The sequence below is a fragment of the Agelaius tricolor genome, unplaced genomic scaffold (genome assembly GCF_023055355.1).
Source record: "Agelaius tricolor isolate 1412-34295 unplaced genomic scaffold, bAgeTri1.0.p SCAF_12, whole genome shotgun sequence".
Taxonomy (NCBI): Eukaryota; Metazoa; Chordata; class Aves; order Passeriformes; family Icteridae; genus Agelaius; species Agelaius tricolor.
In genome coordinates this window covers 3,154,824-3,224,648 of record NW_027269272.1, presented here as the reverse complement: position 1 = coordinate 3,224,648, position 69,825 = coordinate 3,154,824, and the positions used below count along the sequence as shown (strand labels likewise).

At 48.8% G+C, this 69,825-nt stretch overlaps 4 protein-coding genes across 4 annotated transcripts; 1 reads left to right on the top strand and 3 right to left on the bottom strand.

Annotated features, from left to right (window-relative positions):
• Positions 1–2,855: 2,855 nt before the first annotated feature.
• LOC139594667 (G-protein coupled receptor 35-like) lies at positions 2,856–6,165 on the bottom strand. Its single transcript, XM_071437029.1, has 2 exons — positions 5,906–6,165; positions 2,856–4,559 (listed from the first exon to the last, which is right to left on the bottom strand). Exon 2 carries the CDS (start codon positions 4,531–4,533, stop codon positions 3,598–3,600), a length of 936 nt encoding a protein of 311 aa, XP_071293130.1. The 5' UTR covers positions 4,534–4,559; positions 5,906–6,165; the 3' UTR covers positions 2,856–3,597.
• A 3,648-nt stretch (positions 6,166–9,813) lies between these two features.
• On the bottom strand, positions 9,814–13,987 carry LOC139594666 (G-protein coupled receptor 35-like). Its single transcript, XM_071437028.1, has 2 exons — positions 13,921–13,987; positions 9,814–12,260 (listed from the first exon to the last, which is right to left on the bottom strand). The coding sequence occupies exon 2, from the start codon at positions 12,246–12,248 to the stop codon at positions 11,307–11,309; it is 942 nt and encodes a 313-aa protein (XP_071293129.1). The 5' UTR covers positions 12,249–12,260; positions 13,921–13,987; the 3' UTR covers positions 9,814–11,306.
• A 3,721-nt stretch (positions 13,988–17,708) lies between these two features.
• On the bottom strand, positions 17,709–22,218 carry LOC139594665 (G-protein coupled receptor 35-like). The gene is made up of 2 exons (XM_071437027.1): positions 22,081–22,218; positions 17,709–18,722 (listed from the first exon to the last, which is right to left on the bottom strand). Exon 2 carries the CDS (start codon positions 18,683–18,685, stop codon positions 17,753–17,755), a length of 933 nt encoding a protein of 310 aa, XP_071293128.1. The 5' UTR covers positions 18,686–18,722; positions 22,081–22,218; the 3' UTR covers positions 17,709–17,752.
• LOC139594718 (uncharacterized) lies at positions 21,482–69,302 on the top strand. Its single transcript, XM_071437073.1, has 4 exons — positions 21,482–21,532; positions 40,443–40,947; positions 62,384–62,622; positions 66,684–69,302. The coding sequence occupies exons 1-4, from the start codon at positions 21,482–21,484 to the stop codon at positions 66,864–66,866; spliced, it is 978 nt and encodes a 325-aa protein (XP_071293174.1). The 3' UTR covers positions 66,867–69,302.
• Positions 69,303–69,825: the final 523 nt, after the last annotated feature.

Here is a 69,825-nt window from a genome sequence, read left to right as displayed (position 1 = left end):
AGGCCTGCACTGCCTGGATAGTCATGGTCTGCCTTCCAGGCAGTGGTGGAAGAATCAATACCTTGTTGGCAAGTGCTTAGATCCCCCTTGTCTCCCAGAGGTTGCTGAGCCCACCAGAAATACCTGTATACACTGAAATACCTGTATATCAATCACTGAAACACCTGTATACACTGAAATACCTATATACACTGAAATACCTGTATATCAATCACTGAAATACCTGTATATCACTCACTGAAACACCTGTATATCAATCACTGAAACACCTGTATATTAATTACTGAAATACCTGTATACACTGAAATACCTGTACACACTGAAATACCTGCATATCACTCACTGAAACACCTGTATATTAATTAAACACCTGTATACACTGAAATACCTGTATATCACTCACTGAAACACCTGTATATCAATAACTGAAATACCTGTACACACTGAAATACCTGTACTCACTGAAATACCTATCAATAACTGAAATACCTGTACACACTGAAATACCTGTACTCACTGAAATACCTGTCTATCAATAACTGAAATACCTGTACATCACTGAAATACCTGTCTATCAATAACTGAAATACCTGAACACATTGAAATACCTGAACACACTGAAATACCTGTATATCACTGCTGCCTCCTCACTGCTAAAATCTTCTCTTACTTCTTCTCTGTGTGGGTGGGAGAGCTTGGCCAGGTGGCTCATGAATTTGGAGGACACTCTTTCTACTAAGTCAGCCTGAAAGCTGCAGATGGGAAAAGCAAAAGAGTGAATAAATAGAACAGTAAAAAACCAGTTTTCTAGCTGGGGAACTTGAGGGGCTTTCTTGGTCCTTGTGCTGCATTTCAGCCCCAGCACTCCTGAATGCCTGGCTGCCCTGCCTGAATGGTGAAGCACAAAAGTTTTGGAGGCTCTGCAGGGAGGAAGCTTGGCTGCCCCAGGCCAGGCACTCACCGTGTGTCTCTGGGCTGCCAGAGGCAGGCCAGGCACTGGAAGCTGGGTGGCTGAGCAGAGCATGCTCGGAAGTGCTTTGTTTACAGGCTGCTTTGCATCTCCCCCACCCTTTTTGTCAGCGGTTGGTGGAGTAGAAGTGGTTTTTTTCTTGCCCATTTTAAACAGCAGTTTGGTTTGAGCAGCTCTCACCCATGTTGGTGAGAGCAGAGGTATAGAAAAAACACACTGGCAATCCGGTGATCTCAATCACCATGCTCTCACCCACGGATCCTGTACTGGGGGAGAATGTTAAAGCTCTGTTAGCCCTCCTGGGGAACAGCCCATCAGATCACAGAGGTGCAGATGTCATTCAGCAGAGCAGGAGAGCCAGCAGCAGCAGCAGCAGGGCTGGGGAAGCAGGGTGTGACCCTTGGGCTGAGCCACAGCACAAAATCCATCTCTGCATGCACTGCACCCCTCGTCGCTGCTTTGATCTGTTCAAACAAAATTTAAGTGTAGAAAAGGGGAGATGAACCAACCTCCTTAGGAGGTCTTTGCAGCCAGAGCCTCTCCTCCTTTCCCTTTGTCCTCTTTTGACTTCCCATTGTGTAGTAAGCAAAGGAAAGATTCTGCTTTCAGATTTTGGTGCTTACAGAGCAGATATCCCCATTTTTGTCTGAATCTCTGGAAGCATGCTGAGAAGCCTGCATCCCCTGGGAAGCTGGCAGGGTTTTGCTGCTGTCCTGTGCACTGAGCAGCCACTGCCCAGGTGGATGGAGGGCTCTGCTCAACCATTGTCTGCAGCAGGGGGTTCCTCCTTTTGGCATTGCCTTGAACAGGAGGAGACACAAAGGCAGGGCTGGGTGTAGGAGCTGTAGGGATGTTTTTGTGGCAGCAGCACGTGCAGATGGACAGCAGCTGTCCTAGGGTGCCTTTATGATGCTTGTATCCCCAGTCATCTCTCCTGTTTAGGCTGGGTATTAAGTTCTGCACCTCTAAGACTGGTTCTGAAAGTGAAGGGGAATAAAAAAAGTGTGCAATGTGTTTGCAGAAACTGCACTTGCTGCTCTGCATTCCTTCTCACAAACTGTGTTGTCTGCAGCACAAACAGAAAGAAAGAACTTTGCTTTTTAGTTTTTTGGTTTTTTTAGCTAACTGAAGCAGAGAAATTCCCCAGACTGTGATTTTTCTTTTTCTTGAAACTGATCAGCCTGCTCTGGACTGCAAACCCAGAAAACACCGGGAGCTCACACTGGTGGCCCACTGGGGCTGGGATGCTGCATTTCCAGCACAGAAGGGACTGATAAGAGACTGAGTGAGCCGAGTTACACCCCACCAAAAAAACTTTCTGAATTTGCCATCTCTTCAGAACAACAAGAAATTTTATTGTGTAGTGTTATTATTTGTTTTATATACTTGTGAATGCTTTCCTTGTTAAATAAACAGCTTTTTTCCACTTTTCTCCAAAGAAATCTTTTCCTGAACCAACTGGGAAAAGGGTCACTTAAATCTGCTTTCTGGAAAAACCCTGTCGGAAGTTTTGTCCCAAATTTGCCTTAAACCAAACCAAATCCAGCAGCCCAGCCTGGGGTTAGGAGGTGTGAGTGGAGGTGTGTGCATGGTGCAGCCCAGCTCAGGGTGTGTGGTCTGAAGCTGCTGAGTGGTTTCATCTACTTTTTAGGTGTTTGTGGTAAAATTACCACAGGGTGGGACACTCTGCTCTGCCTTAAAAAATCCCAGTCCCAGTTAGAGCTCGCACCCACTGCCCCTGGCTTGGACAACAGGGAGTGTCCCTCCTGGACAGGCAGCACAGCAGGCCCTCTACCACTCCATCTCCCCCCTTTTCCATTTAACTCATTAAGAAACTGAATTCCATGCTAGAGACACAACTTTATTTAGGTTGATTTCTTTGGAACAGCTTTGTTACCACTTTAGACAGTCCTTTACACTGTAAGATTGAACAGAGTCCTAATATAGAGTCCTTGCTCCCACTGCTCTGCACCAAATCTTTAATTTTAATTTGACTCAAACTTTTGACTCACACAAGTTTTTCCGCAGTTCAAGCAATTGCAATTTCTTCTGACTTTGTGTTGTAATGATGATCATTTTGTAGCTGTTACATTGCTGTAAAGTTCTTTAAAGCAAGCTAAATATGCCTGTTATGGGATTGTGCATTATTGGCAACTAAAAACCAGTAAGATTGTGACTTACAGAAACACCATCCTTCTTTCTCTGCATGCTTTCACTCTGATTTTTTAAAAGTTTGTTGACATTTGGAATAGCCTATTTCTTTGTCACAGCTGCACAAACACTGATCCAAGGTGGGGATCAGACAAAACCCAATCCTTTACCAGTGCCTGTGCTTCTTTTGGGTTTCATGGGAAAATGAAAGATGGGGGTTTTTGGCAGGGAAAATCTACCCTACCCTTTTACGCAAATTTGCATTAAGGCAGAGAATTGTCAACGGCAATCTAGATCATTAGATCAGAACCTGGACTGCTGTGGTTGTCTGATTCAGAGCTGAACCATGTATCTGAATGTTTCCCATTAGTAGAATGTTCCTCCACCCGACTCTTATAAAAAGCAAGTGTGAAACCCTGCTAGTGAGTCCCAGTTGAACACGGCAAATATAAAATGCGCGCTGTATGTGTTTTGTCTTAATGTGTTACATGTGAGAGCTGAATTTCAGCTTCCTCACCGGCCTCAGATTTGGACTTTGCTAGCTTGGGAGATGCTTCCTTAAATTCCTTGTTGACAAAGTAGTAACAAATGGCATCCAGGCAGCAGTTTGTGTTGGCGAGGATGGAGGCGAAGTGCACGAAGTTGTTGATGCTCTGTATTGCCGAGCAGTCGGAGCTGACGGAGTCCAGGATGAAGCGGAGGAGATGCCCAACATAAAGAGGTAAAAAGCAGATGATGAACACAGCCATGTTTGCAGACACAATGTAGACAGCTTTCCTGGTCAGCATTTCATTGCAACAGTTGTCAGTCTTCTTTCTCCGGAGCTCTGCAATGATTTGTATGGAGCAGTAACTCAAGATGAGCAGCGGTATGAAAAACCCTGCAATAATGGTACACAGTGTGATCACCGAGGGTGTCACAGAAGATTTTTCAAAGCAAAAATCATCTTCTCTTCGGTCCTCAAAGCTTTTAATGAGACAAGTCTCACAGATGATGACTATCCAGAGGACTCCAGAGGCAAAAGCTGCCTTCAGTGGAGACCTGAGTGCCTTGGATTTCAAAGGGTACTTGATTGCAAGGTACCTGTCAGCAGCAATGAGGGTGATGATACCGATGCTCATGAAGCGGTTTGTGAAATAGCCACCTTCCAGAACCAGGCACCAGCCATCCACCTTCAGGTGCTGGAACTGGGACTGAGTTTTGAATGGCAAGGTGAAGAGCAGCAAGCAGTCAGCCACAGCCAGGTTGACCATGTACACTCTGGTTTCTGTCCATTTGCCAAGTTTGTAACAGAACACCCACAGCGCCAACACGTTCAGCACAATGCCCAAAACCAAAACTGGGATGTAAACACACAGCTGGAAAACTGAAAATATTTCATAGGCTGTGATATTGCAGCTGCTGCGGTTCATTTTGGGAGTATCAAAACGTACAGTTCCTGCAAAAGCAAATGAAGCCTTTTACAAGGGAGGTTCTGGACTGAATCAGTGATTAATTCTAATTGAGAGAGTCTGGGGCTTTGCTACCTTTTGCCTGATGTAGGGTACCTAGTGGGAAGAAGAAGGACAGGGACACAAGCCTGATCAGTTGTGAAGGAGAGAAAAACTTAAGATTCTCCCTGGGCCCTGTGTAGGGAAGACTGCTCTTGGAGGGTTGGGAGGGAAAAGGGCTTGGGCCCCTGTTTTGGCTCAGACTTGGATCAGACAGCAGCAGATGTCCTGCAGCAAGGAGTTATGTGAGCCATTGCAAACATTTGATAGTGGGAAGGGGATTGTTAAACCCAGCTCTCATCCCTTCCCTTATAGCAGGGCTCAGTGGAAGCCAGCCAGTGACCTCACAGCTTAAAATGTCCCAGATGTGCAGCAGAAGGACAGCTGTCCTTGCCCTCAGTCCTGAGATGTCTCTGCATCACTTCTCATTATGACATGAGCAATTATTAGCGTATCTCTTATTAGTGTTGTCTCTCACCGATTTCAGCTGCCTTCAAATTCTGTACTGAGAGGGCTGCACTGAGAACTGGAGTGCTGGGTCTGCTTCTGCCTTTCAAGGATTTTCAAAGCTGCTCTTTATCTCAAAAGCATTACAGCCACTGTTCCAAGACAAAACAAACTCACGTACGCCATGGCAGGAACGTGATGTGGAAGAGGTGAGCTATGTTTGGTCTAGCAGGTGGTTTTATCACCTTGGATCTAAGGGTAATATTGCTGTTTGCCCTCCAGTTTTGGAGGTGTTAATGCAGAAGCACGTTCCACGTGCAACTGTTCATGGACAGAAAAACCCAAGATGTCTGACATGTCTTTGGGTTTTCCCTGCAGGGGGAACGTGGCTCCATGGGGGAAGGTCCCTGGGTCTCAAAAGCATCCCCAGCGAGCAAACCATAAGGCAGTGCTGCAGCATTTGTGTGCATCTGTGGATCTCGGTTAGCTTTGAAAATCATGCAGCAGAGGAATCACGCCAGGACACCTCTGAAGAGGTGAGGGAACGTGGTACAGCAGACACGTGCAGCAGCTCTGTCCTCTGGACATGAGAAATGCGTTACGAGCCCGTAAGACAAAAGGGAAGATCGTAACAGGGAGACCTAGAAAATATCTAGCAAAGGCTGAGACAGCCCTCAAGCACCCCAAACGTGTCAGATGTGGTCAGTATCAATATTAACATTTGAAAATATATTGGCTCCAGCCCTGTCTTTCTCCATCTCTATTCTGGTGTCCCACCACTGCTGGGGAAAGGTGAAGCCTTGCAGAATTCAAATAACCGTGTCAGTAAATAGCCAGGAGAAATTACCTGTTCTCTTGCTGTCCTTGCAGGGAGTGAGTTCCTCCAGGCCAGCTGTGGAGTGCTGTGCAGGCAGGACGAGCAGTGCTCCTTGCACATGACCAGTGAGGTGTCCTCTGATCACAATTTCTGGTGGCTGTGAGAGCAGCAATGCTGGCCGAGAAAGCACCCGCACTCCTCCTGAACAAAGGGCAGAGCTTCCTCTGTCATCACCATTGGTGTGGCTTGTACCACCTCCTGCTGACTGAGGAGCCTGCAATAGCCCTGCAGGGAGGTGAAAGGCTTGTCTGCCCTGCATCCCTGCAGCAGTTCCTCTGGAAGTGGAATAGCTTTGGCTTTTTCCTTTGCTTTACCTTCCATTGCCTGATGTCTCACTGGGCAATGCCTGTTGACTCTCCTTTCCCAACAGACTGCTTGGAGGGGACCCATTGCCCTGAAACGTCCTGAGGTCTTCTCTCTGCCTTCCAGAGTGCCACCCCTGCTGGGATTGGAGCAGGAGTGGCTTCTGTTGTCACACTGCCTGAGCCCTGGGACAGAACAGCCCCAACAGCCCTGCAGCTGTTGAAGAGGTGAGGGCAGTGGTTTCCAGACAGTTTTGTGATTATTATAAAGCGTTTCACTCTGAATCATAGTAGTTCTCTTGTCTTCCATAGCTCTTCTCAGCCAGCAATTCTGAGAAAACTGTGACCCTGTGACCTGCTGGCTCTGTGACTGCTCAGTGGTTGCAGGTGCCTGCGTCCCAGGGGTGCTCTTGGGCTCCCCACGAGAGCCTATTTACCAGAAAAGCTCAGACAAGTTGATCAATGAGCCTAAAGATGCTGATATTAGCACCTTGAATTGCTGTCTTGGGCAAACATATTTCCCCTTTCCACTTTGCTCTAAGGTCACATTAGAGCAGCTTCTGGAGTATTTCTGCATTGTCTGTCTGCACATCACATCATGGCCCTTAAAATAATTCCATGCCAGTGTACAGTCACAATATATTACAAACTTCTAAATTTCCAGGGACTGCTTTTGCATTTCTTGGGGCTGCTCCTTGGTGGATGCTTACAAGTAGTTACTGACATATTAGTGTGCCCAGCTCATTGATCCCCAACCAACAACATTTTTATGTCATGGTCCTTGTTGGTACTTTAATCTTCAAAGTCATCCAGCTTCTGGACTGTGATAGTTTCATCATTGTATAGAAAACTTTGCATCCTCCTCAAGCGTTGTTCACAGCCTCCTCTTGTCTGATTCCAGGAAATCACTAGTGGTACAAACCATGAGCAGTCAAAGTCATGCCTGGAGGGGCTCAGCTCACAGAACCTCTCCAGTGTGATGCTTCCCATCCACAGCTTGGTGCTGTGGTAGCCAGATGAGGGTCTCATCAGCCCAGCGAGGTCTCAAGACAGGGAGAAGCCATGTCACTAGGCACAAAGCACCTGGCTGTGAGCAGCAGGTTCACCAGCATGTGTCAAAGCAAACTCAACACCAGCTACCAGCAGGCAAAGCTAGGATAAAGTGCTGTCTGCAGAGAACTTACATGGCTCCTGCTGAGGCTCTTGGGTCTGTGCCTGATTCCTGGCCACGGCAGCATCAGAATCCCCATCCTTCTCTGCACCCTGTTTCTCTGTCAGCCACCATCCTCTGCAGCTGCTCAGGGTCCCCTCCTTCCACAAAGTCACAGGTTTTATCACCCCTGCCATGGACCACTGACGCTCACTTGGTATTTCCCCTGTCTCAGTCCTGTGAGTGCTGTCCCCGTGTGGCGCACAGGAGGTGACACTTGTGCTATGTCCCTGCTGGCAGCTCTCGGGCACGGTATTCCAGGGCCCAGCAGCACTGCAGAGCACTGGTGCCTGTCCCCAAAGAAACCTTGCACTGACACCAGCATCCACCACACTGTGCCTGGAAAAGCGATTTTCTAAAAGAAAGTAGCCAGTGGGACAAAATATTCTTGTAAGGTGAAGAACCACTGGTATTGCCTGCTGTCAGACAGACTGATGAGCTCCTGCCTCCTTTCCCTGCTGGGAAAAATCTCCATCTCCCCTGCATGGCTGTGTCCTGCTGGCTGCAGCTGCAGGGGCAGAGCCCCTGGCAGGATGGGAGGGGTGCTGGTACCATCTCCACACACGGGGAGGGACACAGGGCTCTGGCTGCCCTGCAATGCCTCTGCCTCACAGGGTTGCTTTCCTGCCTTTCTCACGGCCAGAAGGGATGGTGCAACAGCAGATCTTGACCAAAAGAGAACTGTAGGGTTGAGAGCAAAACATGTCAGTCTTATTTTTAGCACATCAAATGGCGGTTTGAGGCTAAGTGCAGCAATCCCACACAATGACCAGCCCTGGCTGTTGGGGCTGTTTCCCCTTTCCCCTTCCCCAGCACTGCACGGAATTGCCTTTTGCAGGAAACGCTGTCAGGGCTCCTGTGCTGCAACCCTCCCCATGCTTCTGCAGTGATGCCTTTTGGGGCTACCTAAAAACAGAGGCCAGACAGAATTAAGGGAATAAAAAGCAGTTCTATTTATTGAAGGCCCTTCAGGTACATTTAGGGCAGATGAAGACCCACAAGGGCTACACCCAAAAATGGATGATGGGTCACAGGTTTTCACACTTTTATAAATTTGTCCATTTGATATTGGGGGTCAATCTTCCAAGTACAGCTTCAGGTAATGAAGCCATGTACCCCAAGTTTGCTTCCCCCAACTCACTTTTATTTTACATCTCTCAGGGCCTGGGGCAGTGAGATGTCCTTGATTGGAGAGGAATTGTTGTGTCTGCCCAAAATGGGAAAGCAGGAGCTCACACTGTGCATGGAGTTAAGAGTTAAACACTAAAGAACTGCAGGATTATAAATACATGAAAAACACAAAAGCTAAAAATCCCAAGGCATCAGCAGCACCAGGGACCAGCTGAGTATCTGTGCCCACACACTGGGCAGGGCATGGAAAAGCTGTGCTTCCCACAAGTCTGATGCTGCTTCAAGGCTTGTGGAGTTCCCTGGAGGCTGCTGGGCCGCACTCACCCCTGGAACAGCTGTGCTGTGCCAAGGAAACAAAATCAGAGAGGCCTCCAGCACCTGGAAGCAGCACCCAGCCCACAGCTCCCCAGTATTGTCCTTCAGCCCCCTGGAGCTCAAACCTCCAGTAAGAACTCAGCTCTCAGGCCTGCCCAAATGCCACCAAACAGCAAAACAGAGTCTAATGCCAGCCCCTGCCTTCTATGCATAGGAGGGACAAAAATGTTATATTGGTGACTACTCACTCACTCACTCACTCACCCACATAAAAGCAGATTATTTTTGCAGATTCATAAAAGTAAGATTCTGAATTTTTTGTAGGCTTTTCCTTCTATTGTTTGTTGTTTTTTATTTTTTTTCTCACAAGCCTGAAGTGGAAACCATTATTAGCATTTTTTTCTTTTAAGGGACAGGAAAGTTACATCTTGCAGAAATGTTGGTAAAATGCAGTGGTTCAACCTTGCTGTTTGGGAGAGCTGATGGACTGTGGCAGCTGTGGCTGGTCCCCACTACCATTTCCCAGACTCTTGTGCTAGGAAATGGAAAAGACTTGGGGTTAAGGATGTTGCCATCCTCCTGGATTGCTATTGCAGTGCTGGATGGAGGCCAGCAGTTTGTTGTGGCCCAGGGTCTGATAACTCATCTGTTCCATTTACTGGGAGCACTCAGGGAGCTGAGGCTTTGTTCAGACTGAAGCAGGATGCCAGAATTCCATCCGAAACTTGACATATAAACCAGATAATAATTTTTGTCCAGGGTAGAACATATATCTTCAGATAATTAGAAAGTTCCTTGCTCATTTTTGGGTTTCACTGTTAAATACCCTGCTGGAAGGCAGATCTTATATCTCAGTAGCAAAGGCTTTTCTCCCAATCTCCAGGATAGGTTTAGCATTAAGAGTAGAGGACTCTGATGCATAATGGTAATAAATGAATATTTATTTATAGATATGTTACTATGACACATCTTTATTTTCACTTGCAAAAGTATGGATTTTTTGTTTGTTTTCATAGCACTCAGTGGAAACAGCAAAAAAATCTTAATGATGACAGAGATTGTGAAGTCAACTACTTTCCCCTTTACAATGAGAAAAAGGAACACTATATGTGAGGCTACATGTATAAAAAGCATTGCTATTCTGTATTTCAGAGTAGATAACCTATTTGGAGCCCATTGGAAATTGAACAAGTTTTCCATGTTAACTGGGAGAAAACATGAGCATGACCAAATCTGCAAAAATAAGCAAGTTATTTGCTTTCTGGATTAACAGTAGGTTGATATGAATCTTCATCTCTTTTTTTCAAAATAATAAAAAAAAATCATAATAATCTTTTTGGAACAGTCGTTCATTATAAGCAATGAGATGCAAAGTCTCAGAAGGGAATCACAGGTCCAAAAATGTTTTTGAAGGCCCTCTGTGCTGTTCCTGAAGTTTTTCCTTGCTGAACATCACTTGCCTGGCTTGTAAGAGATGTCTGTCAAGAAGCCTCTTGCTTTCTGGGGGTAGTTAATTGCAGCATATTTGTTGATGGGTGACAACACTCACACATCTCCTTAAGCAATATATCGTTGATAAGATCAGGCACTGTTTGTCTTCCATATCTTTTCCTGTCTTTGAAAAGATCATTTAGAGGCAGAACGAGGACTAAACAGTGTGCAATGGTTAAACTGGTCACATACACACACACATACACACAGGTTACTTGCTCTGCTTGCAGTGAAATACCAGGAATGCCAGAGCATTAGAAAATACACCAGTGAAGAAAACTGGGACTGGAGTTATCAGCTGAATGACCTGAGTAGTTTCATTTGTTCTTATGGCACGATTGCTCACTGCAGCTTCTGCTGTGTTGTCTGCCCAAGAATTGACACAAAGCAGGTGGATCTAATCCTGGATATGGGACACTTTCCGTGCTGGGAACAGTCCTTTGTGTGTTTATTTCACCAAGGTCTAGTCAGTGGTTTCAGACTGTAGTCTGAACCAGTGTCACTACTGCATGGTGACACACTCATAGGGGAACTATGTGTCAGTTGTCACTAAGGAAGTTAACTGCCTCTAAGTTTACATCAGCAGAATATGAGCTTGCAGTCCCAGGAGGAAATATTCTAGAGGTTTACAAGTCAGAAGACACTGAAAGTGAAGGACCATGAGCCAACCAAGACAAGCTGTCACCAGGAGGCGCCTGGAGCTGCGATGCAATACAAGACTGTAGTCAGAGCTGGAGTCAAGTCACTGAGGACAGCAGGACAAAATTCAAGTTAACATCAGACCCTTTGGAGGGGTTTGCCCCTTTTTGTCCATCTGCCTATGCCTACAATGATTGCAAACACTGTATGTGGCTCCATTGCCTGTGTCTCAAAACTTGAGCAGCTTTGTGGCACTCAACACCTGCCATGCACTACACCTTGTTCATACCATCACTTGATCCGTGGATGGCTCTGACTCCTTGCTTTGGTTCATCTTGGATCTGATAAATATACACTTGGGGAACATAGAAGAAAACTCTGGAAATTCCTTGGCTGCAAAATAATAGCAAAATGCATCCAGACAGCAGTTACAATTTGCTAAGCATGCAGAGACCTTGATATAGGTTATAACTCCTGGCAGCAGAGAACAAGCTCCAGTAGCTTCCACTGCAAACCGCAAGAGCAGTGAGATGTGGAAAGGTGAGAAACAGACAGCAAACACACACAAATTCACAGAAACTATCTGCACAGCCTTCTGGAATAATTTTGTCTCATGAGGACCTGTGGCCATCTTCTTTTTTAGACATCTGATGACTTGTACTGAGCAAAACATCACAATCCCTAAGGGAATAAAATACCCACAGATGCTGTAGACTAAAGAGGAATAGTTAGGTAGAAGAGATTGTTTCCGAAAGCAAAAAGCTTCCTGGTTACTGCGATACGTGCGGTATGAAATGGAATAAATGAGCATTGCTATCCAGAGAAAGGCACAGACAGAAGCTGACTTCAGTGGGGATCGAAGGATCTTTGCTTTTAGAGGGAACTTGATTGCAATGTATCGATCAATCGCAATCAGGGTGATGATAAAGATGCTCATAGGCATGTTTGTAAAATAGATGTTTTGTATGGTTAAACACAGCCGGTCTATGGGATGTCTGAACTTGCTAAAATACAGCAGGAAAGGCAGGGTGAAGAGCAGGGAAGTGTCTGCCATGATGAGGTTGATCATGTACACCTTGGTCTCAGTCCACCTCTTGATTTTGCAGCAGAAGACCCAGAAGGCAATTGCATTCAGTGGGATCCCCAGAGCGAGCACTGGGATGTACACAACCAGCTGAAGCACCACAATCTTATCATCTGGATCTCTGTTAGTGCAGTTCTCCATGTTGGGCTGTCTCTGCAAGGAAAGAGTGCAGGCATGAGACTGAGCTCACTGGCAGTGTCCTGCGGCTGTGCCCTCCTCTCATGACCCTGCAGCTCTTCGTGTCCCTGCACTGCTCATGTGGGCAGCCTCAAAAACTGAACTGGTTTTTGTTCAGTCCACAAAACTACCGAGACTGCCCTTTCTTACTGCTGGTTAAGCTTGCCTCACCGTCTCTCCAGTCCTGGTATGAACAGTTGGGTCACAGCAAAGCAGAATACTATTTTTCATTGTTACCTTCGCTCTGCTGCGGTTGTCAGAGCCACTGGCTTTAGGACAGCCCACACCAGAGCTGGGCAGCATTCCCCATTTGCCCTGGGCAGTATTCCCCATTTTTCCTGGGCAGAATTCCCCATTCGCCCTGGGCAGCATTCCCCATTTGCCCTGGGCAGCATTCCCCATTTGCCCTGGGCAGCATTATCCATTTGCCCTGGGCAGCATTCCCCATTCGCCCTCCACAGCCCTTGGTTTGCTGCTGAGGCCACCCTATGGGTTTGCTCTGGGTCTTGCCAGACCTGAGAACATCCTCAGGGCTTGAGCCCTTCCGGCCCAGTGGCTTTGCTCCCAGGGGCAGTGGGAATGCTGCTGCAGGCTGCTGGGTGGGTGGATGCCTGCTGTGGGCAGGATTTGTGCCCCCAAACACAAATCCATTCCTCTGGTGGGGAGGAACAGCTCAGCAGGGATACTAGCAGCTCTAGCAGATAACAGGCCTCCAGAGAAAGAAGGGAAAGTGAGCAAATGAGCACATGTGTCTGATCTCAACCTTCAAAGGTAGGAAGCAAAAATTTTGGTCAGAAAACATGAATCTGAGAACTTATCTCCTGCTCTTCCTTTAAATATCTCAGGGCATTTGCCACCGGCAAAGAGGATGAATTAGACTTTGTCTGCAGCTCATATAGGAAGTGTTTGCAATCAGCCAGGAACGGGAAGTGCCCAGATTCCTACAATCTCTTACCAATACCTTGCCTTATAAGTCAGCAGCTTTGAAACATCAACATGCAAACTGTAGTTAAAATAGATGATTGCATTAAGTAAGTGAACTGTTTCTAGTGTCCAAGACTGGGAGACAGATCTGGCAGAGGAAAGCACAACACCTGCCCTAGTACCAGAACTGGTATGGCAGTACTGAACCCCAGGCATACAGTCATTTTTAGGGTGGAATTCATGGAGGAGCTAACACACAGCCGGTGTCCTGGCGCTCTTGGGCTTTCAGCCTCATAGGTTTTGGCCCCTCTGTGGTTTCAGCCTATGCTGCAGCTGTTCCCTGGCAGGCTGTTGTGGTCACCTTGCAGTGAAAAAGCCACTCTGCCTGCCTATCAGTGGCCTGAGGAACAGCTGAGCCTCTGGGCTGGACATGCCAGCCCCAGGGAGCCCTGCACAAGCGCGGAGCTGGTGGCAGCTCCAAGGCCGTGTGCCAGCTGTCCCCACACCTGAGGGAGCACTAATGGGACCTGCAGCGAGGGGCAGAGACTCCTGAGCGGGATGTGGCTGCCATCAGAGGCAGAGGAGCTGTGGGAGCAGCAGGGAGCAGGGCAGCGGCACTGAGTGCAGGGGAGCAGGGGTGAGAGGCGCACCCTGAGGGGCCGGGCAGGGCACGGTCGCTGCTGTGGGACAGGGAAGGGCCGGCTGGCTTTACCTGCTCCGCGGGCGGGCTGCTCCTCAGACAGGCCGCGGCTGTCTCGGCAGGGAAGGGATCCGTGCTGCCCGTGCTGTCACTGCTGTCCCGGGGCTGTCACAGCCCGGCAGGGCTGAGCCCAGCACTGAACTCGTGCGAACACCAGCGCTTCATTTATGCCCTGACTTCCTCGGGCTGGAGCCTCTGGTGCCCTCTGTTGTCCCGCTGCCAGAGCTCCGCCGTCGGTCCCCCCGCTCATCCCCGCCTCGCCTCACACAGCCCGGCAATTAAAATGTCATCTTTCCAGTCGGGGGAAAACAATTTCTGAGATAAAACCCGTAATGGTTGCAAATTGCCCGTCTGGCAGCAGAAGGTTCCTCAGGGAGGCTGGGCAGCGGTGCTGCGGTGGCAGAGGGGGCCCGGGCGGGACAGGGACATTTCCGAGGGGACAGTGGTGCCTGTGTCCCCGGGGACAGCGAGCCTGGGGACACACAGGGCTGCTGTCACCTGCACCTGACAGATCTGTGGGCTGGCTCTCCCTCTGCACAGCAGCCAGGAGTGTAACTCTGCCCATCAGCACCGCTGGGAAGCCATGTCACGGCAGTCACTGCCACCAGTGTGGCACTGAGGGGCTGCGACCTTTGGGAGCATGGTTAGGAGCTGCCCAGTGGTGTGTCACAGACATTTGGATGGGTTTTGCTGCCCACTGGCTAGAGCAATTGGAATCCCATCTCTGTGAGCCAGCTGACAGGAGCCAGACTGACTCCCTCAGCATTTGTCCCAATAATTCATGTCTTTGGAGCTGTCATGGTGTGACACTGGCCAAATGCCAGGCACCCACGAGAGCTGCTCACTCGCCCTCCCCTGCCACGGCTGGGCAGAGGAGGGGAACATTTAACAAAGGGTTCCTAAGCTGAAATAAGGACTGGGAGAAAACACTCCAAGGGCAAAACAAGCTCATCTTAGAGATACAAAGTGATTTTATTACTTACAAAATTAGAGGAGGATAATAAGAAGTAAAGTAAGCCCTTAAAACACCTTTTCTTCTCCCAACCCCTCCCTCCTTCCCACTGACAGCACAGGGAGACAGGGCATGGGGGTTTGGGTCAGTTCACACCCGAGATTTCCTTCTGCTGCTCTGGGAGAGCAGTGCCTGTGAGACCATGGGAGAGACAGTTCTCTGTGAACTTCTCCAGAGTTGGGTCCACTCTCAAGAGCAGCACTTCTCCCAAAATTCCTGCTATGTGAGTCCCTCCGATGGGAGACAGTCCTCCCAAAACTGCTGCAGTGTGGGTCACTCATCCACGGGGTGCAGTCCTCCAAGAACAGGCTGCTCCAGCCTGGGAGCAGGGCCCCCTCTCCACTGAGTCTTCCACTGGATCACAGCCTCCTCCAGGCATCCACCTGCTCCAGCATGGGCACCTTCCCCATGGGCTGGGGGGGAATCTCTGCATCCCCTGTGGATCTCTGCATCCCCCATGGATCCCCAGGGGCTGGGGGTGGATCTCTGCATCCCCTGTGGATCCCCACGGGCTTTGGGTGGATCTCTGCATCCCCCATGGATCCATGGGCTGTGGGTGGATCTCTGCATCCCCGTGGATCTCTGCATCCCCCCTGGATCCCCAGGGGCTGTAGGGGCACAGCTGTCTCACCATGCTCTCACCACAGCCTGCAGAGGAATCTCACCTCTGGCTCCTGGAGCACCTCCTGTCTGTCCTTCTCCACTGATCCTGGTGTCTCCACATTGTTTTCCTCACATGTTCTCACCTTCTCCTGTCCTCTGGCTAGAAAAAGCTGTGTCCCCCTATATTTTGATTTTCTTCTTAAATCTGTTACCACAGAGGTGTTTCCAACCTCTCTCATTGGCCCAGCCTTGGCCAGCAGCACATCCATCCTCAGAGCCATCAGGGACTGGCTCTGCCAGGCACGGTGGAAGCTTCCAGCAGCTTCTCACAGGAGCCACCTCTGTGGACCCCCTGCTACCAAAAACCAGGCCCTGCAAACCCAGCACAGGAGCTCATGCTCTCAAAGGTGACGCAGCTGTGGGCTGACAGAGGGCAGGTATAGGTCACGGGGGAAGATGTGTTCGTGGGCAGGAAAGACTCCCCCACACTGTCTGGTAGAACACTCTGAGTATTGCTGGGCAGAGCTCAGTGCTGTTTTGGGGTTTTTTTAGCATTCAGAAAGAAAAAAAGCCCAGTTCTAGGCAGCATTTATCCACTTCCTCTGTCCCCTGACTTTTCTAGGCTGCTGACTCGTGGAAAAACACAAATCCGTGATGGAAATGTTAAAGGTGTCAGTGTGGGCAAGCTGTGGAAACCCAGCAGGGTGGGGCTGCTCTGAGCCCAATGGCACAGCCTGGTGACACAGCACAAGCCAGGGCAGGGCAGTGCCAGGGTGGCGAGTGCTGGGGCAGCAGTGAAATGCCTTCAGCGTGTGGGGGGAACAGCCCTGCAGGGATGGCTGCTCTGAGGAGCTGTCTGGGAACCAGGGCTCAGCAGGGCAGCTGGAGGCACCTGGCAGGGGGACAGCTCTGAAATCTGGACTTTGTGCCTTTATGGCATTGGACAAGTGTTGCTTTCATCCCAGAAGTGTTCCTTCACACCTGTCTGACCTGTTGAGTTAAAGGGGAAGGAGCTCAGGACAGCCTAGGCTATTTTGTAGGGACATGGGCTTAATGATACGCCAGAACCATCTGAACAGCCACCCAGCCCAAGCTGCCAAAGGAATGGGATAAATATAAACTGGTGTCTTGGTTTGGAAAGACAGGAGTCTGCTAAGGAAAGCAGGAGCCCCTCCTGAAATGGAGAATGTAAACCTCCCCCCCCTCTGAGTTGCTATAAATTTTAAATTAAGGGGCTCTCAGGCAAAAATATGGGAGCAAGAATAACAGTTCTTTAAGGGGGAAGAAAAGGAAAGGATAAAATAAACAATGCAGTAGACTGGAACAACACTGACAGAGTCAGAACCCAGCCTGACACCCTGTGGGTCAGGCTGTTGGCAGCAGTCCCATTGGAATTGTGGCTCAGCCCTCCTGCAGTGTCAGGCCTGGTTCTGCTGGAGCAGGGATCCTGGAGAAAGGTGCAGTCTCTGCCTCTGAAGATCCAGGGCAAGAGGCAGCTGCTGTTCCTCTGGAAATCCAGTGGAGAAGCCGTGCTGGTGTTCCAGAATCTCCAGATTATATCCAGGTAGGAATGCTTGGCTCCTCCCCCTGGGCTCACATCTCCCAATGGGATGCTGTAGTTCTTATCAGCCATGCAGTGACATTCAATAGCTGTTATCAGCAGGTGTCCCCTCCTGAGGGAGGAGTGGGTGTGGAAGAGATAAGGAAAACTGCCCCCTGAACAGGAGACAGCTGCCATACAGATGGCAAATAGAATACATCTTGCCTTGCAATCTGGGACAACTGGATTCGTTTAATAATGGAAACAACCTGAAATACACAATGAGGTACGATATGATAGATACATTTGTACATGTTGGCAAGAAGGATGTTGTATAGCGATGTTGTATAACATGTTGTATAACGATATGATAGATACATTTGTACATGTTGGCAAGAAGGATCAGTGGATTTTAGCTGCAGAAGGAACTAAAAGAGGTACATGGCTCACCTGTCCTGCTGTACCAGTAACAAATAGGTGCTGGAGGGTGGAATGGAGGCACGTTAACAACAACTGATTACATCCACAATTTTACATATCTCTGTGACCTGTTGTTTAATGGAAACATAGAGTATAACTTTCTAACCCTAACAAAGAACTTGCTAGAGAAAAAGAGCAATACTTATCCCACCAATAGCCCTGAAGCTGTATTTCCTCTTTATGTTGCAGATGCTGGGGTTTGTTCCCCTTTAGCATGTCTGTATCTGCAAGGGGTGGGTTGCCTCTGGTTGTTGAGTGCTGGCTTTGGGCTGTAGAAAGGCTTCCTGGAACTCCCTGGTGACAAAGTAGTAGCAGACACTATCGAGGCAGCAGTTGGACGTGGCAATGCACCTCAACACGGAGGAGAAGTTCTCCATGACACAGAGCAGGAAACAGGTAGCTCCAATGCTCTCCATGATGAACCTGGCAAGCAGCCCGAGGAAGGCTGGCAGGAAACATACCAGAAATACAATCAGATTTGCATAAATTATGTGTACAGCTTTATGGATCGATTTCTCCTCCGGTGAATTTGTGTTCAGATGTTTCTTGAGGTCCCTGACCACTTCTGTGGAGCAGAAGATCAAGATGGCGAATGGGAGAATGAAAACAAAGAAAATGGCCAGCAGGCTGAGAGCAGCAGGCAGGGTGTAGGTCTGGAAGCAGAGATCTGCATGTCTGTGGTGCATCAGCTGGATGGTGGCACTGACTATCACCAGGACCCACAGGAGCCCACAGAGGAGGGCAGCCTTTGACGGGGACCTGAAGGCCCTGGCTTTCAAAGGGTGCTTTATGGCAATGTATCGATCAATGGAGATGAATGAAATGATGTAGATGCTCACTAACATGTTGATAAAATACATTGTCTCTGTAAACTGGCAGAGCTCCCCTCGGGCTGACTTATTCCAGAGCAAATAAACCATGGAAGGCAAGGTGCAGATGACAGAGAAATCTGCAAAGACTAAATTCATTACATACACCCTGGTTTCTGTCCACTTCTTCATCTTGCAGGAGAACACCCAGAAGGCAAGGACATTAAATAGTGCTCCAAAAAAGAAAATGAAGCTATACAGAGCAAACTCAATGAGGCGAACATGGGGGTGAGGTTCTAGATTTCTGGTGCTGCAGTTGTTGGACACATTCATTGTCCTGAGTTACAGATGTTGTATGATGTTCTGAGACCTGAAATAGGAAAAGACATGGTAAGACCTCTTAGTAGCTGTAAAAAAAAAAAAAAGCACATGTAAGTACATATGTCCTTTGTTAAAAATGTGAATTTGAGCTTTCCAGAGCTGTCTTTCTCAGTCAGCCTGTGTCATCTTTGGCATCCTTTGTCAAGCATTGTTTATGTCCATTCAGTTTATGAGTGTCTCAGGGTACATTTCCAAGAGGACATGACAGACAGCCTTTATTAAATAGGGAGATCTTGAAGTGTGTGTGGGCAGGAGGCAACATGGCACTCAGAAGAGCCCCCATAGGTAGTGGGCACATCCTGTGACAATGTGAACACAAATTCCTTAAACCAGGCTGTGCAGATGATGTAAAATTACCTTAGCTTGGTGTTGAGCTAGGGAGGGTTTGCAGCAACCAAAACTAAAGCCCAGCACAACCCATGAGTGAAAGCTCCTCTGTCAGTTCTACTGGGTTTGGATTCAGACTGGGGGTGAAGGGGTGGGAGTGCATAGCAAATGTCACTTGATAGAAATTCTTATGCTCTGGCTCTGTTTGGGAAGTTTTCTGAGCCTTTGCACCACCTTTTGAACCTGGAGCTCCTCCTCCAAGCTGAGGGAAACAGCTGAATCTGCATTCCTGCTCTCCCAAGGGAGAGAGTGAGGTATGCTGCTCTCCACCTCACCCGGAGGGGAATGTGGAAGGATTAACCTGATTTTAAGTCCTTTTATTCCAGGAGAGAGTAGGAGTCTGCAGATGCCAAGCAGAAAGTCACATCTGGAAGAGGGAACACCACTGCAGAACAAGGGCTGAATTAGATGGCTCCTGCTCCAGGCAGGCAGCCAGCCACCCTCAGAAATCCATGCTGTGGGAGTAGCTCTTGAGCCTCTGTCACACAAGCTGCAAGATGCTTGGCAGGAGTATTAGTTGGGTGAAGAGTGTGAGTTCATGGGCTGATAAAAATCATCTTTCAGCAGAGTCCTTCCTGTGCAAAGTGGTTTCATGTGACAAGCACATGGAAAAATTCTCTGAACCGGTGATTCTCAGTATCTGCCACTTCTGCTTGCATCTAAATTCACTTCAGAAAAAACAAACAAACAACAAAAAAACCCCTTTCAATGAAAAATAAGTTTTTTACAGAGTGAAGTGGGGAGGGATCTGGTGAAATCTCACAGCTTTCAGAGACCTGGGAAGGGACATCACCTCTGCCTAGGTAAGCAGTTATGTGCCTCCACCAGCAATGCAGACCTTGTGGCCAGTGCATGAAGGCACTGCCTGCAAATCAGAATTCAGTCCTGAAGTCACTGAAAAATACACAAATAACTCAGTTTTTGGAGGGGTGTGTGAGTGTCTTGCAATAGCAGACACTAACGTGACTGCTGCACAGTTCTTGTATGCTCAGGCCTGGCTTTCCCAACAGAGGCTTGCTGCTCACTGCCTGTACCCTGCAGGGAAGGGGACACTTGTCCCCTGAGGAAAACCTCTCTGCACTGTGGACAGCAGCAGCAGGGAACTGTCACTGCTTGTGGTCACGGGTTATGGCATGAGGCAGAAGTCTGACAGCTGCACTGGTGCCCAGGCTTCTTTTCACTGCCTTGGGATGCAGTGCCTGCAGCAGCCTCTGCAGAGGTGCAGCACAGGCAAACCACACTGCTGGGCTCTGCAGCATCAAAGGGCTCTGGCCAGAGCTGCCTTTGGAGCTGGAGACCTGGCCCAGTGCAGTTCCCAGCAGCAGGGCTCACAAGTGCTTCAGCCCACAGGGCAGTCCAGAAGCTGGGAGGAGGATGGAGGAAATGAGTAGAGGGTTTAAAGCAGACCAAAAAGCACTGATAGGGTATGAATGAGCAAAAAAAAAACAAAACCCCAAACCTTTAAAGAGGTTCAGCTTGACTAGCTAGCATATCCTGTGGCTGCTGGAAATGCTTCATGTGGGGTAGATGAAATGCCTGCAGCATCAGAGGGGCTAGGCAGCAACTTAGAGCTGTGACAGAAGGATGGAGACAGCTGTGAACCAGCATCTTGCTGCTGCTGGAAGACCAGCAATAGGCTGGGGCTCAACAGACAAGGTCACCAGTGCTGTGCAGGGTGTCCTGATGTGCCCACCATAGGCTGGGGAGAGCTGCTCAGCAGCTGCCCCCCAGCCCAGAAGCTGGTGACCATCTGGGGAGGGAGGCCCAGGCTGGGCTTGTTTCCTCCAGCAGCTCAAGAAGCAGGAGGCTTCTGCCAGACCCTGAACAGAGAGGCTGGAGGAAGAGATGCAAGGCAAAGGCTGAAGGCACAGGGGATGTTGCAGCAGCACTGTGGTGGCTGCATCCTGTGTTTTTCCAGCAGGAAAACAGCTGCACTGAAGGGGGAGTCTTGAATGGAAAATTCTTCTCCTTCCTTCTGGGAGAGCTCAAAAGTGGGCAGGCACCAAGGGCTGAAGGGTGAATATGGTGGGTGAGGTGGATAAGGACAGCATGGCAGCCCTGGTGGATGAGGGGAGGAACCTGGAACTGAGCAGAGGGAGAGCAAGAAGGGAAATGGGGCTGAAGTCAGGTACAGCACAGCATCTTGTGCATGAGCTGCCCTCAGACCTGCCACCTCCATGGCAACAGCCCTGACTGTCACCAACAGTCCTACAAATGGAATGGGTGGCTCCCAGCAAATACTCAGTGAAGATGCAGCACAGCTGTGAGAACAGGCCTGGGCAGGGCAGTACCTCCCAGAGGTTTTAATGTACCCACAGCACTGCTGGCCTGCCCTGGGCAGGAGCTGGGCTGGGGGGAAGCATGGCCAGAAAGAGTGAGCAGCAAACTGTCCCCATGGCAGAGGAGACCCAGGTGAGGGCCCTGCCATGGTGCTGAAGTGAGGAGCTTTTCCTCTGTGTTTCCAAATAGCATAAAGAAATCTGCAAACTGCCTGCTCCAGCCTTGCTGCTGTTGTTCACACCCCTCTCAAATGCAAGGATCTAAGGCACAGCAGTTTGTTCTCTTCTTTTGAAACTTCTTTCAGGCTCATCTATCACTGCATCCCTTGAAAACTGTAATGTGGTCACCCTAATCATGATCTGCTTTGATAGATGCTGGAAGGCGTTCTCTTAGACCAAAAAAATTTCTTAGAATCACTCATTTCCCATATTGGGATGAATTAACTTCCAGTTCTCAGCGCTGTGATATTCCAGGTAAAGCACCCAGAGAATACCTTGGAGTAAGAACAGAACCTGGAAGGCTCAGAGATCACAGCCCACCCCAGGGACTCCTCCTGCCTCGCAGGGCCCTCGCTGCCCAGCAGAAACCACGCTCAAAGCCTCCTCTGCTTCCCCCAGGCACAGCAGGACCCTGCTCAGCAGTTCTCAGGCAGCAAAAGAGGAGAAACAAAGTGATGTTACCTGCAGATTTAAGGTGCCAGAGTCAGCAGCAGGTGCCACCCGAGGCAGGGCACGCGGGCTCTGTGCAGCCAGGCAGGGCAGGCTGGGCATGGGCTGCCAGTGCAGGGCAGGGGCCTGGCACCAGCAGCTCCCTGGTACTTGAGGGTTTCCACAGCACCTCCTCCTCCTGCGTAAAAGCAGATTTCACATCAGTTAGCTTTCGAATGCCAGCCTTCTGGCCAAATCAATGCTGGCACTACTTTACAGTGAGCTCTGGTGCCTCACCACTGTGGAGACCTTGGCGGGGCATTTCCTGGTCTAGGGAGACACAAGAAGCTTCCCTCAAAAAGCTGTTAGACCCCACTGGCTCCTTCCCCTGTTCCTATGTCTGTTCCTATGTCCCTGACCCACTCCTTCCCTATTCCCTGATTGGCCCTCATCTTTGTACTGGCCCGAGGCCCCCGCAGAGAAAAAGCTTGACCCTTGTGTGTGGGTGCTGGGACCTGAACATCTCACCACACAGCTGAATAAAACATCTGTGGATATTATGCAAAGGTCCTTTTTGCTTCCTTAGCCTGGATTGTGCTAGCAGCAATTCAGACTGCTACACACCACTCTGCAGTTTCTGAAAGAGGGTGTTCTATGGCTAACAGAGATGTTCAGCAAGTGGGGATTTGAAATGCTCACTAGTGCTGAAGTCTAAGCTAAGTAAAACCAGGAAGGTGCAATACCTGGTCCAGATGGCCCCATGCAGCTCATGGTACACCTGAGTGTTGAGTTGTGTTTGCACAGCTCTGGACCTGGGGGTGGGCACAGGGAGCAGCTTGGCAGTAGTGAAGGAAAGCCTCCCCAGCCCTCCTCAAATGCTGCACTCAGATGGTGCCTTGGGCTGGATTTGGTGCCTGGGGCATGGATGAAGCAGGAGAGGGTCGTGATGGGGCAGCATTAGGGCTCTGGCCTGCAGCCCTGTTTGAGCACAGGTACAGCCAAACCATGGGGAGCTTCAGCTGGCACCTAAACCAAGGCCTCAGCATCTCACCTGGGTGGCAAAGAGCCTCACTTGTCAAACTCTGCATTAACAGAAGTGGAGGGGGCAGGCAGAGCTGTAAGCCCCAAAGGGCTCAGTAATGGATGTTAATTGGTGTCAGTAATCAGCTGCTAGTGGGGACTGCCTCACTGCACACTCAGCCTTGGCACTGGCCAGCTGCTGCACTGCTGTGTTGCAGGGATGCACTGGTGGTTGGTGCCCTTCAATCAGCACCATGGGTGCTGTCCTGGCTGGGGGAGCCATGAGAGAAAGGAAGAAGCTGGCTGGAGCCTGGGTGAGTGAAGGGTGGCAGGATGCCCGCGGGTGCCCGGCTCAGGAGCACTGGGTGGCACCAGGCAAAGGAAGCTCTGCAGCACAGCTGTGAACTGGGGCTGTGCAGGGCAGAGCTCCAGGCACAGGATCCTGAAGATAAGGCCCACTCGCTGTGCCCCACCACAAGGCTTCTGCAGCTCACAGCCATCCCATAACCACAGAGATGTGCGTGCTGATCACAGCCCTCAGGAGGCAAACAGGCATCCAAAGTCCTGGGTGTGCCTGTCACAGGAGGAACAGCCCGTGTGCAAGGCAGGAGCCACGTCAGATATCTCAGAACCACAGGCTGATAAGACCCTTGGATAGCATCTGGCATTTGTAAGGTGCTGTGCAGGAGGGGGGCAGGGAAGCAGGGTGACACGAAATGCTGCAGTGGCTCTTGGGTCACAGTGTGAAAAAGGGACAGGATGGTCACTGCAGATGTCCAGGGACAGGAAAGACCTGTGTGAAGAGAGCCACAAAGCAAAGGTGGTGGGAGCTGTTTGCCTGTGGTAGCTGCAGCTGTGTTTCCCAGAAAGGCTGATGCTGTGAGTTGTTTTTGAGTTAGAGCCCATGGTGATGGCCTTGTTCACAACCACTGGGGCTGGAAGGAGCCTCCTTCCCCCAAAAGGACATTTCCACCAACCCTTTGCTCAGAGCCATTGTCTGAGGCCATGTCCAGTTTGGTTTTGAATAGTTTGAAGGATAACTCCACACGTTCTCTGGGCAACCTGCTCTAGTGCTTGATCATTCTGAGACTAAACGTTTTAAATGTTTTAACAGACTTTCCTATATTTCAGTCTGTGCCTTTTACCTCTTGCCCTTTCAGCAGTGTCAGGGAGAGGGTAGGAGGCAAAAGGCACAAACTGAAATACAGGAAAGTCTGTTTAAACATAAAAAAAAAGTTTACTCCCTGCCACTGGGTGTTTATACACATGGATCAGATCCTTGAGAGACTTCTCCAGGCTGAATAGTCCCAGCTTTTTCAAGAGATATTCCAGTCCCTTAATCATTTTTGTGGCCTTTTCCTAGACCTGCTCCAGTAAGTCCAGGTCTTTCTTGTACTGGGTACAGTCTCAGCAGTGCTGGGCAGAGGGGCAAGGTTCACCTCCCCTGAGCTGCTGGCACTGCTCATTCCCCAGCTGCTGTTCCCTCTCCCTGCTGCCATGGCACACTGCTGCTCTCCATCAGCTGCATTTCCTCCTGGAGCCAGATCTCCTCTGCCAGGCTGCTTTCCAGGGGGTCAGCCTCAGCCTGCTCAGGGGTATGGAGTCATTCCTCCTCAGCTGAAGGAGTCACAGGGACTGACTGTCCTGCAGCTCTCTGGATGTTCTTTCCTGCCTTTCCTGGAGGGGGACATTTGAGGGACACAGCAGTGTTGAAGGGAAGAGAACACCATGAGTGTCAGCTCACTGCAGGCCTGGCTGTAAAAGGTGAGGAGATGAGCAGCACTGGGAAATTACTTTGTGCCACCACGATCTGCAGGAGCTGCAGTTGATGGTGGGGACTAAAAACTGCCCATGTCAGAAGGAGATGGAGCTCAGCCTGTGGAGTCCCAGCTGATTTGGAGGTGGTGATCTAGGAAAGAGCCCCAAAGAGGGGTGTAAAGCAGGAGGGTGAGGTGGCTGGGGAGAGAAGACCATGGATGGGGGACAGGGATGGATACAGGCTGGCCAAACTGTCTGGATTGATGAGCTCCACCTCTGGAAGGGGCCAGGGAACACAGAGACATGGAGCAGAGGACCTCTGGGATGGTGGCAGCCAAGCAGCACTGGGAAGGTCAGGCTGTGACCCTGGCACCTGCCTGCAGCAGTGTCTAACCTGGGCAGAAGGATTCAGCCCCCCATGGAAGACAGGAGAAGGCTGCTCATGCTGGGTCTGCTGAGCACCTGGCATTTTTTACCTCTCTTCTACCAAATCTCAGTGCTGGAAGATTCTAAACTGGTACAGATTACATCTGTTTGTGTTTGCTAAAATACAGTATACTAAGCAGGACTAAACAAAGTGGGTTTGGTTGTGGTGTGAAACAAGGGCAACACTTACATGGGATGCTGCAAACCTTCACAAGCCAGCCTGGGCAACCTTTGAAGGTACCACCTTTGCCATGACAGCAAGGCAAAAACACTCTTAAACTTGGTTTGGGTTTTTTTCCCCTTCCCCTCCCTCAGTCATGAACATCTCTTTCCTGTATAATCAGTTTGAAAGGTCACTTTGTTATGTAATCCTTTGGGTTTGGAAGGTCTTCACCTTCATTAATATTCCAAATTCAAAGCTTAATTTATTTGTAGTTTACATTCATATGTCCAAGAAGGAGGAAAACAAAGATGGGCTAAGGATGGCAGTGTTTGCACAGCCAGCCATGCTTTATTCAGGATGGGCTGCAGCAACACCCACCTGTACAATGCTGTACAAATACATCTCATGGGTTTGGAATTATTTTATATATGACCAGGCCATAATGGAAAAAATCCTCAGTGCTCTTCAGGCTGCACTCCAGCCTATCCAGACTTGTTATGTTGATGCTAAAGACTCACATCATTGATTTCCTGAGATGAAAAACTCCCTTTTGCTCTCTCTCTCTCTCCCTCTCTAAGAATCATTTTGTTTCTGAGTGCCCTGTTTGAGTGGAGGCCTCTAATGCTTCAAGAGCTCCACCAGATTTTTTTTCATCACTCTCCCTCAACCACAAAACACTCAAAAAAAAAAAAAAAAAAAGAATAAAAAGAAAAAAAATGGGGTTTGCTAATGGGAAGCAACAGAGGAGAGTGGAAGTAGGTCTGGTAATTGTAACCCATGCTCTGACCTTGTCTAGTCCCAGGAGAGCAAATCAATTTATCCTTGGCTTTCACCAGAAGTCTGTAATTTGCCTGTAGTTATCCTCCCCATTTCTGCATTTGGACAGAGGCACTTTCAGCCTGGAGAAGCATCACTCCTGCAATGTAGTACTTATGAGTGTTAGATGCTTTTGCTAATACTTTTGGACGTTGCCTATAGAAGTGCTTTGCTCTCAGTATTCTAGCACAGGCTAGGCTGAAATGTGTGTATGCTGGTTTCCTGAAATAAAAGGGTTCCTAAAACCCACTGGATTCATCACCCTTCTTCCTCCTGCTTATTTTTCCACTTGCCTTCTGAACCCCGTTCCATTTGGTTTTTCATAAATGTGGATGAGAATGAGCAGTTTAGCTCAGAGGTTTTTAAACTGGGAAACTTTTGCTGCAGGAGGCAGGACAGCCATCAGAGGGTACATGGAGGGAGAGTGCTCCATAAACATCCACTTTTCAGAAGGAAAATTACCCCAGCAGTTAAGAACTAGAAATAACCTGGCAAAGGAGAGGTGATAAATTAGATTCAAGTTGGTCTCACCTCATTTGGAAAGGTGATGATGAGTCTGTACCAAAAATTCCCTGTTACGTCAGACTGTTTCCATTTCCTGAAACTGAATGCAAATTTAGAAATACAGTTTAATAATAATTTTAATAAATGGAAATTTAGGAATAGTGATTTTGATAAGATCTGTCAATAGCACCAAAGCACTGGGGACAGAGGGGCAACCAGCTGATGATGACAAATGGGTTTTGCCTTCCTGTGCAAGAGCATCAGCATAATAACATTGTGCCATTGGAGTGACAGTTTGGTATTTTTGGGGTCCCCCGTGGCAGGAAGGAAATGATGAATCTGACTCCATGTTCTTAGAAGGCTAATTTATTATTTTATGTTATTATATTATATTAAAGAATGCTATACTAAAACTATACCAAAGAATAGAGAAAGGATACAGACAGAAGGCTACAAAGAATGAGAGTGAATCTCGTGACTCTCTCCAGAGTCTGACACAGCTGGCTGTGATTGGTCATTAAGTCAAAACAATTCACATGAAACCAATCAAACAAGCACCTGTTGGATAAACAATCTCCAAACCACATTCCAAAGCAGTAAAACACAGGAGAAGCAAATGAGATAACATTGTTTTCCTTTTTCTCTGAGGCTTCTCAGCTTCCAAGGAGAAGAATCCTGGGCAAGGGGATTTTTCAAAAAATATGATGGTGACATGACAGGGCTGAAAGCAATGACACCACCCTGATCCTGCTGGGTGCTGTGAGCCACAGATCTGCCTGTGCAGTTGTAGAAAAGGTAAAGTGTCAGTGATGGGATGGAGTGGTAATCTTTGCAGGGCTGCCTTGTGGACTAAAACAGTAAGTTGGTCATGTTTGCTTTGCTTTTCAGGCCAGGGAGGCATATAAGCCTATCCATAAATATCTATTAAAATATATATATATATATCTTAACCTTTCCCCTTTGCAAGGCTGTGCTGACACACTGTGCTCAGAGAATAAAAGAGAAGAGCAAGGAAGATGAACTTGGCTGAAGAACATGTTTGTGAGATGTGCATATTTCTCATTTGCATGGACAGGAAATGGGGAAAATGTGGTTTGGTAAGGTCAGCTCCAGCCTCTGACACTGGAATTTAATTTTGAGCTTGGAAATCTTGGCTTTCAGCATCTCACAGTTAAAACACATGTGAAGTTGTGCACCCATGGAGAGCCACTGATTTACACCAAGGCATTTTCACTCTTACTTAATCACTCTGTTATCCAAGCAGTCATCAAGGGTAAGAAATCAACAGAGCAGGACACTTCCACCCCCTGGCCTCGTGCCAGACACACCCTTTTGCCCAGAACCTGACAACACTAAGAGCTCTGCCAGCAAACACAGGCTTCCCATGGGCCTCCCACTTCCAGACCTCCCTGCTGTCGAGGAAAATAAAAGACCAAAAACTGTGTGGGAAAATTGGCCAAAAAGACCCCATGTGGTAGCAGTGGCTGCTCCCCTTCCCAGCAGTGAGTGAGCAGGGGCTGTGCAGAACACTGAGCTCATCAGGGAGCATGTGAGGAAGGGAAAACAAGAACCCCATGAAGCTGTGCTGGATCCCATTTCACTGCCAAGTTCACTTGGTGGCTGCTTTGCTCCAGTACTTTTCTCCTGTGTGATAGCCTTTATCACCACAGCCTGTGACTCAGCAGGCAGCAGATTTCCCCACAGCTCCTTTGTGCAAATATCTGACCACAGTGCAGATTCCAGGTGTCACTGATACCCTGAGCCTGCACATAAACAACCCTGCACCTTCTTGTGCCTCTTTAGGGCAGGGCTTCCCTCGGTGCTGGTCAGGGACACCTAAACCTGCCCCAGCTTTGTGGCTGCAATAGTGACAGCAGCCCCTTTACCCTTACCTGGCTCCCTGTCCTTTACCTCTCCCTAGCTTCAAAGGCTGAAATACTTTCAGTGCTTTAAAATACTCATTTTTCACAGTATTGCTTGTTTTGGAGAAGAAAAGGCCTCCTGTGGGAGGTTGTCCTTAAGAAGCAGCACAGATATCTCCTGGCCTGCTTGTCCAGCAGAACACTGGAGCACAGTGATGGGACCAACTTGTGCAGCTGCTTCCAGAGCCCTGGGATGGGTTAGAGCACTGAGCCCCTGTCATTGTGGCTGCTTTTCAATGAAAGGCTGGGACCATTGTTGGGTTAAGAATGATTTATTGCTCAGATAAACATCAGTCTCAGAGGCTGTGAGATTTTAGAGGAGCAAGCAGTCAGCCACAGCTCAAAGCAGTCACAAGTTCTTCATTACAAGGCAATATAAAACCTTCTGATCCAATGGACAGTTGCCACTGGGTTTATTTTGCTTTTCTAACCTATCACCTTTACTCACTTCTACTGCACTGCAGATACATTTATCCAATGGGCTATTAGCACACATACACACAAATGCTTCTATTAGAACATCTAAACTCTTAACTTGCTCTATACAACTGCATTACTACACTATAAACCCTTCACCATCTTATCAATGCAGTTTCTCACTTAAGGCATATTCTTCCTTACAACTATAGAAACATAAATTTATTGTTTGTTTCTGCTTAATGTCTGTGTATTGTATTTTTACATCAATCCAGGCTTCTCCCAAGGCTGCAGATCAAACCCTCCTGTGTCTGTGGAAGTTTCTGCCTTTCCATTTCCCACAAGCCCCTCTCCCAGCACACCAGTGCTCCCCACCTGAGAGAAAACGTTTTGGGGTTACTGGCTGGGAGTCTCCATCTGCTGTGCATGGCACCACTGCTGCACACAGAACAGGCCCTGAGAAAGCCCCACCTGCACCCTGAGGCTCCTGAGCCAATCTGCTGCTGGTGCTGCCTGAAATGCACTGCCCAAAGTCACCTCCAATGCAGTGAGAGCAGGCTGTGACCCCTTGGGCCACGCTGGGCAGGAGCCTCTGGGGACATGTGTGCTGCTCTAAGCTGCTTATGTGACTTCAGGCTATTGCTTCATGCCAGCAGCCCCTAAAATGTGCATTATTTCTTTCACTGCATCAGTATCTTTTTGGCATTTCAACTGGGATGTCAGTGACTACTCACCATGGCCTTGAGCACAGTACAGTGTGTCCCACACACAGAGGAAATCTCTCACCTGGTAGTTCTCCTTTCCTCCCTGAAGTAAAAGGTCAGGGGAAAATCAGCCTCTACGGCTGGTATTACCAGAAGGCATAGGACACAAATGAGATGTGATGTTGATTTTTTGCCTCCTAGACCCCTATACAGTCTTCAGAGAAATGCCCTGATGAGGGAAGGAATGATGCATCTGACTCTACTGATATCAGAAGGCTAATTAATTACTTTATTATACTATATTATTCCACACTGTATTACATTATGTTACATCTAAACTGAATCTTCCAAGCACTCAACTGCACAGAACTGCCCAGAATCTGGTGACTGTCACCCAACAGTCCCCACACACACACACACCTGGGCCTGACAGGCCAAGGGAACAAAACCCCATCACTGTGGGTGAACAATCTCCATATTGCATTCTGCTGTGGCACAAACACAGGCACAGCAAATGATAAGAATTGTGTTTTCTTTCTCTGAGGTTCAGAGAATGTGAAACCCAGCAATATTCTTGGGAAGAATTGTGCCTTGCTTTTCTCTGTGAAGAGAAATGTGGTGACACCCCTAGCGTTAATAAATTTGCAGGCACAGGACGTAACCTTCCATGACTTACTTCCATTCCATTTGAAAGCAATTTCCCAGTTTGCTACAAGGTGACAGAGTTCTCTGTTGCTTTGTGGAAGTCCAGGGGTGCCTAAACACCGTTCCCATTAACCCTTTAGTGCCACAGGATGGAGGATGCTGATCCTGCATGCTGTGACCACACGGCTGCCCACCTCAGCCCTGTGTGTGTGCAGGGAGATCCCCTCCAGCACACAGGGGGAATTTCCTTCCTGTCCCCTGTGCTGGGGGTCTGGAGCAGTGAATAAACCAGGGTCAGGATAGAGAGGGGCTGTGGTATTTTCTGGGGTCCCCTGTGGCAGGAAGGGATGAATCTGACTCCATGCTCTTAGAAGGCTAATTTATTGTTTTATGATCTATATTATATTAAAGAATGCTAAACTAAACTATACTAAAGAAAAGAGAAAGGATACTTACAGAAGGTTTAATGAAAACTAATGAAAACTTGTGACTCTCTCCAGGGCCCTGACACAGATGGGCTGTAATTGGCCAATAAGTAAAAACAATTCACATGTTGGATAAACAATCTCCAACCACATTCCAAAGCGGCAAAACACAGGAGAAGCAAATGAGATAAGAATTGTTTTCCTTTTTTTCTGAGGCTTCTCAGCTTCCCAGGAGAGAAATCCTGGGCAAAGGGATTTTTTCAGAAAATGTGACCATGACAGGGGGCTCTGGGCACAGCAGGATGGGGATCTGGGCCCCTCCAGCACCCACCCTGCCCCAGCCTTGCTGCCCTCACACCCCCAGCTCTGTGAGCTGCTGCCCCATGGCTGTGTTGTGGTTCCTCACACACCAACAGGAACCCTCAGTGACAATTTATCAGCCAGACAGACGTAGATCCTTAAATAGAAGTACCCAGGACTGGTAAATCCAAGCAAAACCACATCCTCTCAGGAAAAGGAACTGGCAGCAAGGAAGGAATTATTTGCTCACCTTGCTTACGTGTTTAATGAAACCAGTCATGGTTTCTCCTTTCTTTTCATTCAGTTACATCAATTTCGCTGCAAGCCTTTTATCTCAGGAAATCTCTGCTTGATTTGCTCTCCTGATTGTAGATCACTGTGTGGCTTTTCCTCTACACAGAGATCAATCTCCATTTTGCTCACAGCCAATTTGCAATGGCTCTGCCAGGACTCAATACTATTTCTCTTATCACCCCGCTGGATGTTATAACACCCAAGGTGACCTGAAGGTTATAGTCAGGGGGAAATGGTGTCTGAAGTAGGTGTCTAAAGGTCATTTTTAAACTTTGTAGCATCATTTCCAGATAGGACAGTTCAGAAGTGCAAAGGTTTGCCCTCCAAAATTCAGATCAGCCCCACATTGTGTGGGCAGATCTTTGTGACAGAGATATTTCCTCTTGACATTTGAGCACTTGCAGCTCTCACAGCCTCAAGCCTCCATCCAGGGAAAGATCTCATCCCTGGGAGGGAGGCAGGGCCCTGTTCCAGTGCAGGAGCACCTCAAGCCCTAAACATGGTCCAGGCTGCTTTTAGGTGCTCCACCTACACAGTAAAAGTAATTCCTGCCTGAAACAACTTCTGAAGACACTGGCATCACCAAGGTAAGGCAAAACACAGCCCAAGCAGCCCCTGTGAGCAGAGCTGTGTCTGCTGGGCTGGGTCCCTGCTGAACCTTGGCATTGGTACCTTCAGTTCAAATGCTTTGCTGACACCACTGTTAAATTTGTCTGGGAAAACTGATGATCAATTTTTTTTAAATGCAGCAAAAATTTTTTTAAATTTTTTAAGAGAGGAAATGGGTTCATTTGTGGTGTTAAGGTCATACATATTCATAGCTATGTTTTCTAACCACAGTGTCAACTCAAAAATGTACATTTCACCTAAATCAAAATGGATGTCTAGCAGATGGCCCCACAATACCACAAGAATCAGGTGTGGATAACACCAAGCTGTGGCATAGTTCAAGCTTCTATTTTTCCCTCTGGAGGTGGTTGTTCAGAGAGCAGTGAGGGTGATGTCTCAAATTCAGGCTGCTCTGGTGACAGCAGGACCTGGGACTGGGACATCACTTACCCAGAGCTGCTGAGGACATTTTAATTACTTGCAGCTGGACAAAACAAAGTTGAATAATTCAGGAGGTCCAGAATTATCCTGGGGGTCTGTCTGTGTGCAGCTGAGTGCCCCAGGACACCCTGGTTGTTGATCCCCTCCCTCATGGCCTTTGCTGTGGCACTTGTGCACCCTTCAAGGGGACAGGGGCAGCTGACACCAGGCTCAGCTTGTTCACCTGGGTTTTGCAGCCAGGAGTGCAGAGAGGTGAGTGGTGGGTCTGGTAACCTACTAAACCTTGTGTAGCTGGCAGTCACTCCAAAGGCAGTGGCCAGGAGCCAACTGTGCTGCTCTCAGGGTGGTTTGTGGAGATAATCAAAACTCCACAACTTTTGTGAAAGTTGTAAAGCCAGAATGTTTATGATTACAGCATTGGATGCATGTGGGAATCGTTCCCCTAAAATGACATGTGTACCTCTGGGAACTTCAGGTCTCTTTATCCCAGTCCCAAATACACATGCATACAGTTTCACTATAGGTTCATACATATTCATTTTTACGAATTTCACCTGACATTTGCCGCTAGTTCTTCTTTATCAGGAAGAATTCCTAGGTCAGGTTGAGCTGCTCTCACAGCAGTGTCTGTCTCTCTCTATCACCCTCTTTCTTCCCCCCCTTATCTCTGTCCTTCCCTGAAGCAGTTTCTCTGAGCCCAGGCCTTGCAGTCAGGCTAAATAGCTATGTTTTCTAACTACAGTCTCAACTCAAAAATGTACATTTCACCTGAATCAAAATGGATTTCTACCCTGGAAAATTTCCACCCTGCCTCAAGGGCACCCACAGCTGTGGCAGCAGGGCAGCTTCTGATGGCTGAGAGACTCCCCCTGTGTTTGCTCTTGCCCAGTTCTGCAAAAAAAATGAAAAAAAAAAAAAAAGAAAACTCTGGGAATTTCTGTTAATGTGCAGAGCACAGGGACCTCTCTGGCTTTTAGCACATCCCAGGAGCCTTAATAGGCCTTGAAAAGAGAGATGAGAAAAAGTCATTAAAATTTTTCCTTGTTTCCAGAGCTTATTATCTACCTTCTTCTTTGACAGCCTCTTTTGTGATTCAGCATACAGCAAGTATTGCTTGTATGCTTATGCCTCACAGCTCCTGCTGTGAGAAATGTATCCTACAAAATTGGTCACTGACACATCTGTTCAGAATTGTGGCTGTTTCAAAGGTTAAAAAGAGTTAAATCTTATTTTCTCCCATGTCACAGACATATTTCATGAAAAATCTTTTCCTTAGGATTTTTCCTCCTGAGAGGCTCAGAGGCCTCAGGAACAAAATGTACCCAATGGTTATCTGCTGCTGTGGAATGCAACAGGTGCATCTGGGATTGGGCTCATGGGGTTGTTTCTAATTAATGGCCAATCACAGTCAGCTGGCTCGGACTCTCTGGTCAATCACAAAATTTCATTCCATTCCATTCTATTCCTTGCTAGCGTTCTGATGAAATCCTTTCTTCTATTCTTTTAGTATAGTTTTAATAGATCATTTTCTTTTAATATAATATATATCATAAAATAACTACTCAGCCTTCTGAAACATGGAGTCAAGATTCTCATCTCTTCCCTCGTCCTGGGACCCCTGTGAACACCACCACATTTGGTGAGCCCCAAGTGAAGAACATTGCCACACTCCTGGGTTTGGTTTTTTGTTTGTTTGTTTGTTTTTCTTGTTTTTCTTCTCTGCTGTGAGCAGAGGCTCTGCTTCATAACACCTCTGTAGCCTTTGAGCTCTGCTCCAGGAGCTTTACCTGCCATGCACCCTGTGACAGATGAGTAATGCAATCATTGACTCTCACAATTAACAGACAAATATCATGTGTATAGGCTAAGAAAAGTTTTATGTATTTATAGTTATGTTTTACCCCCTCGCCTGGTTATCAAGGGACACCTGGGAGGGCTGGCTTGTCACTATGGAACACCTGACCTCCAATGAGGATTTGAGGAGGAGATCTCCACCACTGGACAGCGAAGAAGGGGCTGATGGACAGAACTTTGGGAGGGGTTAAAGGGTTAAACAGGGAAAACCTCCATGGTGAGGGGGCTGAGCACACAGTGGGGACAATCTTTTGCTCCCAGCGCTGTAACCTTTTTTCTTTATTCAGTCTTCTGTTGTATTCTTGATAAGGTTAATAAACCTTCCTAAACTATGAAAAGTGAGTAGCTATTTCTCACACACCACCTGCCTGGGCCACAGGGAGAGAGAAGAGGCCAGTGACAGCTCCAAAGAGCCAAAGCCCTTCCCTTATTGCTCTGGAGATTCTCACACAGGGAATGCCCTGTTTCTGTGCCAGGCTGTCTTTCACACAGACATTACTGACTTCAGCATCCCAAGCAATACATTTATTTTGCTTTTTCTTTGCCTTTTTGGTGTCTATTTGCCCCAAGTGCTAAATTAAAATCTTTTTTTACAGTTTGATGCCCATTATAATTAATTTCCAGGTTCTCTGAGACACACAGACCTCTCCCCTGGCATGGAGGACCATGTTACCTTCTCCACAAGGACCACAGTGCTGTGCTCACCTGCTCCATCACACCCCATCCTTTGGGGAAGCTGAAAGGCTGGAGAGGAGGCACAGACCACAGGTCTGCACTAATAAACACTACAAGAACAACAGAGATATCTGAATCCCTGTGTCAGCAGCGAGATCCAGGCTGGGAGACCCAAGCCTGCACCTCAGGGCCAGCTCATCTCTGAGACCCTCTGGGGCTTACAGCCCTACAAGGATGTGATGGTTTATAAAGATCTCTATTTTTTTTTTTTTAAGAATCTTTAAGAAATAAAAAAAAACAACCCCAAAATTTGAAACAAGAATTACACTGATTTCTGAGAGCAGCAAGAGGAGCTGGCAGTGGGAAGCAGAGCTGTCACACATCCTTTGGGACAGGTAACCCAAGCCTATTTTGAGTCAAAACCAACCAGAGTTTTGCTTTTACTGAATTTTCCAGTCTTTGTCCTGCAACATTTAATCCTCTGTGACTAATTACACCCTGATTTACTGAGATCAGAATAGATGGGGCCACAGAGAGCCATATACAAAATAATAATAATTATTTACATAAGCCTCTTAGTTCATGTAAATTGTAACTTTTCAAATGCTGGCAAAGGGACTTCTTTTCATTACCACGATTTCTATGGCTGTAATTAGTCCTGTAGGAGGATTATTACTTCTCTTATCATTAGTAAGAGAGAAAAGATAATTTGTTACAACGGTGTTGACTTCAGTGCCATTGGAGGCTGTGGCTGGTGTGATTTCCACTTGGGAACAAGGGATTTGCAGGACAGCACAACCCACAGAGTGCTGCAAGCCAGAGGGAATCATCCCTGTCTCCTTCCTGCCCCTTTCCAGGCATTATGGAAATATTGGTGTGGGAAATGGGTTTGGATGCTGGCTGGACGCTGACACTCGATGGCCAGCAGGGAGGCACAGCAGTGTGAAAAACACCAATCACTTGTTTTTAAAATTTTAAAAGTTTAATAGTAATAAAATGGTTATTAAAAGAGTAACACAATTAGAGTAAAAATAATTTGGACAATTTGGATTAGGACAATAAAAACAATAAAAATAAATTGGACAATTTGGATTAGGACAATAAAAACAAAGAGTTACAGAGGTCTGGGTACCTTTTCTGGGCAGCATGAGCCCCAAAAAGGACCCAGGTTAACAGAGGATTAACCCTTAAAAACAATAACCTGTTGGATATTCATCCATCTCATACAGGATGCATAAATTCCATTCAAACACAGGATTCTGTCTGGTCAGTGTCAGCTTCTACCTCTGAATCCTGACAGTGCCTTTGAGGCAGGAAGAAGTTCCTTTCTTCTGATAAGAGAGCAATAAATTTTCTTTCTCTGAAAGATTCAGGTGTCCTGTGGCTGCTATCTCGCTGCGAGTCCTTCCTTTAAAAAAAGTATCCTACATAGCATAGTTTCTATTTTAACATTTTGTTATAACCTAAAACTCTATTTAACACACCACTTAAGAAAATTAATACAGCATTACTTTCTAACACAACACATACAATATTCATTTTAATATTTGTGAAAAGCCAATCATAAAATACATGCATTTTTCACAGCAGCAAAGCTGCAGACACCGCGTTAGCGCTGCCACCGCCGGCAACGCCACCTCCTGTGGGGCCAGCATCCTGCCCTGTTGGTATCACCAATATTGTGGATGGGACGTGCCTGGGCTTGTCTGGCCCTGCTGCTGAACCAAATTGGGGCAACTGTGGTGGTGTTTCACCCCACAGACACTTTTGGCTGGCTGGGTGTGTGGTGTTTCACCCCACAGACACTTTTGGCTGCCTGGGTGTGTGGTGTTTCACCCCACAGACACTTTTGGCTGCCTGGGTGTGTGGTGTTTCACCCCACAGACACTTCTGGCTGCCTGGGTGTGTGGTGTTTCACCCCAGGGACACTTTTGGCTGCCTGGGTGTGTGGTGTTTCACCCACAGACATTTTTGGCTGGCTGGGTGTGTAGTGTTTCACCCCACAGACACTTTTGGCTGGCTGGGTGTGTGGTGTTTCACCCCACAGACACTTTTGGCTGGCTGGGTGTGTGGTGTTTCACCCCACAGACACTTCTGGCTGCCTGGGTGCTGCAGTTGGGTGCTTGGAGGCAAGTCCAGGCTGTGGGATGGAGCTTCCTCCATGGACAGGCTGCTCCTCAGGTTTTACCTCTGCCAAAGAAGCTTTAAGGTGATGGTGAAGGAAAGGAGTCGGTTCTGATGGAGGGTTTGGATCCAGAGCTTTATTCTGGCCCTCAGGCCTCTGAATGCAGCACCAGCTCCCACAGAACTCCCTGAGCCCGTGGTTGCTGCTCCTTTAACCCCGGGGAGAGGGGCAGGGAAGGGGTAGGGAGACAACAAGCAGGGACAGGAGGGGAGGGACAAAGGGACAAAGGACACCTGGATGGCCCAATGCCCCCCAGGGCAGTGAATCTGCCAATCACTCAATGCCCTTCTGGAATGCCAGGACTGACAGACAGTGCTGGGCAGGGGTCAGGGAGGGGAAAGGAGGGATGATTGGCACACCTGGGAGGGAATCTTCAGGGCAGGGACCCAGGGCTCTGAGGTAAACCCTGAAATCACAACGCAACAGAGCCCGGGCATCGCCCGTGCTGCTGCCAGCCCTGCCCTGGTGCCTGCCTGTCCGGCCCCTGTCACCCCAGGACAGCCCCGGCCAGCACGGGCAGCTCCCAGCCCAGCGGGGAATTCACCCAGACCAGCAGGGAATTCACCCATCTAAGCAGGGAATTCACCCATCTAAGCAGGGAATTCACCCATCTAAGCAGGGAATTCACCCAGCCCGGCAGGGAATTCACCCAGACTGGAAGGGAATCCACCCATCCCGGCAGGGAATTCACCCAGACCAGCAGGGAATTCACCCAGCCTGGAAGGGAATTCACCCATCTAAGCAGGGAATTCACCCAGACAAGCAGGGAATTCACACATCTAAGCAGGCAATTCACCCATCTAAGCAGGGAATTCACCCATCCCGGCAGGGAATTCACCCATCGCAGCAGGGAATTCACCCATCCCGGCGGGAGCTGGGCCAAAGCAGAGCCCTTGGACAGGCGTTTCTTTATGTGGGGATCGGCTCCTGCCGGAGCCCCGAGCTGCCCCGGCAGTGCCAAGGCCACCCGGGTGCGGGTGACCGTCGGTCCGGCTGTCGCACACGCTGCTTGCTTGAGGCCATCGCGTGCCCGCGGCTCATTCCCAGCGCCCAGCCAAGCCACGGCTCCAGGCCCCTTGGGAAACCCTTTTCCCCAGGGATCCAAGTCCCATCCCACTCGGAGCTGCCCTGTGCCATCTTGTGGCCGTTGCTGAAATCGAGGGAAACGTCACTAAATCGCTTCGGATTCCACACCTGGGTTTAGGTAATTCCTATTTTTTTTTTTTTTTTTCAGAAGAGAAACCAGTTTTACAAGCAGCTGTGCAATTCCAGCCAAGTTCCCAAATGATCAAGGAGACAGATGTGCTGCACCACAGCACCTTTCCCCCAAATGAGTTGGCAAATCCTTTTGCCAAAATAAATAGTAAGGGATACAATTTTCAGGTGACCAAACCAATTTTGCATTATCAAAACAACTTCTTGACACATTTTCAGGGTCTGAAACATCCCACAGCATTCTCCTGGGAAAACTGGCAGCCCACAGCTTGGACAGGCACATTCTTCACTGCATTAAAAACTACCTGGATGGATGCACCTCAAATCCTGTGCCCGGTTCTGGGCCCCTCACTCCATGAAAGACATTGAAGGGCATGTCCAGAGGAGGGCTGTGGGAACCCAGGAAATTCCTCTGGCTGCCCTGGAGGACTCAAGGTCCTACCAGGGGGCTCAGAGACCTTGGCACAGAGCCCAAGATGCCCCTGTGCCTTTGATTTAGCCCTTGGAAAAAACAATTCCCAACCTTGTATGAAGAATTACAAGCCACAAAAGTTTAAGTAGAATGATAGTGAATTTATCACAGGGTGAAAAATAGATTGTTGGGGTTTTTAGAATGGGGGTTCAGGGGGCAAGATGGAGGGATCTGGGCATGTCCAGCCTTTCTCCTTCTTCTTCTTGGCCTCCATCTTCTGCTGTGATGTTGGCACTTTGGGATTGGTTTAGAGTAGAAGCTCACTGTCTAACACAGGTGATGGGTATTGGGAAGTAATTGTAAACATTGTACACATTGTAGTTTTTAGTATAAAGACATAACCCCACCCCAGGGGCAGGCAGAGTGCCTGGAACTGTCCTGCTGGATGGACCTCGGCAGGGCAGGAGAAAGGATTTTATAGATAAGAAACAATAAACAACCTTGAGACAGAGAAATGAAGAGCCCTGACTCCTTCTTCAAGTGCTGGGCTGGGAAAAGAGACTTTCTAATGCATCTGGGGGTCACTGTGACCACCTAGAGACTCTGAGAGAGGGCACCAAATTTGGTGAAGGGTCTGTTTTTCCATCCTTATTTTTTATCTACAGTGCAGGGATTCAGGTGACTGACCTCTTGAGCCACCTGCCCAGTTACATTCTTAGCCTTCAGAAATGCTGATAAATGATAGCATCATGCTGGATCCTGTCCATCCCCTTAGCAACCTGGAGGGAAGGCAAGAAGCAGCCAGCTTTCCCAAAGTGCAGGGGTTTTGTTAAAAAAACCACTTGAAGGTCATTAAAAGCAGAAATAGTCTGAAGTGCCTCCCCCCCATAATCAACCATTAAAAAAAAAAGAGGAACAAAAAGAGGGGGGATACCAGGCTTCACACTCTCCTTTTCAGTACTAATGGCTCATAGTAACCAAGCTGCAGGAAATTGGACAAGTCCATTTTTTATTTGCAAACACAAAGAAAAATTCCCCTGTGAGTAGAACAGTGGGGGTGGTTTTTTCCCTCTTGGGTCAGCACATCACTACATTAAAATGCTCTCCTCACTGAAGGGTGGGATATGACCAGAACTTAGATTTTAAGGAACTTCAACTGCTAAATACTTTGCTGTGTAGCTGGTTGGTGTAGCCATGATATTTTCTGAAAAATCCTTCCCTTATGATTTTTTCTCCTGAGAAGCTGAGAGGCCTCAGGAACAAAATGTAACCAATGGTTATCTGCTGCTGTGGAATGCAACAGGTGCATCTGGGATTGGGCTCATGGGGTTGTTTCTAATTAATGGCCAATCACAGTCAGCTGGCTCGGACTCTCTGTCCCAGACACAAACCTTTGCTATTAATTCCTCCTTTTTCTATTCTTAGCCAGCCTTCTGATGAAATCCTTTCTTCTATTCTTTTAGTATAGTTTTAATATAATATATATCATAAAATAATCCTCGTCTCTTCCCTCATCCTCACGCCCCTGTGAACGCTGTCACAGGTTGGCAGCTCAAGCTTCACCTTCCCTGCACTCTGGGGAAGTCTGGGTCGGCCCGTGCTGTTCTCAGCTTTACTCTGAAAGCGCTACGGGCCGAGCTGAGGCTCGCACATGTTCTGAAGCCCAGCGCGCTCGGTTCTGGCCCGCATTTCCCGCTCCCGTGGGTGTCCGGTGTCCGCCGTGCGGTGCCAGCCCGGGCAAGGCGGGAGCAGCGCGGGGATGCGGGCGGCCGGAGCGGCTGCGGGGGTGGCCGGGACGAGGCCGAGCCGTGCCTGGGCCCCGGGGGGCGGCTGGGCGCCGTGGGCAGCCTGGGCTTCTGCAGCAACCTGCTGGTGCTGCTGCTCCTCTGGCGCTTCCCGGCGCTGCGCTCCCCCATCAACTGCAGCTGCTCAACACGGCCCTCAGCGGCCTGCTGGGCTGCGCGCTGGGCACCCCGCTCGGGCTGGCCGCGGGCAACAGCGACAACAACAATAACAACAACAGCAATAGCAACAACAGCAGCTACAACAGCAACAACAGCAACACCACTCCCGGGGCCGCCTGCGCCTGGCACGGCTTCGCCACCGCCCTCTGCGGTGAGTGCGGAGCGGGCTGCGGGACCGAGAGCACCGCTCTGCCGCCGGAGGGACGGGACGAGGCTGTGAGCAATGCATCCACTGCCAGACCTGCATTTCTCGTTCCCAATCCCTGCACCAGCTCAGCTCCACTGTGTCTATCAGACCTCCAGAGGGACGGGACGGGACGGGGACAACATCCCTCCCCCTGCGGGAGGGGATGGGACAGCTCCGGGGAGGGAACGGGACGGCCCCGGCAGCTCAGGGGAGAGAATGGGATAGCCTCGCAGTTCTGGGGAGGGGATGCGACAGCCCCGGCAGCTCCGGGGAAAGAACGGGACAGCCCCGGCAGCTCCGGGGAGGGCATGGCACAGCCTCTGCAGCTCTGAGGAGAGGATGGGACACCCTGGGCAGCTCCGGGGAGGGGATGGGACAGCCTGGGCAGCTCCGGGGAGAGAATGGAATAGTCACGCAGTTCTGGGGAGGGGATGCGATAGCCTCGGCAGCTCTGGGGAGAGAATGGGACAGCCTGGGCAGCTCCGGGGAGAGAACGGGATAGCCTGGGCAGCTCTGGGTAGAGAATGGGACAGCCTGGGCAGCTCTGGGGAGAGGATGGGACAATCCTAGCAACTCCGGCGGAGAATGGGATAGCCTGGGCAGCTCCGGGGGATAATGGGATAGCCTGGGCAGCTCCGGAGGAGAACGGGATAGCCTGGGCAGCTCCGGGGGATAATGGGATAGCCTCGCTGTTCTGGGGAGGGGATGGGACAGCCTGGGCGGCTGCGGGGCCCAGGGAGGACAGAGCCAGCCCGCTCGGGTGCAGCGCTGGGTTCGTGTCCGGGGCCGCGATGGGGCTCGGGCTGCCCTGGGGAGGGGACACCGGGCACGCCTGGAGCACAGGGCTGGGGGAACCTTGCCAGCTGTGGTGGTTGTTTCGCTGGGAAAAGGCCAGGCAGCGTTAGGTGTGAGTCCTCACTCAGGCTCCACAGCGTGTTTCCAGCGGCTGAGGAAGAGCTCCACAAACTTGAAAGGATGAAAGCGGGGATGGAATCAGCCTCGTTTAGGTTATAAAAGACCTTTAAGCTCCGCCGACACTGGCACACATCGGTGGGGCTCTCCCCCAGCCAGCATTCCCATGGAGCAGAGGCTTTACCAGCAGAGCATCCCTCTGCTGTCAGAACAGACCTGAACCACGCCAGGAATGCAGCTTAGGCTTCCCACCGCCACTGAGGAGACGCTGACGCTGCTTATGCACACTCTAAAGAGATACTTGCAGCAGCTGTTTGCTGCCATCTCTTTCCCTCATGAAGTTACACAGGGTAAAAAGCCAAATTTGTGCATGTAAAACCTTTATTTGGCAAGGAAAGTTCAGCAGGAGTGTGTCAGCATCCAGCAACATCCCCTTGTACCTGCCAGTGTGGCTTCCACAGTTCAGCCCGGGACGTGTGTGTGGAGGGAAATTGCAAGCTCTTATCTCAGCTTTAGAAATTACCTCCCCTCCAGCATTTCTGCATGCTAAAGAAGTCTTTGATTTGCTGCTGGTGGTTTTATTGCCCCCTTGGTGCCTGCTGGCAGTACCCCAATTGCAGGAGACCCATCACTGTCTCTGCAAAGGCTCAGGAGCTCTTGCTGGCACAGGGGCCTTCAGGACATGGCTTTAATCTACAGCTCTTCATTATGCACAGCATGAAATCCTTGTGGGGCTGCACTTCCCCAAGGAGGGCTCAGAAGGCTGCACTTCAGAGCTGGCAGAGGAGCACCAGATCAGCTCCACACTTTGGGCAAATCTAGATATGAATCTCAAATTTTACAGGTGCAGCAAGAACCAGATCTGATGGAGAAGGCAGGATTTTGCTGCAGCTCACACACACACACATGTATCCCTTCAGACAGGTGTGGTTAATGATTAATTAGCATTTATAACTGACTGCTTTGGCTGGATGTGTTTGAACACCCCCAGCTCCTGGTGAGTGGGGTCAGGCTCTCAGCACCTCTCACCCTTAGGGGACACCTCAGTCCCAGTCCTTGCCCGCCTTGTTTCCAAAGCCAGTGCCATCAGTCTCATCCAAAGCTTGAAATATTTTTTTGGGAGGCAGAGCAAAGCCTTCACTCATGGATTTTTTGCTGATACAAGGCTCTGGTCTGACACAGGCATCATCTCCCTCATCTCCCTGGCCGTGCTCTCGTACGAGCGTTGCTGCACCATGACGAGAACGGCAGAGCCTGACACCACCAACTACAGGAAAGCTTGGGCAGCCATCATCCTGTCCTGGACATACTCCCTGCTCTGGACTGTCCCCCCACTGCTTGGCTGGAGCAGCTATGGGCCAGAAGGAGCAGGGATAACCTGCTCTGTGAACTGGCATTCCAGGGACGCCAACAACGCCTCCTACATCATCTGTCTTTTCATCTTTTGCCTCATGATCCCGTTTGCCATCATTGTCTATTCCTATGGGAAGCTGCTCTGTGCTGTCAGACAGGTAAGCTGATTCCTCAGCTGCCTTTTGAGTGTCACCCCAAACCAGGCAGAAGCCCATGATGCCCATTTTCCACCTCTGGAGCTCCTCTGCTGCCAGATGTGCTGCCAGCCCTGGCAATGCCTCTCCTGTGGCTGTCCTGGGTTCAGGCTCCAGCCTAGCAGGGCTTTGAAAGCCTTACTCAGGTGTGCACAGCTGGAGGGATGCCTTGGAGGGGCTGCCTAGAATAGAGGCTGGACAAGATTTAGAGAATAAAGTTGGGATTTATTAAAGGTCTTCAACAGCCACACCTTGGGCAGTCACAGCCTCCCAGAGGCTACACCCAAGCTGGACAATGGGCACCAGTTTTTCAGACAATTATAAGTTTGCTCCATTCACATATCAGGGGTTAATTCTCCAATTACAGCTTCAGCTAATTAAGTCATTTACCCCCAGCTTGTTCCCCCCATTCACTTTTGTTTGTCCTTTTTGGGTCCTGAGGCTGTGGGGTGTCCATGGATCTCAGGCCCAGAGGGATTGTTTTGTCTGACCAAACTGTGAGGACAGGAACTCACACTCTGTGTGGAGTTTGGAGTGATGCACTGATGCACTACAGGATCTGAAAAATACCAAAACTGAAATCCTGAGGCATCAGAGGCCCCTATGTCAGCATCACAGATGTTTGCCAGAGAACTCTAGATACTTCAAATTACCCCTAATTAAAACTAGGAAAGATTTACCTACCTTGATGAGATTGGTCCTAGGATTTAAATCTGCAGGAATGCTGTGGAGAGAGGTGAGCATTCTCAGCAGGTCCAGCAGCTGCATGGTCAGTGCAGAGTGTGGGAGCAGGGATTTCTGAAGATCAATGCTTCTCTTCTGAGAGCAGGAAAGTGAACCCTGCAAAAAAGGCTGCTAGGAAAAGAGTCACATATGACCAAGCTGCTGGTGGGATCAGGCAAAGCAGGAGGATGGAACTTAACAAATCTGAACTGTAAGACAGACCCATGGCATGAGGCAGATAACCCTGGACACAAAGCAAAGCCACTCCATAAATGACCATCATCGAGTCCTAACTTCTTTCTCCAGGGTTGGGAGATGCATGAGATGGTATTTCTTGTTGGGACTCAGATGTTTATTAGTGCTTATCTGTGGGACAGTCTCACAAACCCTGAGTTCTACAGCACCTCACTGTAATAAACTAAAATGGAGTCCTATCTCTCTCTCTCTACAAGGCCTTTTAAGGATAAACTGTCTAATTAAGAAATGACACCTAAATTATTTTTACTTTTAACCCAATAACCAACCACCCTTGACCCACATTGTGGACTTTTTTATCCAATTACACAAAACCACCCAAACCCATGGAGAAGAAGGTGAAGAAGAAGCAGCCTTGGCCCTAAAACCTCCATCTTGCCTTATATATATTACTATATTCTAAACCCTTAAGCTCTAATTTTCCCACCCTGTGATATCACACACTTCTATTCAAACTCCACACCCACAATCCCAGTTCTGCCATTCCCTTTTGGAAGCCTTTTCCTCAACCTTGGGTCAAATGCAGTGTTCTCCTGGGGGTCAGTGCCTGGCAGCACAGAAAGTCTGAAATTCCCAGCAGCCAGGCTTCCAACAGGCCATGAGCTTTTTTTGCCAAGATAAGGAATAGCAGCTCTAAAAGTTGCTACCTCAGTGGAACATTTGGTACCAAACACCATCAGGGCAGCACTGTCAGGCAGCTGGAAGTGCCAGGGCAGGGGTTTTTCCTCCTGTGTGAAGAAATCTGCCTTTAGCCAGGAGTGATGGAGCAGCACTGGCTGCTCATGGCATGGAGAGGCTGGGAGAGACTGGAGAGCAGGGCAGCCCTTGGGGAGCAGTCTGGGGATGAGCAGGGACTGTCCCAGCACAAAGTTTGGATCCTTTGCCCCCAAACACCTCCACACTGGGTCTCTGCACCCTGGGAGCCACCCCAGGCTGGCTCCAGCTCCATCAGCACTCCCAGAGCTGGCTGGGGCTCACCTGGTGCAGTGAGCAAAGAGGGCATTAGATAAAGATCACTCTGTGAGCCACATTTGCAGATGTAAACTTTAAATTAAGCTTATTATTGCTCAGGGACTTTGGGCAGAAGCAAATTAAATCAGTGGAGATGTTTAAATTAATCCTCAATTAACCCCCAGCCCATTGTCTTGTTACAAATCCTTCACTCCCCACAAAAGCCAGCTCAGTCCCCCCTGTGCTGGGAGCAGCTGCTTCTCCTGCACCACCATGGACCCTGAGCACAGGCAAGGACTGGGTTTCACAGGACTTCAGTGTTTTTCTGTCTTTTAAGGCTAAAAATTCCTGTTTTAGAGGTGCTGCTTGTTCCAAGGTGTTCACAGCAGCTGGGGCTGGAGCAGGTCCTGCCTGCAAGAGGCTCTTCCTCTTCAGAGTTCCTCCAAGGGCAAGAAGCAGCAAGCAAACCTGCTTTGCTGTGAGGGTTGTGCTGTCTGGGGTGTCAGTGACCCCCAGAGCTGGCACTGCCCTCTCCAGGGCCAACAGAACATTTCTTTCTGCTGGAGCTGAGCAGCACTGCAGGGGGAAGGTTTTACACTAAATACTTTTGCCACTGATGCAGCCATCACATGAAATGTTGTATTTGGGCTCAGGAGAGGGGGCAGCTGTGGACAGGGGCAGGGGGAGATGCAGCAGCAGAGCTCAGCAGAGCCCTGGTGGCTGCAGGGAGCAATGGGATCTCTGCAGTGAAGGGACCAGAGTGCCCTGGAAAAGGGACAGGGTGGTGGCAGGGGCTGTGCAACTCTAAAGGTCAGGAGCTGTCTTTCCTGTGCTCCCTGGTCCTGCAGAAACCCCCAAACAAGGGAAAACAATATGAAAATTGTTCAGTCTGGATCAAAATGGTCCTTTCAGGAAGGGGGTTTTTCCTCAAAGAGGGAAAGCCAGAACTGGATGGTCCTGTGGATGCACCTGGGCTCCTTGGGGAGGCAGGAGGGAGGGCAGGGGCAGGGCAGAGCCTCCCTGCTGCCTCCCATGCCCTCTGCCATCCCTGCTCCAACCCAGCTGCTCCCAGCTGCTGCCCAGCATCCCCAGGGCAGCAAGGTGCAGGAGCAGCAAAATCCCTGCTCTGTGTGTGAGAGAGAGAGAAAAAAATGAACAAAAATAAGCTTCACATGCCAGCTTAATACTTCAGGAATTGAACAACAGCCATTTGTGCTTTCAGAGGATGCTGAATTATAGGCAGCACTGTGTAAGCCTTTAGTGGTGCCTCCAGCTCCTGCCATGGGTACCTGCCTGTAAGTGAGATTATCTGCACCTCTCACAGAGTAAAACTGTGCTGGGACATCAGGGTGCTTGGTTTCAGCCAGGCATGAACAGTTGTATCCTTTCGCTTGACATTTGTATTTTCATGCTCTGATTTCTGACCTGATTGTCACCATGGGAGATTTGCAGGGAGGCTTAAACTCTGGGAGATCAGTCCAGGCTCCCACTCCCACTGTGTTGCTTCAAGGTCACAGATTCCTTAAATTTGAAGAGAATTTTCACCTCTAAGAGCAGCTCTGCTTTTCCTCCCATGCCTTGTTTGAGGCTGGCAGGGAATGGCCAGAGGGAAGGGTTTGCTCTGAGCAGTTTAAAATGAGCAGCACAGGAGCTGGGATGATTACAGCACACTGCCAACAATAAATCTGAATTCTGAAAACAACCACTAGAAAATGAGGGCTACCTAGGTTTCCAGTCACATTGAGCTTTAGTTTTAATGATCTAATTTCTGAGAAGTCCTTCTGCTTTTGATGCAGCTTTCACAGCTCTGCTGTGCAGGGCTTGCAGGGCCCAGGCAGAAGCAAGAGGAGGCTGCAGCTTTCCTGGGGGAGCAGGGGCACCCTGCAGGTGTGCCCTGGCTCAGGGGGTCCATCTCAGCTTCCCTGGCTGCAGCACAGAGCCCCAGGGATGCCAGGGGGTGCCTGTGCCCCCATGTCCATTCCCATTCCTGAAAGGCAGGAATCTGCCAGCGGGGTTTGCTGCAGGGAGCAATCTGCAGAGAGCAGGGCTGCCTTAGCATGGCCTTGCCTTTGTTGGCAGGGCATGGAGAGGGTGTTTGTGCTCCACAGCTGAGTGTGCAGCTCCAGAGCAGCTCACAGCACCCATGGCTCAGCAGAGGAGCTGTGATCCCTCAGCTCAGGTCACTGCAGGAGAATCACAGAGTCCATCAAGGTTTGGAAATGACAGAAGTGAGGCAGAGCCTGGGAGGCTGAGCCAGCTGTGAGGAGCAAAACAGCAAATCTGCCCCTTGCTCTGCAGAGCCCTTGGAGGGCCTGGCAGCCAGAGCAGGGCCAGAGGCTGGGGGTGACCTGTCCCAGGGCAAACCTGTCACAGGCATCCTTTATGAGCAATCCTTTCCTTAGGATTTTCCTCCTGAGAAGCTGAGAGGGCTCAGGAACAAAATGTAACCAATGGTTATCTGCTGCTGTGGAATGCAACAGGTGCATCTGGGATTGGGCTCATGGGGTTGTTTCTAATTAATGGCCAATCACAGTCAGCTGGCTCAGACTCTCTGTCCCAGACACAAGCTTTTGTTATCATTCCTTCTTTTTCTATTCTTAGCCAGCCTTCTGATGAAATCCTTTCTTCTATTCTTTTAGTATAGTTTTAATGTAATATATATCATAAAATAATAAATCAGCCTTCTGAAACATGGAGTCAACACTCTCATCTCTTCCCTCATGCTAAGACCCCTGTGAACAGGGTCACACAAACCCCCTGGGACAGGCAGCTGGCAGTGCAGGGAGGCTGCATCATCCTCACCCAAAGCCTCCTGGCTGCTTGGAGAAGCTTGGTGGTGTCTGTAACTTCTGCAAACCCCCCAGCCAGCAGAACCAGTGGACATGGACCCCCAGAGACAGCTCTGGCAGTGCCAGCAATCAATGGGCAGCCAAAAAGAGCAGCTTAGAATTTCTGCTGGCAGCAGGACTTGGTACCAGCACTGGGCTCACCCTGAGCTCAGGGGTGTCCTGAAGGATGAAGGGCTCTCCCTAGTGTGGGGGTGCCAGCTGTGGGTTCCTCTGGCTCTGCACTGAAGGCACTCCAGACAGCAGTTTCATGTTCAGACTCAGGTATTTATTATTCCTTATCAGTCAAACAGTCTCACTACTGTGAGTTCTGCAGCTTTTCATTAGAAGGCACAAAATGGCCAACAATCTCTTGGTACAAGGTCTCCTAAGACTAAACTGTCCAGTTAAGAACTGACACCTGGATTATTTTCCCTTTTACCCAAGAACTGATCCCACAGAGCCCCCAGTGCAGACTTTTCTGCCCAATTCCAAAATGCCACCCAAACCCATGGAGAAGAAGGAAGAAGCAGCATGAAGAAGAAACCCAGGACAACTCCCTGTGCCTCCATCTTGCTGCCTTCCACAGCACACTAAAAACCCCAAACCCTCAATTTCTCACCCAGTGATGCACCTGCACTGCTCTCTATAATCTATTGCACACTTTTGTGGGTTCCAGTCTATCTTGAAGTCTGGGAAACTTTCTCCATGGATGAGGGTCAGAGTCAGTGCTGCCCTGGGGGTCAGGGCAGCCCAGAGCAGACACAGGAATGAATATTCCCTGTGTGCCCTGGGGTTGCACAGCCTGGCCCTTCCTGTGTTTCAGCACAGCCCCAGCAGTGGTGTGCAAAGGGGCCCAGTAAGGACCTGGCTGTTGGCAGTGAAGAGAGAGAGAGACAGGGACTCGGTGTGATGGTCAAAAAATCCGAGTTTTTTGTGAAGTACAACTTCTTATATACTATTTTAGGGAGGCTAGTAATGTTTTGCTACAATGATTGGGTTAAAAATCACATAAACGAGCGTATGCATTTTAAACATCTCTTGCTTGCAGAAGTCTGATGTAATTTTCTTTTTCCAGTAAACCTGTCTGATTGAATCTTCTTGCAATCTTGATTTAATCCTCAAAGTTCTGTTTGCTCTTGCCAAGGCATCCCATTATCAAATCTCTTATGCTAACCAGGTCCAAAGTGCATCATCTGACTTGTGTATATCCCAATATCTGTCTGTGCAAAGCACATGGTCAGGATCAGCATCCCAGATTCAGCTGCAAGCAGCACACAGGCACAATCCATGAATCCTGCAGCAGACAGCCATTCTGCTCCCAGCTCTTGGAACAGCATGTGCAGCCTTAAAAATGCTTGCTGGAAACAGATAAATCATTTTGTGAGCTCAGGGGTTAGACAGTCACAGTCAGAGTCATTGACAAGTCCTCTCACATGACTTGTCACAATGCAAATCCAATGGATCCCAGCTTTTGTGTCACTGTGTTACACTGTGCTTGGGGATTTGCCACAGACATCTTTTATGAAAAGTCTTTTTTTAAAGATTTTTCCTCTTGAGAAGCTGAGAGGCTTCAAGAACAAAATGTAACCAATGGTTATCTGCTGCTGTGGAATGCAACAGGTAGATCTTTGATTAGCCCATGTTGGTTGTTTCTAATCATTGGCTAATCAAAGTGAGCTGGCTCAGACAGAGAGCCAAGCCACAAGCTTTTGTTATCATTCTTTCTATTCTTAGCCAGCCTTCTGATGAAATCTTATCTTCTATTCTTTTAGTATAGTTTTAATATAATATATATCATAAAATAATAAATCAAGCCTTCTGAAACATGGAGTCAGATCCTCGTCTCTTCCCTCATCCTCAGACCCCTGTGAATGCTGTCACAGGGATTTTCCCTTTAATTCACAGACAGCCTGCTCTTCTATTGTCTCCTTGACAAATGAATCTGAGGGCCTGCCTTCAAATTATCCATCCAAGCAGATCAGTGCAAGGCTCAGTATTCTGCATTTCTGCACAGACTCCTGCCCTGGGTGGAGTCACATCAGGGTAAATCTGCCTCGAGCAGCAGTCACAGGCAGGGCAGGAAAAGCCAACACCCTGGCATGGCTCCCACCAGCCCTCTGCCCCCCTGGTGCCTCCTGTGTTATGGAAAAGACAAAAACGTGCAGCAAGGAGGCCTTTGATCTGCTCCATATTCATTTCCTTCTGTCAATTAGCAAGTGCAGCAGTTTCCAATGCAGGAAACAGCTTGGTCCAGCACGGGCAGGAGAAACTGGGGGAGAACAGCTCTGTGTGCAGCAATTCCCTTCCTGGCAGGAAGGGGAAAGGGTGATCACACTGCTCCTCCAGCTTTCCTCTGGACAGCCTGAAATAAACAGGGCAGGAGACCTTTCTCCTTTTTAATGCCTTTATTAGAAGTGATCAGCTCAGGTGGGGAGAACCAATGGGTCACGCTCACGCCACTGCTGGAGCAGGAGCGACTCAGAGGAGGAGAAGGAAAAGCGCAGCTGTGTCCAATGGTCTGGGGCAGAGCTGGGGGTTCCATCCTTGTGAGAGCTTCAGGAGATTCCCTTAATTTGGGGTTCAACATGAGCACAGCCAAACCCCTCTCTGTGGGAAGCAGTGACTCTCCAGGCTCAAGCACATGGCCAGCACTTCATGGCCAGCACTTCATGGCCAGCACTTCATGGCCAGTGAAATAAACAGGGCAGGAGACCTTTCTCCTTTTTATCACCTTTATTAAAAGCGATCAGCTCGAGTGGGGAGAAGCCACGGGTCTGCACTGCCAGCAGTGACTCAGAGGAGGAGCAGGAAGAGCAGCTTTGACCACTGGTGTGTGGGCAGGGCTGGGGGCTCCATCCTCACAACAGCCCTGGGAAATTCCCTCAATTTTCCACTTGAACATTTGAGCTCCTCTGTCTAGCCAACATCTTTACGTTAGGGTGAGGGGTAAAAAGGGTCTTGGCGGATGCTGGATTCTGTTCCTCACATCTGGACATTGCTTTGATTCATCAATTTTGTGTTGGCTCGTTGTTTTAGGGGTTTTTGGCTGGGTTTGGTGAGGGGTCCCTCCCGTTTCATGCTGGATCCGATGTCATTTGCAGCCAACTCCATGTCCCTTCCTCTTCACCGTCTGGGTGCCATCCTCCAGGAAGCAGCAGGGTGTCACTGACAAAAGGGGGAATTCTTAACCATCAAGGACAGGGAGTTAAGGAAAACAGGTGATGACAGTGACAAACAGTTAGAACTGCACCCTGGCAGCAACTGGCCCAACCTGTGAACTCTGCAACCTTTTAAAAAAATGGGAACTGTTCTACTTATAACAGCCTGAATAGCCACCATAAACTGGGGCTGAACTGGGCCTCATGTGAGACAGACACATTCCCAAAGGCAGGAATCTGCAACACCTCAGCCACCAGGGAATGGAAAATCAGTCTTGAGACAGCTGAGCCCAGAGAGCTGCAGAGGCCATGCAGGTCAGTGAGTGATCCAAGAGGGAAATCACCTCGGGTCAATCCACCCACACTCAGGAAAACCAAGGAATTGGCTTTCCTGGCTGCAGCTGAGTTCAGTCCCAGGGAAAATGAGGTGGGGATGTTTCTGTATTTCCCCTCTTGGACAGCAGCAGGAGCTCTGCCCATGCAGGATGCTCGTGGTTATCTGTGCTCAGAGCTGCAGGAAGGGCTCTTCCTCCTCTGGGCAGTGGAAGATCTGATCCCCACCTGTGATGCCTTGTGGGGCTACCTGAAAACAGAGGCCAGACAGAATTAAGGCAATAAAAAGCAGTTTTATTTATGGGAGGGCCTTCAGGTACATTTAGGGCAGACAAAGCCCCCCAGGGGCTGCATCCAAAAATGGACCATGGGTTACAGGTTTGCACACTTTTATAAGTTTTGGTCTATTTGGGGGTCAATCTTCAATTCCAGCTGCAGGTAATGAAGCCATGTACCCCAAGTTTGCTGCCCCCAACTCACTTTTGTTTCCATCTCTCAGTGCCTGAGGCAGTGAGGTGTCCTTGATTGCCAGGCCTGGAGAGGAATTGTTGTGTCTGCCCAAAATGTGAAGGCAGCAGCTCACACTGTGTGTGGAGTTTGGAGTTTTACACTACAGAACTGCAGGATTGCAAATAGATGAAAAACACAAAAGCTAAAATCCTAGGGCATCATGTGGATACAAAGCACAGGTGCAAGGAGGGCCAGAGCCCAGGTGCTGCCTCTGGAACAACAGGAGACCCTTTCCCCCTTTGGGATACTGGGATTCCCTGGAGGATTTGCTCAAACAGGGGCTCTGCCTGTCCAGAGAGCTGCAGGGGAGAAAACCTCTGTGCTGGGTGTGCCACAGCATGATCTGTCCAACAGCACTCACCCACCTGATGAGCACACTGAGGATTTTTCTGGTTGAAAACAAGCCAGCTGTGATATTTTTTCCTCCTGTAGTGCCAATATTTTCCCTCAGGTGCTTCCAAACCTTTGAAGTGTCCGAGCATAGGCAGTGAGGGAGGCAGAGCCTGCAGGGACAGCAGGAGCAGCCCTGCCCTGCAGGCTGAGCTGAGCCCCTGCCCTGGCTCTCCCTGGTGCTCTGCTGTGTGTCCCAGCCTTCCAAAAGCAAGGAGATGCTCAGGGCAATCCACACTGTGAGGTGGAGTCAAAGGTAAAACAGCACAGGAAAAAGGCAGGGGGAAAGGAAATGTGTGACTAGAAAAATCAGTAATTTATGTGGGCTTGTCAAGCCAAGTGATACAAATGTCCTGAGGTGGCTGAAGATTCCTCTGCCTTTTCCACTCTGCCCTCAGAGGAGAGGGGGGCACCTCTCAGCTGTGCAGGTCACAGATGTAAGAGCTGAAATGAGGGATGTGGGACTCCAGGGGCTCTCCAAAATGCAGTTTATTGTATACAAAATGCAGTTCATTGTACACAAAATGCAGTTTGTTCCATCCAAGAGGTTCCAGCAGCCCAGGGCTGTGGGTGACAGAGCTGTGCCCACAGCTGTCAGCTCCAGCTGCAGGCAGGCCTGGAGACCCTTTGGGTTTGGTTACAATGCATTATAGACTTTTCTTTTGGTTACAATGTATTATAGACTTTTCTTTGCTGAGCATCTTAATACAGCAGAACCAATCTATACCTTTTAACTATTATCTATAGCCTATCATAACTACTGTAATTACCATATTCATGTTACTGTTCTCCAATCACTAACAGTCAGTACATTACAGTTTAAGCTAGAAGTTGTGATTCAGTTTTCTTGCAGTGGAAAATTCTGAGACTTTTTATCTACTTGCCACATCAGCAGGCTTGTTTGCCTGTGCTCTCTTTGTGCTTGGTAAAATCATCTCATTTGGGGTGGGTTTATCCTTTGCTCTAAGTCATAAAAACCCCTTCTAACTCACACACCCTTTGCCTCCTTGGTTATCCAGTGAGACTGGCTCAGCAATTCTTTTCTTCTATATCAAAACTTGCTTCCATCTCTATTCCTTCATCAGACTCCACATTTAAAAATCTTTCTGCTAAGCATCCATATCTGTGAGACTTTCTTGGCAAACTTTCATCCTTCCCAACACACAGACATCTGCTGCAATCTCTGCTTGGGCACAGGGCAGGGCAGCCCAGAAACCTCCAGCAGGGAGAGCAGAGCAAGAAGGGAAGGAGAGCAGAGGGAAAGGAGAGCAAGAGGGAAAGGAGAGCAGAAGGGAAGGAGAGCAGAAGGGAAGGAGAGCAAGAGGGAGAGCAGAAGGGAAAGGAGAGCAAGAGGGAAAGGAGAGCAAGAGGGAAAGGAGAGCAGAAGGGAAGGAGAGCAAGAGGGAAAGGAGAGCAAGAGGGAAAGGAGAGCAGAAGGGAGAGCAGAGCAAGAGGGAGAGCAGAAGGGAAAGGAGAGCAGAAGGGAGAGCAGAGCAAGAGGGAGAGCAGAGGGAAAGGAGAGCAGAAGGGAGAGCAGAGCAAGAGGCAGAGCAGGGCCCCTCCTGAGCACAGCCAAACTCCAGGCTCAGCTCCCCCAGCCCAACACCTCTTCTGCAAAAGAAGGATGGAATTCTGGTTGAAAATATTCAGCAGCTGGAGGCAAAAGGAATTTCTTACAGATGTTTTATTCCTTCCTGTGCATAAGGTGTTCCATTATCCATAAAAATACCTTTAGTGGCAGGTAAGGAGCCAAGAGTCAGGAATGCTGTGGTTGTGGTTGGAAGGAAGGCTCTGCACAGCCCACAGACAGCCTTGCTTCCCTCCTGAGCAAGGAGTCCCAGGCCTGACAGTAATTGTGGGGGTTGCCCTGACACCAGCACCCCCTGGTTGCAATCAGGTCCCATCTCCCTGTCCCTGCCAGCCCAGCTTTGCTGGGTGAGAGCTGGGGGCAGTTCCAGCCAGGGCAGGGCAGGGCAGGAGGCTCCTCTGCCCCTGCAGGAAAAGCTGCTGCATCTTCTGGGACTGTCAGAGGACTGAGAAACCCTTTCCATCCCACATCTTTCACCTCACATTCCCCCATTTCCCCCAAAGCATGCAGAAATATATATATAAATAAACCAGAAGGGCTTCTAATTGTGCTCTTTGATACAGGAAAGGCCTGGGCCCCAGCCAGGAGGGACAGGGCTTGGCTGTTGTTGCACAAAGGGCCCCACAAAAGGTTTGTCTTTCACTCAGACAAAGGAATGTGGGGTTTGCCATCAGCGATGAAGCCTGGCCTGATGATATTGCAGTTTACCAGACCCAGTGCAGTGATCAGCACTCTGGGGATCTGGGGCAGAAGCTCCCAGTGACAAACCAGCAGTGCAGCTGCTCTTTGCCTCGTGTCACTTGGGGTGCCAGCTCTGCTCTGCCCCAGCTGTGCTGTCCTGCAGGCTCAGGGCTGTTCCATCTCTGGTTTGGGGCAAAGCCCCAGGTCTGTCAGGAGCAGAGCTCCCCTCTCACACACAGCATTAAAACACACAGGGAGCAGAGCTGGCACTTGCTCTCCCCACTCTCATCCCCATGGCAAGGCACTGAGTGATGGGGCTGTGAGAAGGGCAGTGCTTCACTGTCAGTGCAGATAAGGAGTTCCTAGCTTTTATCACTGTTCTTAGAGGTTTTAATAGAATTCAAAGGTTTGAATGTTAGCAGAGAGAGAAAAAAACTTCCTTGAAAATAAAATCTAACTTGTTCTTGCAACAATTCTGCATGGGAGTGTCAGCCATTAATTTCTTCTCCAAGTAAAACGTCTTTTAATTAGTACTGGGACAGACCATGAAATATTGTTCAACCAGCACTGGATGGCTGCCCACTGCTTCAGAACTTCAAGGAAATTCTCAATAATCATTGAATGGGTTGTGTTGGGTTTGAAGGGACCTTAAAGATCCTCTAATCCCAGCCCCAAAGGGCTGAGGGCTTCCCCTAAAGCATCCAATTTTCCCCTAGAGCATCCAATTTAGCCAGCTGCATTTATCAATTATTAGAAGCAGGGCATGTGCTGATGGGCAGGGACTCCAGGAGCTCTCACATCCTCCTCAGAAGGAACCAGACTGTGCAGTTCAATGCCCAAGCTGTGCATGAATCCCCTCTCCACTGAGCTGGTTCCTCAGTCCATGCTCAAACAGCCCCAGCCATGAATTCTCCAGAGCTGGGGGTGTCTGGTTTCAGAGCCCTTGGGCTCCCTTTGAGCAGGCAGTGGTGCCTGAGGCTGCTCAGCTGCTGCCACAGCCCAGGGCTGCCTGTGCTGCCCCTTCTGTCTCTGCTTTGCCCACAGCTGGCACCTGGAGGAATGTGCCTCCTTTGAACAGAGTGGCAAAGTTATCCTTTGTCTCCTTACAAAGGAAAAAAGCCCAGAAGTTTCTCTCCTCAATTGGGTAAAAAAGCATCTCATAGGACCCTGGGGACTTCACCTCAAACTTAAGGATAGCCAATTGGACAGGAGCCAGAAAGTCCCCCCTGAGCAATTCACTAGAAAAAGAAGAGAACAAAAGGAAATAATCACCTTTGTGAGGTGTTTTACCAGGAGCAGGAGGACCTCTTGCACCTGGATTGGTTTTTCTCTGTAAAGAGTTTTGTTATTTTGCCTTTTATTAAAACTTTCATGTTTCCAACACTGCCACAGAAGCCACCCTGCTGATTTTAAGCCATCTGAGGTGGCTGAGCTACCTCAGGTGTGCTACAGATCTCCAAGGGCTTATGAGACCTGGCTTGAAGAGACCAAATATCAGGCACCTTTGGGCCAGCACATGCACACTTTGGTTGAGGTTTTTTTCCCCTTTATCTCCCTTATTCTGGCATTTCTCATCCTCTCAGTCCCATAAGTGTTGCTGTCAATTCTCCAAGCTCTAAAGAGTGTGGTGGTTTCACAGAAAGGCAGAGAGCACAGTCACATCCTCAGCTGAGGTTCTCACACAGCCCTGGGGATCCAGGAGTTCCTCACAGGGGGCATTTTATGGCTGAGCCCCCCAGGTGGCTCAGCTGTGCTCTCCAGGCCTGGGTGTGGCTGAGCAATTCCCATCCTCAGTGCTGAGAGCACGGATTTTGCTTTCCTGGTGAAGTGCTGCCTCTGTTCTCTGTGCACAGTCAGCAGCACCAGCCAGGATGTGCTGTGTCCACAGTGACCTCTGCTTAAACCTGTCCCCATTTCCCCATTGTTTGCTGCATCAGTCCCTCACCCACAGCCCCTGGCTGTGCCACCCCACACAAACACCCTGGGGAGCATTTCTGCTGTGTACAGTCCCAATTATGGTCAGTGGGATTTAAAAAAAAGGCAAATTAATCACTTCTGCAGGCTGAATCACCACCTTGAGGTGCTTCTCTGCAGGAGAAAAGACAAAGAAACTGAGCCAGTAAAAAATCAGCAGCCATGGGAAGCAAGAGGAAAAATCCATTGTTAGAGCAAGGTGGGGCCAGGGCTTGCAGCTCCCCAGTCCTGCTAAGTACAGGGTCCCTCAGTACACTGGGACACACATTCAACACTGAAGCTGTGATATAGAGGCAAAATGAATTTTAGGAAACTGAAAAGATCATTTTAGAAGGAACAGAGACTCAATTTCCAGTGAATAAAGTACAAGGGCCATAAAAGCACATTTTCCACGGCTGTTTTCTATACCAAATGCTGCAGAAACAGTGAGATTTTAAAAACAAATTTCTTGCACAGCAGATTGAAGTTGAGATTTTTGGCCAAGCCAGAAGCAGAGGAGAGTGCACAGCCAGGGTTCCCCTGTGCTGACCCTGAGCCAGGAGCAGCCTGGGCTGAATTCCCACCCTCCATGGGCCAGAACCAAGGGCAGGCACAGGCCAGACCTGTGCTCTTGGCTCCTGGGAGTTACTGACACTGTGGGAAATAGAAAGGCAGAAACTTCCACAGACACAGGAGGGTTTGGTCTGCAGCCTTGAGAGAAGGCTGGATTGATGTAAAAATACAATACACAGACATTTAGCTGAAAAATCATAAAGTTATGTTTCTATAGTTGTAAGTAAGAGTATGCCCTAAGTAAGTAAAAAATTGGATTGATAAAATGTGAAGGGTTTATAATGTAAGGGTGGGGTTGTATGGAATAAGCTGAGAGTTTGGAGGTTATGATAGAAGCATTTGTGTGCATGTGACCCCATGGGGTAAAAGTATCAACAGTGCAGTAGAAGTGCAGGTTAGAAAAGCAAAATAAACCCAGTGGCAACTGTCCATTGGATCAGAAGGTTCTATATTGCCTTGTAATGAAGAACTTGTGACTGCTTTGAGCTGTGGCTGACTGCTTGCTCCTCTAAAATCTCACAGCCTCTGAGACTGATGTTTATCTGAGCAATAAATCATAGCCCCAAAATAGTCCCACCCCTTTAATGAATGCAGTGATAATAATAAAAAAGACAAAATTAAACTAAAAGCCCACAGCTCCATTCAGCAGCATCACTTTTGCAGAGCTCTTTGCTTTGCCCACCTCCAGAGGGTGATCTGGTGCCAGGCACAGCCCACAGCTACAGGGGACAGCCAAGGCTCCATCAGCTGATGGGGTGCAGCAGCACTTCAAGGTTGAGGGGTTTGATTTAGTTTTGCAGAAGTTTTCTGCATGTGTGCCAAATATGAATATCTCAGGTTTCCTTGACTGACCAGGGGAGCCTTGTAGCCAAAAGCAAAAAATGCTTCAAGGAGAGTTACAGAAGTGGGAGGATATTCACAATTTCTTGTGCAACCCAGGGCAGCACAGGGAATATTCATTCCTGTGTCTGCTCTGGGCTGCCCTGACCCCCAGGGCAGCACTGACTCTGACCCTCATCCATGGAGAAAGTTTCCCAGACTTCAAGACAGACTGGAACCCACAAAAGTGTGCAATAGATTATAGAGAGCAGTGCAGGTGCATCACTGGGTGAGAAATTGAGGGTTTGGGGTTTTTAGTGTGCTGTGGATGGCAGCAAGATGGAGGCACAGGGAGTTGTCCTGGGTTTCTTCTTCATGCTGCTTCTTCCTTCTTCTCCATGGGTTTGGGTGGCATTTTGGAATTGGGCAGAAAAGTCTGCACTGGGGGCTCTGTGGGATCAGTTCTTGGGTTCAAAGGGAAAATAATCCAGGTTTCAGTTCTTAATTGGATGGTTTAGTCTTAGGAGACCTTGTACCAAGAGATTGTTGGCCATTTTGTGCCTTCTAATGAAAAGCTGCAGAACTCACAGCAGTGAGACTGTTTGACTGATAAGGAATAATAAACACCTGAGTCTGAACATGAAACTGCTGTCTGGAGTGCCTTCAGTGCAGAGCCAGAGGAACCCACAGCTGGGACCATCACAACTGGCACCCCCTCAATTTCTGACCTCATAGGATGAAAATAACAAAATCCTGCTGCTGGCAAGGAAATGGAAACCTTTCCTTGCTTACCCATGAAGCCATTCCCTGGTATCAGCAGTCTGAAACCTGCAAGCTTTTCTCTTTTCTTTAGGAAAGGATAAAACACTTCAAAAGCCAAGAGGGTGACAGCTGGTGAGTGAGCAGAGCAGGGAGCACTGGGCAGCAGCAGCAGCAGCAGCAGCAGCAGCAGAGGTCCCCCATGGGCTCTGAGCTGGAGCAGTGCCCCAAAGCAGCTGTTCCTCCCCTGCAGCAGGGTTTGCAGATGTGCAGAGCACTGCTCAGCCCCCTGGGACCCCAGCCCTGCTCAGGGTTATTAAAGGAATCATGAAGGAATTCCCTGCAGAGCCCTCCTGCCATGCCAGCTCGCAGCAGCCTGACTTCCAGCTGGAACACACCAGTGAAACATTGTCCTCTCTGGCCTTAGCTGAAGGGAGAGGTGGTTGGGTTTCCTTTTCTGGAATTGATGGAAATCAATAGAACCAAAGGGAATTTTGGTTTTCCTTGAGGTGCTCCAGAGGCAAGCCCTCACCCACCACTCCCCAGGAGCCCCCTGGCATGGGGGGACAGGAGAGCCTCAGGAAGGCACAGAGGAGCTGGGATTGGTGTGGGGATGCAGGGCTGGGATTGGTGTGGGGATGCAGAGCTGGGGTTGGTGTGGGGATGCAGGGCTGGGGTTGGTGTGGGGATGCAGGGCTGGGATTGGTGTGGGGATGCAGGGCTGGGGTTGGTGTGGGGATGCAAGGCTGGGATTGGTGTGGGGATGGAGAGCTGGGATTGGTGTGGGGATGCAGGGCTGGGGTTGGTGTGGGGATGCAGAGCTGGGATTGGTGTGGGGATGCAGGGCTGGGGTTGGTGTGGGGATGCAGAGCTGGGGTTTGTGTGGGGATGCAGGGCTGGGGTTGGTTTGGGGATGCAGAGCTGGGGTTTCTGTGGGAATGCAGGGCTGGGTTTGTGTGGGGATGCAGGGCTGGGATTGGTGTGGGGATGCAGGGCTGGGGTTTCTGTGGGGATGCAGGGCTGGGATTGGTGTGGGGATGCAGGGCTGGGGTTTGTGTGGGGATGCAGGGCTGGGATTGGTGTGGGGATGGAGAGCTGGGATTGGTGTGGGGATGCAGGGCTGGGGTTGGTGTGGGGATGCTGAGCCCTGGCAGCTGGTGCTGATGCCTTGCAGTGCCCCTCCTCAGGAGCCTCACAAACCAAATCAAGCACACATGATGCAAATTCAGCCCCTCTCTGGTCTCCAGCCTTGTTTCCACCCCAGTCCAGCTGTCTGGACTTCATCACACAGCCTGGGTGAAGTTTGATACTAAGGTCTGGCAGACTCTCCAGAAACCCACACCCAGGGAATGTGGAGTACAAAATTCTTATCAGCTCCATGAGATACAATGGAAGAAGATAAATGTGAGCTTTGTCTGAGATGGCTGTGAATAAATCTGAGCTACTGATGCCTGTGGGTGGCTCTGAGTGAAATATTCACTTCTTGCTAATGGAAATATTTTGATTAACAACTTTTTCTTTGCCTAGCAGCAAATGCCACTTTTTTTTCCTTTTAAATCACAGACAAGTGTCATAAAAGATTTCATTTGCACATTAACAAGATATTTATAAAGTACTTGATATTTGAGTTCCCTCAGCAGGCAATTACAGATATGTTCTATTTTTTGAACAGTTTTGGTTAGGTTTTTTAATTAGTCTCAAGGTGACTTCCAACACTCAAATACATCCTGAGGGATTCCCCATAAAACTGCTTGTAGTAATGAGTTCCTTGTGCTTACTGCAGCACTTCTGAGTGCAGGCATGACACAGCAGCCACTGAAAGGTCTGGTTTTCAATCCACACTGACAACAGCAAAGCAGATGAGGCCCAGCCCAGCAGTGGGATTTACTCTCAGCTGTGTGTGAGCCCCAGAGGAGGAGCCTGCTGTAAATGACTTGAATTCAAGTGCTGCCTTCGGCCATGGGGCCAGGGAAGGGAGCTCCCCCAGCCCTAGTGCTGTGGGTACAGGCACCTCCCAGCCTGCCTGGGGATCTCCTGCAGGACTGGGCAGAGGCTCTGGGAGCTGCTCACACCAGGGCTCATTCCCCTCCTTGCCTCCTGCCCAGGGCACTCCTGTTAAAAGCTGGGGTTGGCAGTGAGCTGGAGGAGGCTGTTGTAGGTGCTGAGCACTTTTGCTGGTCCTGCTGATGCCTTGGGCTTTCAGCTTGTGTATTTTTCATGTATTTGTAATCCTGCAGCTCTTTAGTGTATAACTCTTTATGCTCTTTCCAGGGAGGTGGCAGAATCACCATCTCTGGGTGTGTTTACAAAAAGGCTGGACATGGCACTGGGTGCTGCAGTCTGGGTGAGGTGTTAGGGCACAGGTTGGACTTGGTGATCTCAGAGTTCTCTTCCAACCTCATTATTCTGTGATTCTGTGATTCTAAACTCCACACACAGTGTGAGCTGCTGCTCTCCCATTTTGGGCAGACACAACAATTCCTCTCCAGGCCTGGCAATCAAGGACACCTCACTGCCTCAGGCCCCCAGAGATGGAAACAAAAGTGAGTTGGGGGCAGCAAACTTGGGGTACATGGCTTCATTACCTGGAGCTGTAATTGGAAGATGAACCCCCAATATGCAAATGGGCCAAACTTATAAAAGTGTAAAAACCTGTGACCCATGGTCCATTTTGGGTGTAGCCCTGGGGGGCTTCACCTGCCCTGAAGGCCCTTCAATAAATAGAACTGCTTTTATTCCCTTAATTCTGTCTGGCCTCTGTTTTCATGTAGCCCAAAAAGGCACCACTGCAGGAGCTGTCAGGGACACACTCAGCACTCACCACCCCAGCCCTGCCCTTAGTGCAGCCACCCCAGGAGCTCCCAGGTGTAGGAAATAGTAAAAGTAAGAAGATTATCAGAAAGCTGGGAAAGCAGACCTTGGAAAGAGAAAGAGCAGAGAAACTTAGAATCAGCTGCAAAGTCTGGAGGTAGAAAAAGTTACAATGGTACAGCAAGCAAGGAATGAAACAATAGATTGAGTCTTCAGCTATGCTAAGATGGACCTTAAGACTGCAGGAAAATGTGCTTAGCAAGATGGTAGAAGGTTTAAAGTTAATAATGTTGTATTGTATATTGTTAATAGAAAGCAGACAAGCAAACATTGTGTGAAGCAGGTATGTGGGTGCTTTTAGTAATGAGCTAGAACACTGTCTGTAAGCTTTGGCAATGTGCTATTGGCTAAAAAGCTTTTCAGCTGCTCTGTATCAAAGCCACCTTTGGCTGCTGCTGGCTGTACCTGAGCTTTGCCATCCTGCCACTGTCTCAGCCATGTCCCGAGGCTGATGCTGCAGTAAAGCTCGAGGAAGGTACCCCAGCAGTGCTGCCCTCTTTGTGGAGTAACCTGAACACAGCAGGGACCCTCCCTGTGCTCTGTCCCCAGGTGAGCAGCTCGCCCCGGGGGCCGGGCCGGGCCGGGAGCAGCGCCTCCTGCTCATGGTGATGGTGATGGTGCTGGTGCTGTGCTTCCTCCTCTGCTGGCTGCCCTATGCAGCTGGGGCACTGCTGGCCACCTTTGGGCAGCCTGGCCTCATCAGCCTTGCAGCCAGCATCATCCCAGCCATCCTTGCCAAGAGCAGCACTGTCTACAACCCCAGCATCTATGTGTTTCTGAACAAACAGGTCAGTGAAATCCTTCCTTCCTTCCTTCCTTCCTTCCTTCCTTCCTTCCTTCCTTCCTTCCTTCCTTCCTTCCTTCCTTCCTTCCTTCCTTCCTCTTATCCTTCTCCTTTTCTTTCTCTCTCTTGTTCTCTTTTCTTCCTTCCTTCCTCCCTCCCTCCCTCCCGATTCCATCTGTGCAAGGAGGGACAAAATAGCGAGGGGAGATTGGCACTGCCATATTTTCTCCAGAAAAATCCCTTCACCAGGATTTTTCTCCTGAGAAGCCTCAGAAAAGAAATGTAAACAATAATTATCTGATTGCTTGGGATGTGGCCTGGAGGTTGCTCACCAACAGGTGCATCTTTGATTGGTTCCATGTGAATTGTTTTTAATTTATGGCCAATCCCAGTCCAGCTGTGTCAGGACTCTGGTCAGTCAGGGGTTTTTATTATTCATTCTTGTCTGGCATTCTGATGTATCCTTTCTCTTTGTTTAGTATAGTTTTAGTATATCAATAATATAATATAATATAACATAATATATAACATAATATAATATAATGTATAGCATAACATAATATAATGTATAACATAACATAAAACATAACATCAGCCTTCTGAGAACTTGGAGTCAATTCTCATCTCTCTCACCTCGTCCTGGGACCCATAACACCACAACAATTAATAACCCCAGGAGATAAAGAGAGCATCAGTGACATCACCCAGACCCATGAGAGGGATGCTCTGAAAAAGGGCTCCAAGGAGCAAATTTATTCAACAAATCTGCATGTTTGGCAGTTGGACAAGCAGCTCCCCACATGTGCAAATAGCAAAGGATTTTTTGGTCCTTCCTTTCAATTGCCCAATTCAGCAAAAAGAGAAGAAATCCATGTTTTGGCAAGAGTGGAAGCACCAGAAATTGTCTGAGGTATCTCAGATACTGAAGTGTTGTGAGGATGTGAGCCCTTGCTGCCCCACACCCAGCCCAGCCCAGCACACTGCCCTCCACAGCAACTCCTCCTCCTCCTCCTCACAATAGCAGCTCTCTGATTTACTCCCTGATTTAATCTTTTAGCCCCCCTGAAATCCTTCAGCCACTCCTTGTCCTGCTGTCCCCTCTGAGGAGCTGGTGAGGATCCTGAAGGCAGAGCCAGAGGAGCTGCAGCAGGGCACAGCAGGCAGCAGCCCAGGGACTGACAATAAAAGTGAAGATGAGCAGAGATCTGCAGAGAAAACCAGAGAGCATCAGAGCTCCTCCAATCCCTCAGCCAGCTCCACCAGCCCATTGCACTGATCTTTGCATTGCTGGGATTACAGCAGGTGGAGCATTTGTTTCTCTGGGTCCAGCAAATTGTCCACTTGGAATGGTTTTTGGAAGCTGTTAGGAAGCACAGATAGTAAATTGCTCCCTCTCTCTTGGAAACAAATGATGATGGTAAAAGATTGATATAAGTCTGGCTTGAATTAGCTGTGGCTGTTTTTCCTGGGACATGAGAAATTGCCAGGGAGTGAAAGTTTCCATGACACCATCCATCATCTCCTCAGCATCCATCATCTCCTCAGCATCCACCAGCTCCACTCAGTGCCACAAACAAACAGCCCAGGGGGTGCAGCCCCTTCTTTCCCTTCTCCTCCCTGTTCAGCTTTTGAATAAACTCTCTGATGAAACCCCTGCAGTGCTGGGAGCTGTTGCCATCCCCTGCCAGGAAAGCCCAGCACACAAAGGGAAACTCTGCCTCACTGCAAACACACCCAGCCCTGTCACAGCCAGAGAGGCAGCTCAGGCTGATCTGAACCTGTGCATGGCTGCAAAGAGCCCTCCAAAACAACACAGACTGTGCTCAGGAGCTTTCTACAGACAATTCTAAATTAATCTTTGTACTAAATAGCTTGCTGACACAAAGATCAGCTAGACACAAATTAAACTGGGTTTGTCCATGTCAGACTCCTGAAGTTCACCATAAACTTTTACTCCAGGTGCTCCACACATGCTTCATTTTGTTTGTGGAGGGGGGTTTGTGGTGGATTTTTAAATTTTTTTTAAATTCCACTTGGTTTCCATTGCTCAGTTGGTATTTTAGCAGCAATCAGTGCTCAGGGTTCCACTCAGTGCAGAATGAGAAGTCAATAGTTTGGGTTTCCCTGCACTCAGGAGAGAACCTCAAGGCAGGAGATGCTGCAGCCACCCAGGAGTGCCAGGCATGGGAAAGCAGGAGGTGTTGGCCACCCAGAAAACCACATTCAATACCAACAGCATTCCTGAGGCTGTGGGAATCTGGAGGAGATGCCTTGAGAGCTCACACAGCTGACACTGCCCTCTAATTCTGGGCTATTCCTAAACCAATTCTGTGTCCAGGCTCCCCCCTGCTCTGGTCAGTGCCCAGAAATCTCTAAAGAGGCTGGATAAAATCTGAGAACAGGCCAGCTAAAATAACATCACACACAGGAAATGCATCCAGGACCAGGTGAAGCAGATTGAGGAGACTCTCCAGTGTAACAGGAATTCACTGGGGACTGAAAGGCTGCAGAAAGGTACCTGGGAATAGCCATGTGAGCTTGACCAGGAGGGGAAGGGGCAAAGAAAAAACTAGAAAATAGACAGCACTGCCCATGAGTTTTGAAGCTGCTTAATATTTCAATGCTGTGGTAAGAGGCTGATGAAAAAATTCTGATTATTACAAAGTAAGTTTTTAATCCTGAGAAAATGCAGTTTCTCATTGAAAAAAAAAGGAACCTCAGCTGATACAAAAATTGTGTAAAACTTTAAAAAAGCCACTTTCCCCAGCAAGCAAGGCTGCTGATGAAAAACCAGCATGATTTTTCTCTTGGCTGTTGATAACATGAGTTGTCAGAGCTCGTTGCTAGCAGCTGTGTTGTACAAAGAATTACCAGTGATGTTGTTTTGGACTCTGGAGTGTAGAGATCAGTTACCAGCCTTTGACCCTGCAGCATTAGGGAGGCCATGCACACAATCCACACCACCTGAAATTCCTATTTTTTCAGCTACAGGCAGTTTCCTTGTCCTCATTCTTTGCACATTCCCTCTGCTCTCAGATCCACAGAATGTTCTGCCGTGCAACTGAAAAAATCCCTCCAGTTATGGATATTGAACCAACCCCTCCTGAGAGCTTAAACACCTTTTCCCTGGTCAGCCCCAAATCAAAGCAGCCAGCATCAGTTCCATTGTAACTCAATTAATTCAATCCATTCCCCACTCTGAGCAAGGGGATGTATGCACACCCTGATGCAGGCAGCAGGAGCCACTCTCAGCTCCCCAAAATCCCTGTGCCACAGCAGGGTTTGCAGCAGGTGACAGATCCCACAGGCTGGGGAAGCTTCAGTCCCTTCTGTTCTCTGCATTGCCACCAAGTCAGTGATATCTGTGACCAATAAAACACAGGACACTGCTGGAGGCCTGGGACCTGTGCCAGAATTTTGTTCAAGGCTCTCTCCCCTCTGTGCTGCTCTGCTGAGCTCAAGGGCTCTTGGCACAAGGACATGTGTGGCATTCCCATTCTCTGGACAGAGAGACACACAATTCTCTCTCCCAGGATTTTTCTGGAGAAGCCCAGAGAGAAGAGAAAACAATTCCTATCTCTATTCTCTGCTCCTTTTGTTTTTGCACATGTGGAGTGTGTTGTGGAGATTGTTTACCTGAAGGGATTTGTCAATTGGATTCTGCTGAGGATTGTTTTGTTTCCTTGGCCAATTGGCTCAAAGTTGTGTCCTGGTGTCTCAGTCAGAGTTTTTTCTTTAGTCTCTTTTGTATAGTATAGCATCTCTTTAGTATAGTTACAACATAGCATTAATGTAATGTAGTATAGCTTAATAAAGCAATTGTTCAGCATTCTGAATCATGGAGTCAGATGCCAATCATTCCCTGCATCAGGGGCTCCCTGCATTCAGTAGATATGTTTAATTTAACAAAACATTTCAACCTCCAATACAAAATATTGTCACACCCATGCTGTTCCAGAGCTATCCCAGGAACTTTATTAATACCAAATCATGAGATAAAGCCTGGCTTATAAAACCTGAGCTGAATGAAACTCCTGCTGACTTTCTGTTCTCTTTGTGTGTCAGTTTTACAGGTGCTTTGTGGAGCTCCTGAGGTGCAACAAATCCCCCCAGAGTTCCTTGCCCAGGCTGAAAAAGCAGCAACAAACCCCAGGTTCTGAAGAGCTTCTGCCAAAGCCCAGCCAAGCCCAAAAGAGAGATCCAGAGCTGGGTGCTGTAGGGGGGCTCCAAGAAACAAGCTGCATGTGAGGAGAGGGGGCACAAGGCTCTCCAGGAGGGAATGGCCAGCCTGCAGATGGTCCCTCTCTCCCTGGCTTGGATTATCTCCTCCAAAAAGTCTCACATTGCTTTGCAGTACAAACAGAACAGATCACGATGAACGACGCAGTTACAGGGTAAAGCTCTACTAAAATTTAAAGTACATGTATTGGTTATGTTTCAAACTTTAGAAATTGCAGCTGAAGCTTAGGAAAATATGTATTTTAGGGACTTTTTAATTGTCAGCTTACAAAGTTAGTGCAGCAAAAGATAACTTGCCCCAGGACTCAGTGAAGGAGCAGCTCTGAATGCACAGCACCCAGCTGGGCAAAGCCCCTGTCTCTGGGAATCTCTGGAAATGCCTCTTGGTGAGCCTTAGGAGCAAAGCAGAGTGACCCCAGCCCTTTGGGCAGGGGGCTCTGGGGACACCTGTGGGGCCAAGGGCCAGGGCAGCCAGGGAGGCTGAGAGTGCAGGGCAGCAGTGGGAGCAGAGCTGGGAAACAATTCTGCTGAAACAATTCTGCTGAAACAATTCTGCTGAAACAATTCTGCTGAAACAATTCTGCTGAAACAATTCTGCTGAAACAATTCTCCTGAAACAATGTCAGGACCCAGGGCATCCCTCTGGCTGTCCTGAGCAGCCAAGACCCTGCCAGGGGTCTCAGAGACCCTGGCACAGAGCCCAAAATGCCCCTGTGGCTTTGATTATGACCCATAGAGCAAATTACCAGCCTTAGATGAAGATCTGCAAGCCATGACAAATTAAGTAGAATGATAGTGAATTTATCACAAGGTGGAAAAGTAGATTTTGGGGTTTTTAGAATGGGGGTTCAGGGGGCAAATGGAGGGATCTGGGCATGTCCAGCCTTTCTCCTTCTTCTTTTTCTTCTTGGCCTCCATCTTCTGCTGTGATGTTGGCACTTTGGGATTGGTTTAGAGTAGAAGCTCACTGTCTAACACAGGTGATAGGTATTGGGAAGTAATTGTAAACATTGTACACATTGTAGTTTGTAGTATAAAGACATAACCCCACCCCAGGGGCAGGCAGAGTGCCTGGAACTGTCCTGCTGGATGGACCTCGGCAGGGCAGGAGAAAGAATTTTATAGATAAGAAACAATAAACAACCTTGAGACAGAGAAATGAAGAGCCCTGACTCCTTCTTCAAGCACTGGGCTGGGAAAAGAGACTTTGGAACTCTTCTTGGGGTCACTCTGAGCAGCTAAAGATCCCGACAAAACAATTCTGCTGAAACAATTCTGCTTCCACCCAGAACTGTCCCTGTGACCCCCCAGAGGAGCTTCTGCAGGATCCTCCTGCTGGGCATCTCTGGGGAGGGAGGAACAGTGGTGCTCCCTACAAACAGAAAAGCATTGGGAAGCCCCAGAAGGGCAGCTGGAGGAAAAATTATAAACAAACAAAGGGGGAACAACCTTCTCCCTCATCAACTCTGAGCACAATCTCAATATTTTGACATATTTGAAAATATTTGACAATATTTTCATCCCAGATTGGAAGGAAAACATGAAATGGCACCATTCTGTGGAAAATTACTTTTCAAATCCCAAACTACATGGGAATGCCTTCTTTCAGAGGAGTTTCACACAGAAGCAAATCCACAGCCCTGCCAGCACAGCTGTCAAAAACTTGTACCACAGTGCTGTAATTACCATAATTAACCAGCACAGGGGTCTGGGGGAGTGAACACTGTGCATATCATTACCAGGGTACCTGTTCCAAAAGGATATTTTTGATTTTTCAGATGATCAAAGCTGTCCTTTTCTTCCAGGGATGTGGGTTTGTTTTTTTCTTTGCAATATTAACAAAAGCTTCCTTGTAGTCACAACATTATTTCACAACCTATTTCTTTTTTTATCCCTAAACCACAACTGTTCTAATAACCTAAATAACACCAAATGTTTTAAAATACAGAAGCAGAAGCCATGAATTGAGGTTTTTAGTGAGGTGATATTAGTGGATGAAATCTAAGCAATACATGCACTTACTGCTAAGCAATACTAATCAATTATTTATTCCCAAGCACATATTTTTAAAGAGTAGCTTGTTATTTTCAGATTAGAAAGCATGCCAGGAATTTTTCAGTTCATCTTTTCCCTTGATATTGTCTCTAGGTGGATTGTTAAATTCCAGTATGAATTTCTACATTAACAACAGTATTGCAGCTCTGTGACTGGTGGGTTTTGTACATGTAAGGATTTGTTCTTAGAGCATACAAATCTGGTGTTGGTAGGTGTTTTGGACACTTTAAATAATTCATGGTTTGTGATAAAAATGTGTGTTTTCCACACAAATGGTTGGTTTCTGTTCCATTCCCTGTAACCTGCTGCAAACCCCACCTGAGAGCAGGTGTAACTTGGAAACCTGCAGGATGTTGTAGCTGTAAATAAAAATATTCTCCTGTGGTAGCTCCCCAGCCTCCTGTCCTGATCAGCTCACCACCCCAGCCCTCACACCATTCCCACATTTGGCACCAGGCACAGCAGCTCCTCTGGCCAAATTGCTGGATAATACCCTCTAGGGGACACCAATTTTATGAAAAACACACAGAAAAGGCCATACACACACACCAGCACAAGCAGAACAACACCAAAATCCTCAGATTTCAATTTACACTTTTACTTGAGAAGGAGGTACAGCTCCCATTTTTTTCAATGAGTGTTCAGCTCTCTGATTTCTGAGGTTTATGAGCAGCCTGTAATTTCACTTCAGCAGACAGGTTTGCTGCCATTAAAAGAGATGATCATTTCATAAGCATTTATCTGGATTTTTTTCAAACAAAGCACTATGGTGTGTAACCAGCAGTATCACAGGGTGATCAGCAATCAGTCAAACCTTCCCTTACATGTTTTTCAGCACCTTCAATATATGAAAACTGAGCTAAATGACTGAAATTCACCCTTTGCACGACTTTGCATCCTTTTTTTTTTTTTT

Coding starts and splice junctions, on each gene's coding strand:
- LOC139594665 (XM_071437027.1), bottom strand. CDS start 18,685: ATGAATGTGTCCAACAACTGCAGCACCAGAAATCTAGAACCTCACCCC.
- LOC139594718 (XM_071437073.1), top strand. CDS start 21,482: ATGGCCAGAAAGAGTGAGCAGCAAACTGTCCCCATGGCAGAGGAGACC. Junction 21,533..40,442: donor CCATGGCAGAGGAGACCCAG/GTGAGGGCCCTG, acceptor TGCTGTTCTCAG/CTTTACTCTGAAAGCGCTAC. Junction 62,623..66,683: donor ATGTGTTTCTGAACAAACAG/GTCAGTGAAATC, acceptor TTTGTGTGTCAG/TTTTACAGGTGCTTTGTGGA.
- LOC139594667 (XM_071437029.1), bottom strand. CDS start 4,533: ATGAACCGCAGCAGCTGCAATATCACAGCCTATGAAATATTTTCAGTT.
- LOC139594666 (XM_071437028.1), bottom strand. CDS start 12,248: ATGGAGAACTGCACTAACAGAGATCCAGATGATAAGATTGTGGTGCTT.